The sequence below is a fragment of the Callorhinchus milii genome, unplaced genomic scaffold, assembly GCF_018977255.1.
Source record: "Callorhinchus milii isolate IMCB2004 unplaced genomic scaffold, IMCB_Cmil_1.0 Scaffold85, whole genome shotgun sequence".
NCBI lineage: Eukaryota > Metazoa > Chordata > Chondrichthyes > Chimaeriformes > Callorhinchidae > Callorhinchus > Callorhinchus milii.
In genome coordinates this window covers 87337-142209 of record NW_024704826.1, presented here as the reverse complement: position 1 = coordinate 142209, position 54873 = coordinate 87337, and the positions used below count along the sequence as shown (strand labels likewise).

Here is a 54873-nt window from a genome sequence, read left to right as displayed (position 1 = left end):
ATCTTGTGGGGCCAGTGGGTAAGAAAGGGATGAACAAATGTTTTGTGTTAAATTGTAGGAATGTGCCACAATTAAGGAGCGGCAGAGAGAAGTTTTTTAAGGGGCTGATGCAGGATGTGCATTTAGTGAGCCGTTTGTCATGTAAACGTGTTTAGGTGCCTATGGAACCACTGGGCCCTCTGAGTTGCACTGCAGAACAAGTGGCGTATTGCACTGGGGGAGCACAGTGGCTCTGACGAGTGCATTAGGATGAGATTGGCTGAGTTACCAATACTGAGGAGCTATGCAAATGCTGTAACGTACTGCGTTCACCACAGGGTTTTCAGTTATTGACAAGAAACCGGGTCCAAAATCTGTTTAGATTTAATCTGTGAATCTCCCAGTTTTACGCTGTTTTATATTTTGAGTTAAAATGGAATTTCAGGTCTTGGAGAGAATGTTAAAACAGTGACTCACAGGTGAGATCCACTGACTGTTCCACTCGGCCCTCTGGGGGTTAGAGAAAGTCGGAGGCGAAGGAGACCGTACAACCGTTTGATCTGGTTCCGTTCTTCAATTAGATTGTGAGACTTTTAATCCCATTTCTCCCCCATTTCGTATCCCCTTAATATCTGTTACATAATGCCGTCACTGAGTGAAAGTTCAGTTCTGATCATCTGATTGTTCAGCATTTGATGGGTCACTGCAGTGTTCGTTCTCCCCGACACACAATACACATATATACACATCAACAATTACACTCGTACACAGTGTAAGAACTGTGGAAAAATAGCCTCCAAATTAAATAATTTTCTACAATTCTGTAAAGACCATTTTGACTGATAATTTGACCGGAAAAACTTCAGGGCTTTGAAGATTTCAATGATGAGAATGTGCATTGTCACCCGGTGCTGATTGGGTTTGGAGCAGTAATGCCCTCAGTCAAGTGTTAGGCAGTGGATACTGTTGTGCTATGTCCATCCGCCTCTGTATTCAACACTAAAAAGTTAAAGGAAAAAAAACTTGCACTCTCCCCCAAAGAACCTTTCTGTTTACATTAGGAAGTGTTTAGCTTTGTTCAACTTTCTTTCTTCAGTTTTAGCACTTTAACTGTGAGTGTATAGATATCTGAAATGTAGTAGTTGTAAATTTGTTTTTTTAGATGATAGATTTTTAATAAAATAATAAAATATTATTTCCTGTATCTGTGATTTATCTCTGAGGACGTTGTTAGGGTTTGTTATTGGCCAACAATCCCCCAAATAAAATTGGTCACTCACTCCGTGGCTCTCTGTGGGACACTGCTGAGCGCATTTGGCTGCTGTGTTTCGCCCACACAACACACGGTCAATCCACTTTACAGTATATTACAGTATATTACGGCACTACCTCACCCCTCACGCGGCTGAAACTCTGGTCAACGCCTTTACCACCTCAAGGCCGGACTATGGGAAATCTCTCCCCGTCGGCCTTCCCGGCCCTCCCTCCACACTGCAGGTCATTCAGAACTCTGCAGCTCGTGTACTGTCCCGCACCAGACACCGAGACCACATCACTCCCACCCTCACCCTCGCCCTCACCCTCGCCCTCACTCCCACCCTCGCCCTCACCCTCGCCCTCACTCGCCTCCACTGGCTCCCCATCCCCCAGAGGATCGAATTCAAGATCCTCATCCTCACCTACAAGGCCATTCACGGCCTCGCTCCCTCCTACCTCTCCAACCTACTATCCCCCTACCTACCTGCCCGTACCCTCCGTTCCTCTGGCTCCGGTCTGCTCCACATCCCCCGCCCCAACCGCCCGACCATCGGTGGCCGGGCCTTCAGCCTCTCAGCCCCGAGGCTCTGGAACTCTATCCCCAGTGCCTTCGCCGCTTCCTCCCTCTCCTCCTTCAAGGCCGGTCTCAAGACCTTTCTCTATGACCTTCAGCCTTCAGCTCCCCTCTCGACTCTCTTCCCCCTCCTCGCTCCCTCCCTCCCCTCCCCTCACCCTGACCATTTCCTCGCTCCCTCCCTTCCCTCCCCTCACCCTGACCATTTCTCCACTGCTCGGGTCCTGACCCAACTGTGCAGTGCCTTGGGATGTCCTCCCGACGTGAAAGGCGCTCTATAAATGGAATCTTGTTGTTGTTGTTGTATATTCTGTGAAGCGCTTTGAGGCGTTTCGCCCAAATCGGGACGTGGAGTCCTGTAGCTCAGTGGTCAGAGCACTCGCCTCGTAAGCGAAGCCTGGGTTCTATTCCCAGCCAAGTGAGATGTTGGACAGGTTTCCTTACCCCACACTCCTGTTTACCAGCAGTCAGTAGGAACCCAGATGTTAGTCAATTGACAGATCGCTTTTCCGGGGATAATCCCTCAAAGAAAAAAAGAATAATAAATTGATCACTCAATCCACGACTGTTTGTGGGTCACTGCTGTGCACAATTGGCTGCCGGGTTTCACCCACAAAATATACAATCAATTCACTTTACAGTATATTCTGTGAAGCGCTTTGATGTCTAGAAAACGTGATAAGGCGCTGTATCAAATGCAATGATTATTACTATTTAGATAACTCTAATTCCCTGTTGAAAGCTAATATGGATCTCCCTCAACCACCATTCCCACCAGAGCATCCGTGTCCTAACCCCTCTGTTGTAAAATGTAATGATATTTTTTGTGCAAACACAGCAGCTAATTTGCACCCAACAATGTAATTAGCAGTTATGAACTGAATCAATTTTATTTGGGGGAATGTTGGTCCGGATACTTGGGAGAAACTCCCTCCTCTTTTTGAATAGTGCCATAAGGATGTTTAACGTGGAGCTAAAACAGGAAGTCGGACTTTGCTTAATCCAAAGGACAGAACCTCTGACGATCTTAAAGTTCAAGGTACTATTCAAGATGAGTTTCCATGGGTGTCGCGGCCACCGATTCATCAGTTAAAAGATTCATCATTTGCTTCGTGGACGATTGGGGTGATATCGCTGTACACAAAGTGGCTGCTGTTTGGATCTATAAATGCTGAACTGATTGCAAGAGTTTTATGTGAACGAAACTACAAGTTCTAGTTATAAAAAGGGAGAGGTTCCCCTTCTATTAGAAAGAGAAAGGAGTTTCTCCGAGTGATAGACAATCCCTTCAATGGAAAAAGATTGGCTGTTTGTGAGGCATTGTTCTGCGCAAATTGGTTGCCAACGTTCGCCCACAACATATTCGGTCACCGCACATTTCACTTCATCCCCTAAAGCACTGAGACAGCGCTGCCATGAAAGGCATAATATAAGAATTATTAGTTATGAAGTGCTTCAGTTAGTAAATTCCAATAGCCACAAATATGAGAAAGTGTCTTCTCACCTCTTACTGTCCTTTTTATAATTTCTTCTGGAAAAAAACCTTCTGTTTCCACTTTTATGAGAAAAGGGCATCAGTTTATTGCATTCACAACACAAAGAGCATTTCTGCGCATAAAATGTAAAGATACTCTTTCTTAACTTCCATTTAAACAAAACATTCTCAGCATTTTATTATCTTAGAACATTCGAAAATACAAAAACGTAAGAAATCTTAAAATCCTAAACAGCTCAACATGAAACAAAAGTTGGGAGAAAACTGATCTGTGGATAACAATTTTACATTTACACTGAAACCTTCACATCAGTAATTTTACAGCTTCACAGCCTGACGTGGGAATGGTGGGAGGTGACCAAAAGTTTGGTTGAACCAAGGTCTGTGGGCTTTAAAGATGGTCAGGGAGAGGAGAGGGACAACATCCTTCAAGAAACTTTTATTTTCCATATTAAATATAGCATTTTCCCCCAAATGTCATCCGACCGGATGCCACGACATCCTCTCTCCTGTACATCTCCTGCAGTGGTGATGGTCAAACATCACATTGTGATGTGGGGATTGGGTCCTTGAGGCTGAATTTCAGGGACTGATTTCCTAAAACAGGTCTAATTTGCAGTATTTCTTCATATGAAATGTGAAGCCTTCCAGATCTTATCCGAGGTTAAGGGTGTGCTATAAATATGCCCTGTACGACAGTCCTGTGTGCAAATTGGCTGCCAGGTTTGCCACAAAATAGTCACTACACTTTATACCCTGTGAATCGCTTTGAGACGTTCTCATGACGTGAAAGGCACTGAATATGGATTATTTTGTTGATGACATGACCCACTTTGCCAATTTTTACTAATTACCCAACTTCTTGTTTCCAAAGCTTTACATAACGTTTAACAAGATTACCTGAAGCCCTTTTTCCTTGTTTACACGATGGCAAAGAAAGCCCGAGTTTACACCCATGTTGTGTTGTCTGAGCAGATGTGCTGCTGTGTGTAATAATAATAATAATATTCCTTGCATTTGATATAGTGCTTTTCAAGTGGGAGGACGTCCCAAAGTGCTTCACAGAACACACTGTAAAGTGAATTGACTTTGTATTTGTGGGCGAACGCGGCAGCCAATTGCGCACAGCAATGTCCCCCAAACAGTCGTAGGTTGAAAATGACCAATTTATTATTGTTTTTGGTTTTGGAGGGATTATTATTAGGCTCTGTGTGGAGTAAGGAAACTTGCCCAAGGTTTCGCCCTCTGCCTGGAATTGAACTCAGGTCTCTCACTTGCAAAGCGAGTGCTCTAACCACTGAGCTACAGGACTCCATTGTATGTTGATGGGTATAATTATGGCAGAGAACAATTATGGGGTCAACCACAACAAAATTACATTTGTGCAGCTCCTCTCATTTCGGGAAGACGTCCCAAGGCGCTGACAGGAAAACTGAGCGTAGGACAAGTCACAAGCAGATCAATACTGTCTCCTATTTATGTTGCAATGCAGTTACTATTTTTCAGATCATCAGACCCAGGAGTCTGTGTGGCTGCCACGCTGGGAACGAACATCAGCTCAGGCAATTACCACTGAACGCTTACACCACTCAGTTTACTCACCGCCCACTGGCTGTTTGGAGGTGTGTTTGAGAGCGACTTTCATGGTTTCCACGAGACACGAGAGGAGTTGGATCTCCAGAGAGAGCAGTTGGTTTCTCTTCTCTTGATTTTTTGATGTCATTACCAACTTCTTCTGTAAGAGTTTCACTTCCTGCTGGATTATAAAGAGGGATTTCTCTTCCTGCTTCCTGAAACAGCAGAGAGCAAGCAGTTCCACATAGAGGTATTACAGGTTTAATATATATTTATATAGATATTAAATCTATATAAATATAGTATCTCCGCTGCCTGTTTTTCTAGCAGAAAGTAGGAACCCGGTTTGTTGATTGGCGGATTGCTTCCCGGGGGTAATATTCCCTCCCCTAAAAAATTAGTCACTCATTTACAATGCAATACAAAATTACATTTGTACAGTGCCTTTCGCGTCGAGAGGACGTCCCAATAATTTCATGGCTGTTTGTGGGACACTGTGTGCAATTGGCTGCCGCATTTCATCCACAAAATACACAGTCAATTCACTTTAAAGTATATTCTGTGAAGCGCTTTGAGACGAGTCAATGATGTGATATCACATGCAAGCAATATTATTATATTTTTGTGGCAATCATCAAGCTGTTAAAGAGTTGGAAATTCTGCTTTACTCTGCATGTTCCTTGCCTCAGCGCTGCTCATTGTCACTATCGTTTGAGTTCAATCATTTCTGAAGTTAGGACCAATCCAGTAAAGGCCACAGATCTTCCTACTGATGCTGTTCTCTGTAGTGACATGTGTAAAGCAAAGGCTGAGCGGTGACAGAATTGTGAACAATCGTGTAATTCAGTCTTCATTTGGAAAATGACTTTACACAGTTCTTAAAAATAAACTGGTTTCAAGTTAGGGTTAACTTGAAGAATTTCCCACAAACCTGTGCCACCTTAAATTCTGAAGACATAATAATAATCCTTACATTTGATATTGCACCTTATCACGTCATTGAGATGTCTCAAAGCGCTTCACAGAATATACTGTGAACTGAATTTACTGTATATTTTGTGGACGAAACACAGCAGCTAATTGCACACAGCAGCGTCCCACAAACAGTCGTGGATTGAGTGACCACATTATTCTTTTGGAAGGGTAGTTTGCGCCGGAAAGCGATTCACTAATCAACTAATAATCTCATCCTCAGAAGGTCTGGTAATTGCAGACAGAAAGAGCTGATTTGATGGTTAGACACTGGTTCCAGAGCACTGACATCACTTTATTCACTGGGAATTTTGACAAATGATTGAATGGGTAGTGTGTTTTAAGTGTTTGAGATCCTCCTGATGTAAACAGCACCAAATCAATTATATTGTAAATGACGGTGTGTTGTATCTCCCACTGGAAGCGAGTTCCACTTTGACTGATTGAGAGACAAAGTAACAGAAATCTACAGCGCAGGAGGCCATTCAGCGCTGACTCGCAGAGCGCGGAGATCACTTCAATCCCAGTCAGTAATCAAAAAGTTGAATGAAATGTTGGCTTTATCTCAGGGCCCGGATTACAACGGGGAAGAACTGATGCTTCAGCTGTACAGAGCGTTAGTCAAACCCCATCTGGAGACTGCGTTCAGTTTTGGGCACCACACCCCAGGAAAGATATATTGGCTCTGGAGGGGGTGCAGCGCAGGTTCAACAGAATGTTAATAGGCCTAAAAGGGTTAAATTACAAGGAAAGGCGGCGTAAACTTGGATTTTATTCCCTTGAGCTTAGAAGGTTGAGGGGTGATTTGATTGAAGTATTTAAGTTGATAAATGGATTCGATCGGGTGGATACAGAGAAGCTATTTCCTCGAGTGGGGAATCCAAAACAAGGGGCACAGTCTGAAAATTAGAACCAGGCCATTTAAGAGTGAAATCAGGAAGTAATGTTTTATTCAAAAGGAGGTAGGAACCTGGAATTCTCTCCCCCAAAGGCCGTGAATTCCGGATCCACCCACACCTTCAAGAGTGAGGTTGATATATTTTTGGCAGGTCAGGGATTAGGGGATATGGGGAGAAAGGGGAAATTGGAATTGAAAGGATTAGTTGAGGTACAGATCAGCCACGATCTAATTAGAACAGGCTCGAAGGGCTGAATGGCCTCTCCTGTTCCTATGTTCCTATGACCCCCTTCAAGCTCTCTCTTCCAATGAACAATTGGAGTCCTGCAGCTTTGTGGTTAGAGCACTCGCCTCGCAAGTAAGAGGAACTGGGTCCGATTCCCAGGCAGAAAGAAATGTTGGGAAAGTTTCCGCATTCAACACGCCTCTGTTTACCGAGCAGTAAGTAGGAACCCAGTTGTTAGTCGATTGGTGGATCGCTTTTCCGGGGGTAATAATCTTTGCGAAAACAATAATAATTGGTCACTCAATCCACGACTGTTTGTGGAACACCGGGTTCCTACTTACACTAGATAAACAGAGGTGTGGAGTAAAGAAACTTGCCTAAGGTTTTGCCCTGCCCAGGAATCGAACCCAGTGCTCTAATCACTGAGCTACAGGATTCCACCACTCATTGTGGGTCGTTGCTGCAGGAAAGCAATTTTCACATTAAGAATGAGAACAAACTGATTCTTGCAATTGTGCACAATTTTATATATGATATTGTCTTAAGGTTAAGAACATGAATAATAATAATAATAACTGAGAGTTTATAGCTTTGCCTCACCTTTGCTTTAAGCCGCCAACCCCTTTATTGTCCAGCATCTTTGTCTTCAGAAACACACCAACCTCATGGAGCTGTTCCTGTTAAACAATACATAAATAACAACAGGCACAGGTACAAGCAGATCCTGTTAACGTGCTTCCTTATAACTGTAAAAGTTGTTAGCATTCTCAGCTCTGGATTAGAACCCTTCCTAACTCTCTGTTTGAGTTCAGACTAGGAAGGTACAGTAGTGTAGTACGGAGGGGGGGGGGGGGGGGGGGAGTGCTGACCTGCCAGAGGTTCTGTACTGTCCTTTAGATGAGATGCTAAACACATGACCCTTCTGTCCATTTTTCCCGTGGATATTAAGAACAAAGAAGGGAGTTCTTCCTGGAGTCCAGGCCAACAATCCTAGTCAGGGTCCAACTGGCGACCTGCAGGCCGATTTCATACAGCTCCACCCCCTCCATTTCATCTGGCCCACTCGCTCCCTCCATAACCTGCAAATATTGTCATGTTTCTGGAAGTGAAACACAGACATATTGCTAACGGGCATATTTAAAATAGCCGAGTGTACAAGAGGATCAAGGAAGAGCATTGTGTGTGATTTTCCCAGTGTCGGGGTTAATCAGTGTCTGGCTGACATTGCTTTGTACAGTATTAGACGGTGAAGACACTGAGAGTTGAATACTCAATACAATGGCATAAGATATTTAACTGAATGTAAAACTGATTGAGTGACCAAATTATTATTTATTTTTTGAAGGGATTATTACCCCCGGAAGCGAACCGACAATTGACTAACAACTGGTTTCCTACTTACTGTTAAGTAAACAGGCATGTGGAGTCAGGAAACTTTCGCAAAGTGGTGCTTAAACCCTGAATGAGAAGAAGTGTCCCACTGACTGAGCCAGGCTGGGAGGTAATAAACTTACTGCAATTGCTGTGCACGACTTTTTGAGATGCTGCAGAAGTGAAGTGTTGGCTTCTGTGTTCTGGTAGATCTCCAGTGGGGTACACATCTTACAAATAAAAAAGTGTGATATCAGGCGATCATGGTAGAAGCTAATATTCTGGTCTCTCCGCACCAGAATCTTCAACCTCTCCATTGTCACGTCAGCTTCCAGGTTAATCTGGGTCCTGTAACTAAACCCACAGAGGGTGAAAATAAAGGAATCAAAATGAAATTGGCAGGAATACCAAAGTGACATTAGTAATAATAAATAATAATAATAATAATAATAATCCTTGCATTTGATATAGCGCTTTTCACGTCGGGAGGACGTCCCAAAGCGCTTCACAGAATATACTGTAAAGTGAATTGACTGTATATTTGTGGGCGAACGCGGCAGCCAATTGCGCACAGCAATGTCCCACAAACAGTCGTAGATTGAAAATGACCAATTTATTATTGTTTTGGGTTTTTTGGAGGGATTATTATTAGGCGTGTGGAGTAAGGAAACTTGCCCAAGGTTTCGCCCTGCCTGGAATCTTTGCATTTGATATAGCACCTTATCATATCCAGATGTCTCAAAGCGCTTCACAGAATATACTGTAAAGTGAATTGACTGGTATTTCGTGTGCAAAATAATCCTTACATTTGGTATAACCCCTTTCATATCAGGAGAATGTCTCAAATGGGCTTCACAGATTAGAGTCACTTGGATTTTGTGGACGAACACGGCAGTCAATTTGCAGAAAGCGATATCCCACAAACGTCTGGTGAAGTGAATGACCAATTTTATTTCGGGGATTGTTGGCCTGGACACCGGGGGAGAGAACGTTAAAGATCCGCTGGCACTATTGGAAAAAAGAAGTAGCAGCGGATTTTAACGTTCACCCGAACACGCAGACAGGACCTCGAATTAACATCTAATCTGAATGTTATATCTGAATGCGCAGCATTCGGAATAAAACTGATGAATTAAAAGCACAGATAGACACATATAGCTACGATCTAGTAGCCATCACTGAAACATGCTTACAAGGAGATCGAGGGTGGGAGTTAAATATTCCAGGGTTCTCAGTTTACAGGAAAGACAGGCACTGTGGGAAACAAGGTGCGGGGGGGGTAGCTCTGTTAATTAGGGATGAAATAAAAGCAGTGGAGAGAAAGGATCTGAAATCCGATGACCAGGAGGTCGAGACAATATGGGTGGAAATAAAAAATAATAAGGGGCAGAAAATATTAATGGGAGTGGTCTATAGACCCCCAAACAGTGATCACAATATAGCACAGGGTATCAATCAGGAAATCAGTTGAGCACATGTAGGAAAGGTAAAGCGATAATAGTGGGTGATTTCAATTTCCACATAGAGTGGGAAAACCTAATCGGCAAAAGTAGGTCAGAAGAAAAGTTCATTTAGTGTATGAGAGATAACTTTCTGGAGCAGCCGAGGAACCAACTGGGACAGGCCATCCTAGACTTGTCTTGTGTAATGAAACCGGGCGAGTCAGCAGTGTATGTATTAAGACTCCTCGAGGGCAGAGTGATCACAATATGATTGAATTCTGTATTAAGTTAGAGAGGGATATAGTTAAATCCGAGGCAAGTATTCTGAATTTAAATAGGGCTAATTTTGTAGGTATGAGGAAAGATTTAGGTAAAATAGACTGGAGAATAAGATTAAGAGGTAAAAATGTAGACCAACAGTGGCAAATATTTAAGGATGTAGTGCATAATTCTCAGCGGTCGCATATTCCCTTTGTGGAATAAGAGTACCACAGGGAAAGCAGGGAAAGTGGCTAACCAGAGCAGTAGGGAAAGCATCAAATTAAAAGAAAAAGCTTAACTGCCAAGAAAAGCGGCAAATCTGAAGATTAGGAGTTTTAGAAACCAGCAAAAAAAACCTAAAAAACTCATTAAGAGCGAGAAAAAGGAGTATGAGGGTGAGCGAGCGATGAACACTAAGTCTGATTGTAAAAGTTTTTATAAATACATTAAGAGGAATAGGCTGTGAGGGTAAACATAGGACCACTTCAGTCAGAGATGGGAGAAGTTGTAATGGGGGATAAGGACACGGCAGAGTCCCTAATGGGTACTTTGCATCTGTCTTCACCCGAGAAGACACAACCAGTCTACCAGCAATAGAGATGCACCAAAGGGATAAGGACAGGGAGCAACTTAGGGAAATTTTCATTAGTAGAATATTTTCAGTAATCTAGATAAGGGTGAATCAGTGGATGTGGTCTATTTGGACTTCCAGAAGGCATTCGATAAGGTGCCGCATAAAAGGTTAGTCCAAAAGATAAGGGCCCATGGAATTGGGAGCATATTAACGTGGATTGGGAAATGGTTAACGGGTGGGAAACAAAGAGTAGGGATAAACGGGTCCTTTTCAGATTGGCGGGATGTGACTACTGGAGTGCCACAAGGATCAGTCCTTGGACCTCAGCTACTTACCATCTACATCAATGATAATAATAAATAATAATAATCCTTGCATTTGATATACTGCTTTTCACGTCTTCTTGACGACTCAAAGCGCTTCACAGAATATACTGTAAAGTGAATTGACTGTATATTTGTGGGCGAACGTAGCAGCCAATTACGCACAGCAATGTCCCACAAACAGTCGTGGATTGAAAATGACCAATTTATTATTGTTTTGTTTTGGGGGGATCACCTCAACAGTTGACCGAAAACCTCCTGTTTAGCCTCCCAGTAGATCTTTAATGTTTCATCACCTTCATGCTATTATATTTCAACATTATTTCCTTCTTTTACTACCAAAACAATATGTTTATTCAAGAGTAGAATTAGATCCAATAGCAAGAACACTGAACAATCCACTTGATATACTGTCTTTCACATCATGAGAACTTCTCAAAGTGCTTTGCACAGCTGGCTGACACCCAAGCCAGAGGAGGGAGAAACATGACTGAAAGCGCGGTTAGAGAAAGGCTGGAAAGTGGATAAGGAGGGGGTGTCAGAAGGACTCCAAGATGGAGTTCCAGAGAGCAGGCCCTCATGCGGGAAGCTTGACAGTAGTGGAGCACAACACCGAGCCAGGGGAGGGGGAGGTAACCTTACTCACGGTCGACGAGAAAGGTCTACAGGTACGACCTGAAAGAGGGGAATAATAATAATAACAATCAGAATGTAAGTGTACAGAAAACTTTTTGAATCTTACCCAGATACGACTTGGCTCAGCATAGCAATAAATAGGTTGTTACAAAGGATGCCTCCAAATCCCACCAGTAAGGCAGACAGTATAAAGGTCAAAATGGGATATATGATCTTTAAATAGCTACTTTCGGATTTATCAAGGACAATCTTTCCAAACATGGTCAACAGCAGTATATCTAATATCTTGTAGTCTTCAAATTGAACTAAAAAAGAAAGCAACAAGTTTTTTGTTAGTCATTTACCGAGAAATTCTCACCATAGTAAGTTTTCTGATGGTCGTTTTTGATTCAGTTAGGCCTTCACAAGATCACAAGGTCAGTCTGGATGAAGAAGGCCCTTTGGCCATCCAATCTCAACCCTCCAGAACACCCAGTTTATCATGCCCCCATCACAGCATCAAGCTACTTTTTTAATGAGTCCCAGTGTCCTTGCCTCAACTACCTTTCCTTACCACCCTGTTCCAGTTGTTGATTGAGTACTCTCTGAAAAACTTCCCGGTGTCTGTCCTACAATTCCCCCTTTAAAACTTTAACCTGTTTCCTCTTGTCCTACGGTCTTGGTACATCCCTAAAGTGTTGATCTGGGTTTACTTTTGTAATCCCTTTTAAAATGTTACACACCGCTGTGAGATCCCCTGAGTCGTCTTCTCTCCAGACTAAAGAGCTCGATCTTGTCTAATCATCACAGCTCATTCCTCTAACCCTTGGGATCAGGCTCATTGCTCTCCTCTGCACTGTCTATGGGCCCGGCAGCCCCTGATGTTACAGTGACGAGAACTGTCTGTAGTGTTCAGGGTACTGTCTGACCAGAACATTGTATGATGTCTGGGGATCGAACCTCAACTGATGTAGCCCAGCATCATGTTTGTCTTGTTCATTGCTGCCTCACACTGTCTGAGCAGCGAGTCAACTAACCTCGATCTCCTTCAGCTTAGCTTCCTCTTTGGCTAAGTTTTAACCCGTCTACTTGTGTTTCCTATTCTTGCCTCCTATAGTAATAATAAGTACTTCCTATAAGTAGTACAAAGATTTACAAATATTTAAAATAGAATATACAGCACGGAAACAGGCCACTTGGCCTGACCAGTCCATGCTGGTGTTTATACTCCACACGAGTCTTCAGCCATTCCTTTATTCCTTCTCGTAACCATCTATTCCCCTCTCCCTCACGTGACGGTTTAGCTTCCTCTTCAAAGCATCTCCACTATCCGATTCAACAACCACTGCAGGCAGCAAGTTCGACAATCTCACTATCCTCTGTGTGAATTCTCTGTTAGATTCCCTAGTCACTATCCTATGTTTGTGTCCCCTGGTTATCATCTATAGTATAGAAGGCTTCTTTATTTTACGTACTGAAGTGAATTACTTTGCATTTTTCTACATTAAACTTAATTTGCCTTCTGTCTGCCCATTCTGCTAGCCTGTTTATGTCTTCCTTCTTCACTATTTACCACACACCCTGATTTTAGTCATGGGCCTCTCATGTGGCACATTATCAAAGGCCTTCTGGAAATCTCAAAATACACTACATCAGTTACATCTTCAAAGAATTTGATTAGGTTAGTCAAGAATGACCTTGCTTTCATACATCCACGCTGGCTGCTTTAATTATACTCTCCTTTTATTATGGATTCCAATTCCTTGCCCATGACTGACGTTAAGTTGATTGGCTTGTAGTTTCCTGGGTTAGCTCTATCACCCTTTTTAAAATTGGGTATTACATTGGCCATTCTCCAGTTCTCTGACATAATTCCTTACTCTACAGATTCTTAAATATGTGCCCTAGAGCCTCAGCTATCTCCTTCCTAGTTTCAATCAGGATCATTGGGTGGGGTCTACCTGGGCCAGGTAGCTTGTCCGCTTTAAGTGTGTAATGTATCTGTTATCTCCCATCTCCCCATCTTAACTGTTGTGATTTTACACCATTCCCCTCTTCTGTTATTAAGAACACATCATAAGAACATAAGAAATGCTGGACGAAAAAAGATTAAGGTCCATCGAGTTCGCCTTCCACCTTCCTGGCGGTCGCATGAACATATGTCCCGAACTACCTATGCACTGTATCCCATAATGTTATTTCCTAAATGAAACTATTTAACCTGTGTTTGAAAGAATCAACAATTCCTGCTTCAACCGTCTCCCTCGGGAGCCTGTTCCACAGTTCACTATTCACTCACTGAAATAGTGTTTGCGTAATTTGTTCTGAATTTAACCCCTTCAATTGCAGCCCGTGACCTCTGGTATCACTATTCTGGACAAGCTAGACAGCCTGTCGTGATCTATATTGTTTGGCCCCTTCAGAATCTAAAAGACAGCAATCACGTCACCTCTCAATCTTCTCTTTTCCAGCGTGAACATTCCCAATTTACTGAGTCACTCCTCATAGTCCAGTCCTTCCATTCCCTCAATCACTTTAGTTGCCCTCCTCTGTATCTTCTCAATTTCTCCAATATCTTTTTTGTAGTGCAGTGACCAGAACTGTACACAGTATCTAAGTATGGCCTCACCAATGATTTATACAGTGGCAGGATTATCCCACTATTTTGGCTGCTATTGATCTTTTGATACATCCCAACATCTGGTTTGCTTTACTCACTTCCACAGAGCATTATTGGGAGAGCTTCAATTATTGTCAATCAGAACCCTCAGGTCCTTTTCATTTTCCATGCACATTATTTTCCTTCCATTCAAATATAATATGTATACAAAATTCAAATAATAGTCCCTTCCAGGATTTTTTCTCCTCATGTGAAGTACTTTACATTTCTCCACATTGAATGTCATCTGCCACGATCTGCCCAATTCCCAAGTATGTTCAAATCCTCCTGTAACCTCTCTTGTTCAGCTTCGCAATCTACCACCTTCATTAGCTTGGAGTCATGTGCAAACTTAGCCACTGTGCTTCTGACTCCTAGTTCCAGATCATTTATAAAAATATTAAACAAAAGAGGTCCCAAAACAGATTATTGTGGAACTCCACTGGTAACATTTTCTCAGTCTGATGACATTCCCTGTACCACCACCCTCTGGGTTCTTCCTGTCAATCAATTGCATATCCATTGTAATGCACCTCCCGCTTTCTTTACTCTCGGAACCAGTCTCTCAAGAGGAACTATACCAAAGGCCTTACTGAAATCCAGACATACAACATCCACAGCCTTAACCTTATCAAGCTCACACCGTCAAAGAACAGCAGTAAATTAGATTGGCAAGACCTTCCCTTCATGGACTCATATTGGCTATTATTTATGATTTTATTTCTGTACAGATGCTCCATGATTTTATCCTAAATAAGTCTCCATAATTTTACCCAAAATGGACATCAAACTTACTGGTCTGTAATTTCCTGGGTCACTTTTGTTATCTTTCTTAAAAATGGGAGTAGCATCTGCCTTTTTCCAGTTCCCCGGGACATCTGTAGTACTCAGTGATTTTTAAAAGATTTGTGCCAGCATTTCTGGGACTTCCTTTCTTAGTTCAAGGATCATTCAGATGCAATTTATCCGGCCCCTGAGATTTATTTACCTTAAGTTTACATAGCTGTTTGACAACCATGCTAGTAGTGATATGAATAGTGTTGCAACTTGCGACACTATTCATATCACTATCAGCCTGATAATAATCCCTCAAGATAAAAAATAAAATTGATTACTTCAATCCACAATGTTTGTGCACAATTGGCTGCCGCATTTCACCCATAAATATCCAGTCAATTCACTTTACAGTATATTCTGTGAAGCGCTTTGAGACGTCGAGAATACATGAAAAGCACTATATCAAATGCAAGGATCATTGTTATTATTATTATAATAAACTTTTCTCTGCGACATCCTTGAATTCTCTTTCCAGATCAGATAGGTTACCCGTCTCCTCCTTGGTAAAGATTGATACAAAAAACTTATTTAGGATTATTGCAGCCTGTGCAGCATTATTTGTCATGTTGTCTCCCAAACCCACCTTCAGTGGCCCTATTCCATTACTTGTTTTCTTCTACTCTTAATGTAACTAAAAAATATTTTATTATTATCCTTCACATCTCTTGCCATGTTCAATTCAAAGCTTTTGTTTGCCATTCTGATGCCTTTTTCCTACTCCTAGCATGCCTTCTGATATTGAGTCTGACTTATTTCCATGCCTTTTTTCCTTCATGGCCTTAAATGCTTTTTCCTCTTTATGATTTACTTTGTAGCCCTGTCCAAGCAGGCGGGAGTGCCTTTAAGCTTGGTACCTTTGCTTCACATAGGTATACATTGTTCCATTGCATAGGAACATAGGAATTAGGAGCAGGAGTAGGCCATTCGGCCTCGAGCCAGCCCTGCCTTCAATAAGATCATGGCTGATCGTCTATCCTAACTCCATCTACCCGCCTTATCCCCATATTCCTTAATCCTTCTAATCCCTTAATTGCCTTCATAATCACTTCCTTGAAGGAACTCCATAGGTCCTCCACTCCCATTGACATATTTAAGCCTGCCAGGCCCACTCCGACTAAACTTCTCAAGTGCACAAAGTCGGTCCTCTTGTAATTCAGTAGTTTTGTTTGGGTTTTTAGAACTTCACCAACTCTTGTGATGTCAAATGTGATTGCATTGTGATCGCTGTTTCTTAATGCTGCTCCCAACTTTACGTTGGAGATTTGGTCGTCCTTGTTGCTCATTATCAAATCCAAGATGTTATCTCCTCTTGTTCTTACAAACTGGGTCATAAAACAGTGTTTTTTTAACTCTAGAAACCCCTTCCTTATCTTACCAGTGGACACATTATTATCCAACTCAATTTCAGGAAAGTTAAAATCTCCAACCACTATGGTTGGTCCCTTACTAATAGCCTTCCTAACCTCATCCCACAGTTCCAAATCAAAGCTTTCACCCTGGCTTTGGGATCTATAGCAGACCACCAGTAATAGCTCTGTTACCATCTTTTAATTTTACCAAACGTGATTCTGTGTATGCTCTTTCTTTTTTTATATCCTCTCTTACTTATTTTCCTTATCAATTGCCTTTGTGAAAACCGAGGCAACGTATTTATTTAATATTTGCGCTGTTTCCTTATTGTCTGCTAGTTTCTCCCCTTAATGGTCCTATCACTACTTTAACCTTTCTCATTTGCTAACATGCCTATATAACACCTACTGTTTCTTTTTATATTATTTGCTATGTTCTCATGGCTTCTCTTTGGCTTCCTAATCGACTGTTTAACCTTTTTTCTAAAATTCACTCCTATTTTCCTGTTATATCTTCCTATAATGCAGTGCCCAATATTGTACAATATTAATAATAATAATCCTTGCACTTGATATAACGCTTTCCACGTCTTCGAGATGTCTCAAAGCACTTCACAGAATATAATGTAAAGTGAATTGATTCTATATTATGTGGGTGAAACACGGGACCAATTGTGCACAGTAAGGTCTCACAACAGTCGTGGATGTCAGTTTATTGTCAGTTTTTTGTCAGTTTTTTTCTTGAGGGATTATTATATACTATATATATTCCACTGAGTCCTCACCAATAATAACAATCCTTGCGTTTGAGATATTAAGTATGACACTGAAATATCTCAAGTGCTCATTAGACTTACATAGATTGTACAGCACAGAAGCAGGCTATTCGATCCAACCAGTCTGTGCCAGTGCCAGTGTTTATACTCCATATGAGTGTACACTCAATCCTGACTCCCTCTCATTCTGTTCCCTTCCTCATGTGAAGGTTCTGCAGTTCCTCTTAAATTCTTTTAGACCCGTTGTCATTACCTTATACGGGGAATTGCGGTCAAGGGAAGTGACTGTTTCTTTAGAGGCACACGTGGAAGACATTTTGCTTACTTCAAGATAACTACAAAGGACTGTTGACCAGTTTATCTGGAGGATGGTTGGCTAGGAATCAGTAATATTTCCCTTCTCTTCTTCAATAATATCAGGGACTTTATCATCCATTTGAAGGAAAACAGTAAGGGAGTTTAACATCTCCACCAATGAATAGCGCCTCCAACAACACAGTCCTCCCCCAGTGTTGCACTGAGTGTCAGCATGAACTACATAACCCAACAAGGAGCCTGAACCACAACCTTCTTAACACCTTGTACAAATTCAACATAACTCCTTGCTGTTATATTTTATGCTTCCAGAGATAAAACCAAGGATTTTGTTTACCTTTTTGTGGCACTATAAACAAATAATAATACTTATATTTAATAGAATGCCTTTCACTTGAAGGCCTCTCAACATACTTTATAGGATATACTGGAAAGTGGAGTGACTGTGTACTTTATGGGTAAACATCCACATGTACCTGCCCTGCCACTAGTGCATTTGCACCCCCAGCTGTGTCCACTCCTCAGCAATTTAAAATCTTACCAATTAAGGTATGTTTGCTTTTTTCTAATTATTATTCCAATTATTACTAGTACTTAGTCTGTGTATTTTATATAGTGCTTATGGCACAGAAACATCTCAAAGCGCTTCTCAGTGAATGTCTGTGTATTTTTGTGTGAGAACAAGACACCCACTCTGTGAGAGGAGATGGAGGTGCAGTGTTACTAGACAAGTATCCTTAAAGGTCTGTGCTATCGACATTAGAGTTTCCCTGGGTAGTTACAGTTAAACCTGTTTTTAGCAAACTCAGGGGACTAGAGCAAAGTGGCCTTGAAGTTTGGGTGGCTTCTGAATAAAGGGTTGATTTGTTTGTTGACCAGGCCCCCAAATTATCTGCGGACTCACGTGTAGACTCACGTGTAGACTCCTGCTAGACGAGCACATTGACCAACATCGCCTCAGCAGTGAGATGGGAAGCTGCGAGCATCACATGGTAAAATGCGCTAGGAGTCCAGCGGGAATCTACACGTTGCCTGTGGAAAAGGACAATGCAATCCTGGTAACACATAAATTCACTTAGAACTAGCCACTGGAAAGGATGTCTATCGGGTGTATATCGACAGGGTTTAAAAAGTGTGGTCAGTTATGCTAAGTGCTATGAGATGTCCTCCCTATGTGAAAAATGCGATGAAAGATCCCTCAAGAGAAGAGTTTCTCCTTCCCGGTGTCCTGGCCAACAATCCCCCAGATAATAGTTAGACTCGCTTTGGACATTCACTTCATAACTGTTTGTGGGACGTTGCTGTGCACAAATTAGCTGCTACTTTTGCCTAGAAAATATACAATCACTACGCTTTTGCCTTCAGCTCCCCTCTCGACTCTCTACCCCCTCCTCGCTCCCTCCCTTCCCTCCCCTCGCTCAGACCATTTCCCCCCAATGCTCGGGTCCTGACCCAACTGTGCAGTGCCTTGGGACGTCCTCCCGACGTGAAAGGCGCTCTATAAATGGAATCCTGTTGTTGTTGTGTTGTTTACAGTAAATCCTATGAAGCACTGTGAGACAAGCTCCCAATGTGAAAGGTTTTGTATCAAATGTAAGGGTTATTATTCTAGTGGAACTCTTCATCCGGTTTGGAAAGCTGAGCATTGTGACAGATTTCCACGGACATCCAGCTGACCAGACGATGAATAACAATCTACTGAATCAAATCATCACGCACTCACCTTCAGTAACAAAGAAGATGGAAAGGGTTAAAGCCAAAAATATTTGTGCAAAGATAAACAGGTATTTTACAAAGATCGGCAATGTTTTCTGTAGCAGTTGAATAAATATTCCAAAAAATCTGTAAGGAGAAGGGACACATATTAGAAATGTATAAAGAGAAAGTTCATAGCAAGCAGAAATCTCAGGCATTTTGTAATTCAGATATTTTCTTATTTGCTCTTGCTATTAGTTTGGCTCTTGCTTCTGCATCAGAAGGATGTTTATTTAAATGTCATTGAGATCTAAGCTTGCCAAACCACTTGCATTTATATAGCCCTCTTCACAGAGGGTAGTATCTCAAAGCGCTTAACAGTGGCGGAGCCTGATACCGAGCCGGGGAGTAATGGCTGAAAGCGCGGCCACCAATAGTGGAGCAGAAGGGACAGGGGACAAACAGGACGCTGGAGTCAGTCGAGTGAGTGGTGGTGTGGAGGTAGGAGGTAGGAGGCTGCGGGTGGTGGTGTGGGGAGAGGTAGTAGGTGTCATGGCGTAAAGGGATTTGTAGACAAGTGTAAGGAACTTGAAGTCAATCCATTCTGTGATAGGGAGCCAACGGAGCCTGGTAAGGACTGGTATTAGGGTGACAGAGAATATAGCGGCTACACAAATTTTGAATTAGCTGGATTTTGTGGAGAGTGGAGCTGAGGAGACAGGTGAAAGTAGTCGACGCAGGAGGTGTCAAAGGCGCGGACGAGGATTTTGGCTGCAGTACAATCGGATGGAGATGCGACGGAGATGCAGGAAAGTAATCCTGCTTAGGAACTGGATGTGGGTTAGGAAGGACAACTGGGGAGTCACCTGATGCCTTGGTTGCACACAGGTTTGATAAGTGTCAGGGGATAGCCAGGCAAACTTGCTAGAAAAGTAGCTTGATTTGTCCAAGCAGATAACATGAAACAGCTTGCCTCTACAGATGTATGTTAAAGATCTCATAAACTACTGCAAAAGGGAAGTTTCCCCAAGTATCTTGGCCAAGAATTCTCCAGATAAATTGATCCTTAATGGCTGTTTGAGAGAAGGTGCTGTTTGCCAAATTGACTGCTGTATGTTGCTACACTTAACAGTAATTACTGCAAAGCATGTTAGGATGCAATGAAGCACTACAATTTCTGCAAATACAATTTCTTTCTATTCTGCTTCTATTTTATTCAGCTTGCAACAAAAGCAGTACTAATAATTCAGTAGTTATTTAGAGAGGAATACAGAGCTCTCCATAGATCCAATAAAAAAAGTTTAATAATTATAATAATTAAAGCAGAGAAGTTATTTATTTGCCTCAACATGCCTGCACAGCTTCCTGAAAGAGATAATAATAATCGTTGCAATTGATATAGCTCCTTGTCACGTCTTTGAAATGTCAAAAAAAGGGCTTCATACTGTAAAGTGAATTGACTTTATATTCTGGGGCGAAATGCAGCAGCCAATTGCACACAGCAGTATCCCACAAACAGTCGTGGACTCAGTGACCAAATTATTATTTTTTTGAAGGGATTACACCCGGTAAAGCGATCTGTAAATCGACTGACCACCGGGTTCACACTTACTGCTAGGTAACAGAGATGTGTGGAGTAGGGAAACTTGCGTAATATTTCACCCCAGGCCCTCTCGCTTGCGAGGCGAGTGCTCTAACCAATATGCTACACATTTTCCACATTTATAAACTCCTTCATACTCATTTATATAATCCTTCATTTTTTTGTTGTAAATGTTTCTTATTGAAATTGATTCCATGAAATTCAGAGTTGTGTACTTTGAGAATTATAAAACTTGTGCCCCTCGACTTCTCTGCTGTTTTTGACACTGCTGACCTACTCCATCTCCTCAATCAGCCTCATCTTTATCTATCTCTGTGCAACCACATTCTTCTGTTTTAAACCTATTTGATCCATTGCATCTCCTCCAACAATTGCTCTTCCCCTATTGCACGGTCAATCAACCCTCTGTAATTTTATGAGAAAGTTGCCAAATGCCCCACAATTTTGGTTAATATTTCTGCACTATTCTATTGGCCCAAGTTATAACTTTGTCACTCAGGGGCAAGAATGCTACTGACTGAATCAGACTGACTGTCACCTGTGGAAATGGATTACCTGAATGGCCGGAAGAATTTTATATTGTAGAGCCAAAGAGGTATAATAACCAAAGCAAACGGTTCAGTGATGCTTTCTTTGAGACGCTTATCCCTCAAAATAAAACTTGCAAATTCGATAAGGGCCATAAACAGCAGTGTTAGGTATAGCAACCATTCAAGGATTTTCCTGAAAAAACATACAGAAAACAAGATCGTGAAATGGGAACATTTTGGAGCAAGCAGCCTCAAAGTCACCCACCTTTTTCCTTGCAGACACCTCCTCCCTCTTCACATCCCTATCTCTGTATTGAGCACCTCTTCATAATGGCCGATTTTCACTTACATTCCTCCTCCAACATCTTTCAGCCATTGCTTACTCAAACTCTGTAATTCTCTGCCTCAGTTGCTCTGCCTTGTCCATTCCTTGCCCATCTTCAGATCACACCTAAAGACCTTCTTCTTCGCCTGCGCCTGTATTGACCACCCCTCAGCTCAGTGTCGAGCTCCTGTTAAGTACTCTGAGGCACTACCCCATGTGAAGGATGCTATCTGAACGCAAGCTGTTGTTGTTTGTCCCCAGCTCGGGCACCCAGCCAGGATTGTAATACAAACCTGAGAGGTGCATTGCACTGTGTATTGAAATATTATGCATATGGTGCCATCTGATGTTACAAAGCAGAACTACAAGCAAAGGAAAAGAACTGGTACTTTTCTGTGCCTTATCACAATGTTCACAGTAGTGGAGGCTAATGTTTCAGCCACTTTGCACAGTATATCCTTCTACTCCAGGATAATCCTGAAGGCGAAGAACAGCCCCAGGCTTCTGTTTTCTACCACATCCCGACTCCTCCGTCCCCCCCGCCACCCCGCGCAGGTCATCTCCTCCAACCTTCACTGCGAGGAGATGCTGGATTGCCTTGAATCCAAAATCAAGGGAATCCGCTCCTCGGTCACTTCCCCTCCAACATCCACCCACCTCCCACCCCTTCCCTCCCACACTCCGACTCCTACCCATCCTCCCCTACACACTTTCGTACCCGTTTCCCCACTCTGTCACCAAACTCATCCTATCCCTGAAACCCACCACCTGCTCCCTTGACCCCATCCCCACTCCACTCCTTATCTCCCAGCTCCACCTCCTTGCCCCACATATCACAGACATCGTCAACCTGTCCCTCTCCTCTGGCTCTGTTCCCATTCCCTTAAAAACTGCCACCATCACTCCCACCTTGAAAAAATCCTCTCTTGATGCGTCGCAGCTATCAATCTCCGGCCCATCTCCAGCCTCCCCTTCCTGTCCAAGGTCCTGGAATGAGTTGTGGCCTCCCAGCTGCGCTCTTTCCTCTCCACCCATTCATTATTCGAACCCCTTCAGTCGGGTTTCGGTGCTGCCGATAGCACAGAAACTGCCCCGGTCAAGGTCACCAATGTCATCCTGACCACCTGTGACCAGGGCTCCCTCTGCCTCCTCGTCCTCCTCGACCTATCGGCAGCATTCGATACGGTCGACCACGCTATCCTACTCCACCGCTTGTCCTCCCACCTCAACCTTCAAGACCCTGTCCTTGAGGGGTTTAGGTCGTACCTCTCCCACCGTCTTCACTTTGTTTCCACGAACGGCTTTTCCTCCACCCCCCGCACTGTCTCGTGCGGTGTCCCTCAGGGCTCTGTCCTCGGTCCCCTCCTCTTCACCCTCTATATGCTTCCCCTGTGGTGACATCATCCGCAGACATGGGGTTAACTTCCACATGTATGCGGATGGCACCCAACTCTACCTTTCCTCCTCTACCCTCAACTCCACGACCCCCGATGTCCTGACAGCTGTCTGTCCGACATCGAGTCCTGGACGAGAGACAACTTTCTTCAGCTCAACGTGCGAAAAACCGAGGCCCTCCTGATTGGCTCACGTCAGCGCCTCCGCACCTCAGGCGCTGACAGCATCAGCATCCAAGGCTGCACTCTCCACCTCTCAAAGCCGGTCAGGAACATCGGTGTTCTGTTCGACCCTGAGCTGTCCTTTCTCCCTCACATCCGCACCACAACTGGCACCGCCTTCCATCACCTCCGGAACATCGCTAGACTACGGCACTACCTCACCCCTCACGCGGCTGAAACTGGTCCACGCCTTTACCACCTCAAGGCTGGACTATGGGAACTCTCTCCTCGCCGGCCTTCCCGGCCCTCCCTCCACACTGCAGGTCATTCAGAACTCTGCAGCTCGTGTACTGTCCCACACCAGACACCGCGCCATCACTCCCACCCTCGCCCTCGCTCTCACCCTCACCCTCGCCCTCACCCTCACTCGCCTCCACTGGCTCCCCATCCCCCAGAGGATCGAATTCAGGATCCTCACCCTCACCTACAAGGCCATTCCCGGCCTCGCTCCCTCCTACCTCTCCGACCTACTATCTCCCTACCTACCTGCCCGTACCCTCCGTTCCTCTGGCTCTGGTCTGCTCCACGTCCCCCGACCCAACCGCCCTACCATCGGTGGCCGGGCCTTCAGCCTCTCAGCCCCGAGGCTCTGGAACTCTATCCCCCAGTGCCTTCGCCGCTTCCTCCCTTTCCTCCTTCAAGGCCGGTCTCAAGACCTTTCTCTTTGACCGTGCCTTCAGCTCCCCTCTCGACTCTCTACCCATTCCTCGCTCCCTCCCTTCCCTCCCCTCACCCTGACCATTTCCCCCCTCCTCGCTCCCTCCCTTCCATCCCCTCACCATTTCCCCCAATGCTCGCGTCCTGACCCAACTGTACAGCACCTCGGGACGTCCTCCCGACGTGAAAGGCGCTCAAAAATGGAATCTTGTTGTTGTTGTTGTATATTGTACTAACTATCTGTATTAACAGTGCCACTTATATAGTCTGATATAAACAGTGACACCTCTATATAGTCTGATATATAGTCTGAGGTGCAGATTGCAAGAGTAGAGCTTCCCAATGTTTGTCCAACTATGAACACCCTTCCTCTTAGGGCTTGCAGGCTGAATAATAATAATAGCCCTTGCCTTTGGTATAGCGCCTTGCCATGTCTTCTAGATGTCTCAAATATACTGTAAAGTGAATCGACCGTAAATTTTGTAGGCAAAATGCGGCAGCCAATTGCGCACAGCAATATCCCACAAACAGTCATGGATTGAGTGAACAAATTATTATTTTTTGTAATGATTATTACGCCCGGAAACCAATCCACCAATCAACTAGCAACTGGGTTCCTACTTACTGCTGGGTAAACAGAGGCGTGTAGTGAGTAAAGTTGGCCAACATTTCGCCCTGCCGGGAATCGAACCTAGGTCCTCTTACTTGCGAGTTGAATGGGAAAAATCTCTGACCCAGTGACTGTGAACTCACCTGGTTCAAAAACTGAACATCCGAAACCTCCACATGGTTATTCATTGACAACATTCTGTTCCCGAGTGTGCCATCTTGGAGTCAGTTCCGCTCCGAGGGAAACCTTCCCAATTCCCTCCCCTTCCCACCCCCCAAGGATTTGATATTAGTTGTAGTATTCTTGATTTAAATGAATGTATTCCACCAGAAATTAAAACTTACCACAATGTTAAATGATAATAAGGTTTCATGCGGCTCAGTTCTGTTAACTTGTTCTTCAAGTACTCTTGATCCTGTGAAAACAAAGTTCACCCACGTACAAAATACCAACAGACCTAAACACCTTAAGATAACCAGAGTCCTGGGATTAATGTCAAGAGGTATAGAATTGAAAGACAAGGAAGTATTATTAATACTTCACCTTCAAAGCCCTCGATGGTCTTGTTCCCACCTACCTCTGCAACCTCCTAATCCCCTACCAACCTGCCCGCTCCCTCCGCTCAGCGGGCTCCGACCTCATATCCCCTGCCTCTCGCATCCCACCTTTGGCGGGCGGGCGGGCGGGCAGACTTTCTGGCACTCTGCCCCACCCTCTGGAACTCCATCCCGCAGTCCCTCCGCCTCGCCCTTTCCCTTTCGTCCTTCAAGACCCATCTCAAGAACATCTTCTTCAACCCTGCTTTCGATCACGCTGTTTCGCCCCCATGCCTTCCATCCCCCCCATCCCCAACTCCAACCCCCAGCTCGGGTCCGAAACACTGACTGTCTAGCGCCTTGGGACATCTTCCCGACATTAAGGGTGCTATACAAATGCGATTTTGTTGTTGTTGTAATAATAATAATCCTTGATAGAACATCTTCGAGACGTCTGAAAGCGCTGCACAGAATATACTGTAAAGTGAATTGACTGTATTTTCTGTGAGAAACCAGCAGCCAATTGCGCACAGCAGTGACTCACAAACACTCAACTATACCTTGGGCGAAGCTGGATTGCAGTACTTCAGTTCATAAGTAAAAGACTGCTCTTGCTGTTTCTTCCACGTGTTAAACACTCTTTTTATATCAAGGAATCTATAAATGTCCTGAGTAATCATAAAGACAACTTCAAAGATGCAGAAAGCACCATAAAACAAGTAAATCAACACCTGTGTAAAGAAAAGAACATTTCATCACTCTGGAAAATAATAATATAATAATAATTTCTTGCATTTGATACACCACATTGGCCCTTTTTATAGCCTTATCTATCTGAACAAGTATAGCCATTTAAGGATTTGTGAATCTGAATCCCTCACATTCTTCAATAAAGAATTCAGGTTGTTCAGAATTTTTTCCTGTTATCAGAACTACATCATGCTGACCTGAGGGAATTCTGCTCCAATGCAATCTATTTCCACAATGGAATTCCTACATTTCTTTATCAAGTAAAACCCTATCAAGAATTGCCACAATTTAGACCCAACTATTAAATAGCTATTAAATAGCTGGTGCTCAAATAAACTGCTTATGGACATGAGTCCCATTGGACACAAAGAAAGAAAGAAAGAAAGGAAGGAAGGAAGGAAGGAAGGAAGGAAGAAAGGAAGGAAGGAAAATAAAAGGGAGTTTTAGGAGGAACATCTTCACACAATGGGTGATAACAGTGTGGAACTCCCTGCTGGAAACTGTGGTTGAAGCAAAAAGTGTCAATGTACTTTGGAGGAAACTTGATAATAATAATAATCCTTGCATTTGATATAACGCCTTATCACGTTGTTGAGATGTCTCAAAGCGCTTCACTACATATACTGTAAAGTGGATTGCCTGTGTATTTTGTGGGCAAAACGAGATAGCCAATTGCAGACAGCAGCGTCCTGCAAACAGCATGAAGTGAGTGACAAATGTTATTTTAAGGATCTGTTGGCCAAGATACTTGGAGAGAGAAACTCCCTTCTCTCTTTTGGATAATGCCATGGGATCTTTAACAACCATCTGAACTGATTGGGCCTCAATTTAACATCTCATCCTAAGGACGGCACCTTCTACAATGCAATACCCCCTCAGCAATGTACTGAAGTATCAGCTTACACAATGTGAGGTCAAGTCCCAATGTGGGCTTGAACGCTCAACCTTCTGACTCAGAGGGGAGAGTGCCATCACTGCGCCAGGCTGACACCCACAACAACAACAACAACAAGATTCCATTTATTGAGCGCCTTTCACGTCGGGAGGACGTTCCAAGGCGCTGTACAGTTGGGTCAGGACCCGAGCAAAGGGGGAAATGGTCAGGGTGAGGGGAGGGAAGGGAGGGAGCGAGGAGGGGGTAGAGAGTCGAGAAGGGAGCTGAAGGCTCGGTCAAAGAGAAAGGTCTTGAGACCGGCCTTGAAGGAGAAAAGGGAGGAGGCGGCGAAGGCACTGGGGGATAGAGTTCCAGAGCCTCGGGGCTGAGAGGCTGAAGGCCCGACCACCGATAGTAGGGCGGTTGGGGCGGGGGATGTGGAGCAGACCGGAGCCAGAGGAACGGAGGGTACGGGCGGGTAGGTAGGGGGATAGTAGGTCGGAGAGGTAGGAGGGAGCAAGGCCGTGAATGGCCTTGTAGGTGAGGGTGAGGATCTTGAATTCGATTCACAAGTGAACATTCCTAGCCACTTCTCCCTGAAAAAGCTATTTCTTAGCTACCGAACCCTTTGTAGAGCTTTATCCAAGGACATGGTGACTCCGTGCATTTCTACTGAACACTTGTGGACAAGGCAGAGGTTCTTACTTCTGGTGCTGACGGTATCCACTTTGTGACCTTGCCTTGTTTGACTCCCAATTGTCTTTCAAACCCCACATCCATGCTCTGACCCCATCTTTTCCACACATCTGAAACATTGCCCAGCTCTGCCAGTGCCTTTCCCCTCGGGCTGCCAAGATACTAATCCATATAATACCTAGGCTTGACTACCCCAGTACTCTGCTCACTGGACTACCCAGCTCTTTCCTCCAGAACTCCGTTCTCCCGCACTAAGCTCTGGGAAACTATCATCCCCAGCCTCACTCGGCTTCATTGGCTCCCTACCTCCCAGTAGATTGAGTTCAAAATCTTTATTCTCACCTTTAAATTATTCCTATTCAATCTCACTCCACACTTAAAAGATCCCATGGCACTTCTCGAAATCAGTTTCTCTCTCCCGTTGTCCTGCCAACAATCTCCCAAATAAAATAGTCATTCACTTTATGGCTGTTTATGGGATATTGCAAATTGGCTGCTGTGATTTGCCTACAAAATGCACATTTCATAGAATCATAGAATTTTACAGCACAGAAAGAGGCCATTCGGCCCATCGTGCCTGTCGGCTCTTTGAAAGAGCTACCAACTAGTCGAACTCGCCTACTCTTACCCCATAGCCCAGCAAATTTATGTAAATTTACTACATTTTAGTTTATCCTGTAAAGCACTTTGAGACATGCTCCAGAAATGAAAGGTGTTAGATCAAATCTAAGGATTATTATTATTATTAGTATTAATCCAGTCTCAATTTGGAAGTGGTTTCTTTTAAAGAACTGCAGAGAAAAACAGTTCCAAATTAAGACTAAATTTAATAATTTTATTATATTTAAGGCAAAAATAGTGTTACGGGCTAAAACTTTGTGGAAATTCAGACTAATACATTTCCAGATGGAACTATAAGGGACGACTATATGTTTTAGAAAGATTGCGACTACTCGATAGATCAGCATAGTTTTAGCAAAGCAGCTGTTTTGTAATTTCTACTGCATTATATGATGAATGAAGGAAGAACTGTCCTCAAATCTAATGCATGACAACAGAGTGGGGAAAACAGCTGTCTGAACCTCGTTTTCTGGTGCCTTTTCCAATGAACAATGAACTATTATCCTCAAAGTTTCAAATGAATTAAAACCCTTGATTTAATTCTATTATGCTAATGAATTTCAGCCTGTGTGCCTAGGTTTTACACAGAACGTATTCTTCAGAGAACCAGTAAATGGGAAACAAACACACACTTGTAGTACTGTAGTTCAGTGGTTAGAGCATTTGCCTCGCAAGTGAGAGACCTGAGTTATTCCCAGCAGGATGAAACCTTGAGCAAGTGTCCTTACTCCACACTCCTGATAATAATCGCTTAAGTAAAAAATAATAAATTGGTCACTTGAAGCCACAACTGTTTGTGGAGACGCTGCTGTGCACAATTGGCTGCCGCGTTTCACCCACAAATATGCACTCAATTCACTTTACAGTCTATTCTGTGAAGTGCTTTGAGACGTGTAGAAGACGTGAAAAGCGCTATATCAAATGCAAGGATTATTATTATTCTTTATCTGTGATTAAAACAATTTAATTTGATTGTACTGAAAGAGACTCAGGGGCTTTTAAGTATCAATATCTATTCTTTTTTCAAAATATATTAACAACAAAATATTGAATGCAGGCAAATGTGAGGTTTTACATTTTGGGAGGTAAAATAGGAAAACAAATATATAATAATCCTTGCACTTGATATAGCGCCTTATCATGTTTCGAAACATCTGGAAGCGCTTCACAGAATATACTGTAGATTTTGTGAGCGAAATGCGGCAGCCAATGACACACAACAGTGTCCCACAAAGATTGTTGGACTGAGTAACCAATTATTATTAGAAGGAGCAGAAGAGCAAAAGGGCTTAGAGGTTAACAAATATAAATCATTGAAGGTGGGAAAGGTGAACAAAAGTGTCAAGAAAGCAAATAGATTCCTAGATTTTATAACTAATAATAATCCTTGCATTTGGTATAGCGCTTTTCATGTCTTCTAGATGTTTCAAAATGCTTCACAAAATAGACTGTAAAGCGAATTGGCCATATATTTGTGGGCGAAATGCGGCAGCCAATTGTGCACAGCAGCGTCCCACAAACAGTCGTGGATTGAAATGATCAATTTATTATTGTTTTTTTGAGCGATTTTTATCAGGCGTGTGGAGTAAGGAAACTTGCCCAAGATTTCACCCTGACCTACCGGGAATCGAACCCAGGTCTCTCGCTTGCAAAGCAAGTGCTCTAGCCATTGAGCTATAGGACCAAAGGTTATATTATAGAATATAAAAGCAAAGAGGTAATGCTAAGTTGTTAGTTAGACCGCAGTTAGATTAGTGTGTCATTTTGATGATACCAGGGATGAGTGATTTGCTGTGAGTGGAGACTGGAAGAACCAGGGCTTTTCCATTGGAACAAAGAAGGTTGAGGGATGATTGAGGTCTTTAAAATTGAGAGGATTTTGATAGTCAGTAGGAGAAATGACTTCACTGGTCAGTGAGTCAGTGACTACAAGGCATCAGTTTAAGATTGCTAAAACAGCACAGCACAGGAGGCCATTCAGTCCATTTAGTCCCAATCCCCTGCCTTTCTCTCAGACCCATTTATAACTTTTTTCTCTCTTGTCAAATTCATTTTTAAAGCTATTATGGAATCTGGTTCAACCACCATTTCCGTCAGACAATTCATGTCCTAATAAACCTCTGTAGGGAAAAAAATAATCTCCTAATCTCTTTCTTTATTATTTCCATAATGATTTTAAAGAATAATAAAAATAATAATCCTTGTATTTGATATAGGACCTTATCACATCATTGAGATGTCTCAAGAGTTTCACAGAATATACTGTAAAGTGTAGTGACTGTGTATTTTGTGGGCCAAACAAAGCAGCCAATTGCGCACAGCAGTGTCCCACAAACAGTTAATGACTCACCAACCAATTAAGCTTCTCCTTATATAAATCTGAATTTTGAACAGACTCCAAGAATCATTTTAACTTCTGTTATAGTAAAAAAAAGTTCTGGTTTCTCTCGATTCTCCCCACAAGTAACGATTTTTAACCCTGGTATTGTTCAGTACATTCTCTCGGTAAATCTTAATAGCTAGAGTCTCTTTAAGAACTGCGGAAAAATATTTCTCTACACTTTTCAATTGAAACAGCATTGTATAATGGTTTGATTTTAGAGACACGGTGTGGCATTCAATGATAAAGTAGCTAGACTCAAAACAATAGCTTAAATTCATGTAGTAGCACTTCCATAGGGTAATGACTGAGATCCCTTTACAAAATGGGGTCGATCACCAAGCAAAGATGAAGGAGTCAGGGACCATAAGCTTGAAGAGGTAGGATTAAGGCAGAACTTAAACAGGGAGAGAGGGACCAAGATATAAGTGGGGAGTTCCAGGGGTTATCTGAAGGATCGGCAAAGAATGGGTGACTGTTTGTTTTGTAGGCCAACCCAATGGCCAAATTGCGCACAGCAATGTCTCACAAACAACCATGGAGTGAGTGATCGATTTTCTTTCGGGAAATTTTGGCCAGGATAGCAGGAGCAACTCCCTTTTTTCCAAACAGTGGGAACTTTAACGTCCACCTGAACAGGCAGACGAGTCCTCAGTTTAACGTCTCAACCATAGGACAGTACCTCCAACAACGCAGCGCACTCCAACACTGCATTGAAGTGGCAGCTTATACTATGTGAGTTTCAAATCCCCCGACGTGGAGCTTGAACCCAGAAGCTGACTCAGAGGCGAGAGTGTTTCAACTGAGCCTGATACACCAGCTTGATACACTTACAGTGAAATGTCATGACTGTATTTGTAGGAAACTCAGCAGGTAATTTGCACACAGCAATGTTTCACAAACAGCCTTGAATGAATGGCCGATTTTATCTGAGAAATTTGTTGTCGTTGTTGTTGCCAGGACACTGACAGGAATTCCTTCTCTTTTGAATAGTGCCAGAGAAACCATCAATGATGACACTATGACCACGCATATTGGCATGAAATAATTGCCAATTATTTCTAAGGGTCTTTAAACTCTCTAATTTAACAAGTTTTAAATTAAATGATACTTGCCTGCTTGTTTAACTCAATTTTTCTCACGGTGTTTAGGAATATAAACAAAGTCCAGGATGTCACAAATATAAGGTTAGCTACCAGAAGGAGCCACATTTCCATACTGTAAAGAAATATATATTTGAACAATTTTTGAGAAAAAGTTTCAAGATAAAAACACTTTAGGGTTCTAATAGTAACAATTCTGACAGCTTTTTGCCACATACATAAATTATTTGGATGAAGAAATAGAAAGTTTTATATCCAAGTTTGCGGATGGTATTAAGATAGGAGGTTCAGGAAGTAGCGAAGATGGGAATAGGAAGTTACAGAGGGACTTGGACAGATTAAGTGAGTGGGCAAAGATGTGGCAGATGAAGTTCAATGTAGGGAAGTGCGAGGTCATCCACTATGGACCGAAAAAAGATAGGGAATAATAATAATAATAATCCTTGCATTTGATATAGCGCTTTTCACGTCGGGAGGACGTCCCAAAGCGCTTCACAGAACACACTGTAAAGTGAATTGACTGTATATTTGTGGGCGAACGTGGCAGCCAATTGCGCACAGCAATGTCCCACAAACAGTCGTAGATTGAAAATGACCAATTTATTATTGTTTTCGGTTTTTGGAGGGATTATTATTAGGCTCTGTGTGGAGTAAGGAAACTTGCCCAAGGTTTCGCCCTTTCTTAACGGAGAGAAATTAAGAGCTGTAGAGGAGTAAAACGATTTGGGTGTCTATATCCACAAATCACTAAAAACTAGTTCCCAGGTGCAAAACATAATCTCGAGAGGCCTGGAATTGAAAGGGGAAAAAAATGATGCTTCAGCTGTATAGAGCGTTAGTCAAACCCCACCTGGAGACTGCGTTCAGTTTTGGGCACCACAACACAGGAAAGATATATTGGCCTTGGAGGGGGTGCTATGCAGGTTCACCAGAATGTTACCAGGCTAAAAAGGGTTAAGTTACGAGGAAAGGCTGTGTAAACTTGGATTGTATTCCCTCGAGGGGTGATTTGATAGAAGGTTTTAGAATGATAAAGGGATTTGATAGGGTAGATGCAGAAAAGCCATTTCCTATGTTGGGGGAATGCAAAACAAGGGGCATAGTCTTAAAATTAGAACAAAGCATTCAAGAGTGAAATCAGGAGTATTTTTTTCACTCAAAGGGTGGTAGAAATCTGGAATTCTGTCCCCCAAAAGGTCGTGGATGCTGGATCCATCCACACCTTCAAGAAAGAGATTGCCAGATGTTTGGTAGGTCGGGGTATTAAGGGATACGGGGAGAAAGCAGGAAATTGGATTTGACATTCTAGTAAAAATATAGATCAGCCATGATCTAATTAAATGGCGGAACAGGCTCGACCGGCTGAATGATCTACTCCTGTTCCTATGTTCCTATCATGGCTTATGTTGACATCTCAGTTGCTGTTTGAGAGCATCACAACAACAAAAGCAGTTTTATTTGAAAGAAATGGGGTTCACAAGTTTACGTGGTGAAAATGGCCCATTTGAACCCTCTCTTGCAAAATAACTACCCCTCTGACTCTCAAAATTCCTACCCTTCTGATTTTAATAAGTCCTGTTCTCAACCACCCTTTACTGGTAACCTGGTTCCAGTTGTTCACTACCCTCTGCGTAAAAAAATACTTCCTAATGTCTGTCCTGAAATTGCTCCGTGCAACCTATATCTCAGCCCATTCAAAAGTTTTGTTCCGAGTTTAATTTCTCAATGCCATTTAAGCTATGCTTCACTGATCATTCTTTAAAATAAGATTTCCGGTTGTAAAGATCAGGTGAAACAATAACATACATAACAAACATATAAGAAAGAATTTGCATTTTTATAGTGTCTATAACATCAAACGAATCAAAACCTTTTACAGTAACTACTGTGATTATAAGAAATAATCCTTGCATTTGATATAGCGCCTTATCACGATTTCTAGACATCTCAAAGTGCATCACAGAATATAACTGTAAAGTGAATTGACAAAATTTTTGTGTGAAATGCACAACCAATTGCACACAGCAGTGTCCCACAAACAGTCGTGCATTGAAGTGACCTTTATTACTATTATTTATTATTTGAGGAAATTATTACCCCCCGGAGAAGTGATCCACCAATCAACTAATATCCGGGTTCCCACTGACTGCTAGGTAAATAGAGGCGTGTGGAGTAAGGAAACTTGCCCAACATTTCAGCCTGCCAGGAATCGAATCCAGGTATCTCGCTTGCCAGGTGAGTGCTCTAACTACTGAGCTACAGGAATCCAGATGTGTAATATTGAGTTTTTGTAGGTAAACAAGCACACAGCACAATTAATCTGGACACTGTGGTTGGATCTTTAATAAGCTACTGAATAAATCAGATAGGATTTTGCTTTAAAAGAAGACAAAACCGTTGCATTTGAAACCCTTATTCACGCATTCATTACATCGAGGCTTGAATATGCAAACTTGTTTGTCGGCCTCCCCAACTCTTCCCTCCAAAGGCTGCAGATTATCCAGAACCCTGCAGCCCGTGTCCTCTCCCGCACCAGGCTCCATGACCCTATCACCCACATCCTCACCCAACTCCACTGGCTTCCCATCACACAGAAGATACAGTTCAAGATCCTGGTCCTCACCTTCAAAGCCCTCCATGGTCTTGCTCCCCCCCCACCTCTGCGACCTCCTTACCCTCTACCATCCTGCTCGGTCCCTTCGCTCAGCGGGCTCTGACCTGCTTCACGTCCCCCGCCTTGCCAGACCCATTGGTGGGCAGGCCTTCTGCTACTCTGCCCCAACCCTCTGGAACTCCATCCCGCAGTTTCTCCACCTCGCCCCCTCCCTTGCCCCCTTCAAGACCCATCTCAAGACCCTCCTCATCGACCGTGCTTTCGATCACCCTGCTTTCTCCCCTGCCCTCCACCCTCCTCAATCCTGTACTTTGTGTAAAAAAAAAACTTCCTTTGAGATGCCCAGAAGATGTGTTAAGGCACTATATTAAATGCAAGGATTATTATTTATTATTACGCAGGAATTACTGTAAAAGGTTTTCCCCAGCTCAGGTCCATAACTCTGTCTGTCCAGCAGCTTTAAAGGTGTCTGTCCAACGAGAAAGCCGCTATACAAATGTAATTTTATTGTTGACGTTGAATGATATGATCATTTTCCGCAACATTCATCATTTTAATATAATTAAAAGCAAAGAAAATGGCATTAAATCAGAATGCTTCAGAAACTGAGGTGAGCCTGAGACTGTAAAACCTTTCTAAAACAATAATCTGCATTGCAACATAGGACCAGAAGACAATTCAGCCCATGCTACACCAGTGTATGAGACCATGGCAAAAGATTTATTCTATTTCCAATTCTCTTCTCCATACCCCTTAATACCCTTACGTCTTAAGCATCCACCCACCACCCATCCATCCATCCATCCATCTATCCATCTATCTCTCTCTCCCTTTAAATAAACTCAATTGAGATTACATTCTTCTGAGTATGGGAAATGTAGTCCACATTCTCACAAGCCTATGTGTGAAGAAATCTTTTGATCTCCCTTCTAACTCTAATATTATCTCTAATATTAAGCTCACGTCACTTTGTTATGGATTCCTCAAGCGAAGGGAAGAGTCATAGGTGACATATACTTACACTCCATAAATTTTCCACTTGATATTCACAAACTTTTGAACAATGGGATGTTTTGCTAGGTTGTATAATTCATATTGGACAATAAATTGCATCTAGTTGAATAAAAAATAATTTATTTCAAAGTGAGAAAACCCAAAGACAGGATTGAGTATTGCAATTTCTTCAATGTCAAGTATCTCTCAGCCAACATTTGACTTCTGACATGTTTTTGGTTAGTTTCATAATTTCTAACACTTAAAAATACACCAGCGTTTTTCTACTAGAGGCAGCACAGTCTGTCACTAGAGGGACACAAATTTCTTAGCTCGACCAGGAGAGCTTAGCTCAGGTTGGTATCAGCCAAGGCTATGGGAGTGTTGAGTGTACTTTGGGGTAACTGCTGGAGTTTAGCCAGACAAAACAGTGCAGTTTGCCATTGCAGCTACTGGGAAGCTTCCTGCTGGTTGTCTAGCTAGGCTATCCTGCTCATCAGGACTGTGGGTTGTAAAGATAACAAGAGGTAGGAAGGATGAATCTCTGCTCCCAGTGGCCAGTATGCTATCTTCCCAGGCCTGGTTGGTTGGTCATCAATAGCCTGTCTGGCTCAAGTCCCAGAACATCAAGACAGAGGATTGACTCACTTCCAATATTTCATTACTAGGCACATCAACTTGAAGCCAACTCAGTCCCACAGACTTCTCTAGCCTCTCTCCCAAGGAGGATGGTCACTAGTGGATCATTGGACATGTTTAAACCTTTGCTCAGTGGATAGCAACCAGCAGGAACTCCGCACAAGCTACTTATATACAGCATAATTCACCAAGAGAGCATTACTATCGTCCTCCTACCCTCAGCACTAGCATCTCCCTACCTCTTGTTGGTCAGCTGGATGTCTGACACATGCAGAAACCATACTTTAAGAGCATCTAAATCAGACTGAGATCCACATGTGCCACCTACCCATGGAAATTTTCCTGTGTTCAGAATAGAGCGTGGATTCTCACAAGATCAGGTTTTGTTTGGATGAAAAAACCTGTTCGCCCAACAAATCTCATCCCTTAGAACACCCACCCTTCCGTCCACTATCACTACATCAAGCTGCTTTTTAAATGAGTCCAGTGTCCTGGCAACCCTGGGATACACCTCATTTATCTATTCTAGAGAGTATTAGGCACAGGAGCTCCATTGATACCATACTGTCACGTGTTCAAAAAATTGGTTCCATGTTTATGGTCAGTGATATCCTTGGCACAATCACTCGTAGCACAACGCATACCAAGGGTTAACTCCTTTGTTAGTTTACACCAGCATTAAATAAGGAACGTTATGTATTTTACCCCCAACGAAACATACTCGTTAGTGCTAATGAATCCGCAATACACATATCAAAGTCAAACCATCTGTCAAGTGCTTATGCAAACAATCTCTTTGAAGCAAAAGTTCCACCCTGCGTTTGATATATTTCAAAAGAATAGCTGGACAAGCAGCGGGAAAGCTTGCTGGATAGCAACATCAATGGTAAGCTATGCGGTTTTAGCTGGTTAAACTCCAGCAGCAACCGCAATGCACACTCTCGAGTCCGCAAGCCTTGGCTCCTGCCAACCTGTGCCTAACACTTTCTGGAATTAGGCAAGCAGGATGCATCCTTCCAGGGAGAGAGCGCATTCAATTCCAACAATCTGTCTGGGATTTCCATGTGTAGGTGGGATGTATGGAATTCTCAGCTTGGTTTGGAGACTCTGAAGCCTGGTGAACATCCACATGTGTTAGACACCCAGCTGACCACCACCAAAAATTCAAAAGAATTAGTGACAATTCAACATATTTGTTAGATTGTACTCACAGGTCTCCTGGAATAAACCCCTTGTAATGCTGTTTAAAAGAGGGAGAAAAAATTAATTTCTAGTTTCTGAATCAATTTGCTTAAAACGGAAATTAACCTATATATGCAGCATTGTATTATTATAATAATCCTTTGATATAGCGCCTGTAGCATCTGGGTGGACATGACAGCCAATTTGCACACAGCAATTTGTCTGATCTGCATTCCAGTTGTTCCAGCTGCCTCACACGTCAGTAAATACCATGTAAAAGAGCTCTTTCTCCCTTCAGGATTCGCTGATCCTCACCTCAAATTCTAAATGAGGACCCGCTCATTCTTTACGTGTCCACCACCTGTTCTTCCCAGTCTTCAGCCAATGAATTTTTAATTGAATAAACTTGTATTCATGATACCATAGTAACCTCAAATTGTAGTTATTATTGGCTGCATATTAGGGTCACAATTGAAACCAGATGTCAGAATTGAACCAAAGTATAAAGAGCTGATAGTTTGGTATTCATGTAATTTAGACCTGTTTATGGTCTGCCTCACTGCTCTTCTCTAGGGCCTGGGTGGTCCTCTCGTGGCACATAACAGATCGGTGTGCAATACTCTCAGCGTACCCTGACCAGAGCACAGTACAGCCTGGAATCTTGTTGTTCTGATTTGATAATTTAGCACAGCTGCTTCCACATAGGGAGCATTCAGTGAACTAATCCTCTCGGTCTCTCTCTATGTCCTACTTGGCAAGTTCTGTCCCATCCAATTGAGTGCTTGTATCTCCTATATTTGCTTCCTATCTGCAATACTTAGCTTATATCTATCATGAATGTGCTCATGATTATGACAAGTAATGTCAGAGTTACTTTGTACGTTCTTAATTGCTTACTCTGATTTTACAGTACAACAACAAACAACAAAATTACATTTATAGAGCCCCTTTCACGTCGGAAGGACATCTCAAAGTCAAGTGTCAGGATCTGAGCATGGGGGAGAGGTGGTGTAGAGGTGACGGAAGGCAGAGAGAGGTGGGAGCGAGACCAAAGGCACGGTCGAAGAAAAGGGCATTGAGACCGGCCTTGAAGGAGGCAAGGGAGGAAGCAAGGCAAAGGGATCGTGGGATGGAGTTCCAGAGTGTGGGGGCAGAGAGACTGAAAGCCCAGCCACTGGTGGTAGGGCAGGTCGGGCAGGCCAGAGCCCGCTGAACGGAGGGAGTGGGCAGGTTGGTAGGGAGTCCGCAGGTCAGAGGGGTAGGAGGGGGCAAAGCCATGGATGGCCTTCAAGGTGAGGACGAGGATCTTGACCTCGATCCTCTGAGGGATGGGGAGCCAGTGGAGTCAGGCAAGGGTGGGAGTGATGGGGTCACGGAGCCTGGTACGTGAGAGTACACGAGCTGCAGAGGTTTGGATGATCTGCAACTTGTGAAGGGAAGAGTTGAGAAGGCCAATGAGGGAGTTCCCGTAATCGAACCTTGATGTGACGTTCCCGTAATTGAGCCTTGATGTATAGTAATAATACTGTTACTTTGAGCAGAAGGCCCAGCAGGGTCAGGAGTGAGAATGCTGTTAAGGAATTTGGTGAGAGTGGGAATTCTTCAGGAAGAGAAAGACCAGAGAGCAAGAGTGAACTCTTTCATTCAGCAGAAGAGTGTAAAATCTTTCTTGAGGTAGACGCATCCGTATACTTAAGCAGGTAAACAAGTCAATTGGCAGTTAATCATAGGCGAGATGTTGGAGATTAATAAATTTGCTGAACAATGGAAACTGGAACAGAGAGACCTGGGGGTTCATATAAGTAAATCCTTGAAGGTGGCAGGACAGGTAGATAAAGCTGTTTAAAAAAAAAAGAATATGGGATACTAACTTTATAAATAGGGGCATAGAATACAAAAATCAGGAGGTTATGATAAAACACTGGTTAGGCTTTAGCTAGAGACTGTTCAGTTCTGGGCACCACACTTTAGGAAGGATGTCAAGGCATTGGAGACAGTGCAAAGGAGATTTACCAGGATGGTACCAGGAATGAGGGGCCTCAGTTATCAGGAGAGACTAGAGAAGCGAGGATTATTCTCCTTGGAGCAGAGAAGTTTAAGAGGAGACTTAAGACAAGTTTTCAAAATTATGAGATTTGATAGGGTGAACAAGGAGAAACTATTTCCACTGATGGGTAGGTCAGTTACCCGAGGACACCAATTCTAATAGCTGTTAAAAGAAACAGAGAGGAGGTGAGGAGAAGTTTCTTCACACAGCGAGTTGTTCACATCTAGAATGCACTGGTTAGGCCTCAGTAAGAATACTGCGCCCAGTTCTGGGCACCGCACTATAGGAAGGATGTTAAGGCATTGGAAAGGGTGCAGAGGCGATTTACGAGGATGGTACCAGGAATGAGGGGCCGTGATGATGAGGAAAGGCTGGAAAGGTGAGGATTATTCTCATTGAAGCAGAGAAGGTTACGAGGACCTAATAGAGGTTTTCAAAATCAAGAGGGGATTTGATGGGTTAGAAAGGGAAAAACTGTTCCCACTGGTGGGTGTTGGTGACTCGAGGTCACAGATTCAAAATAGTCTCTAAAAGAAGCCGAGTGGAGGGGAGAAGAAATTTTTTCACGCAGTGAGTTGTTCAAATCTGGAACCGTGGGGGAGTGGGATTGATTTGGATAGCTCTTTTCATGGAGCCGGCACAGACACTATGAGCCGAATAGCCTCCTTCTGTGCTGTATAATACAAGCTTTCATTACATGCTTTCATTACATCAAGGCTTGACTATGCAAACTCATTGCTTGTCGGCCTCCCCAACTCCGCCCTCCATAGACTCTGCATCCAGAACTCTGCAGCCCGCATCCTCTCCCGCACCACACTCCGTGACCCTATCACCCCCATCCTCGCCTGACTCCTCTGGTTTTCTATTACACAGAAGATACAGTTCAAGATCCTGGTCCTCACCTTCAAAGCCTTCCATGGTCTTGCTCCCCACCACCTCTGGACCTCCTAACCCCATACCATCCTGCTCACTCCCTCCGCTCAGTGGGATCCGACCTGCTTCACGTCCCCACCTCGCTCACCCCACCATTGGCGGGCGGGCCTTCTGCCACTCTACTCCCACTCTCTGGAACTCCATCCCGCGGTCCCTCAGCCACGCCCCCTTCCTTGTCTCTTCAAGACCCATCTCAAAATCCTCCTCTTTATCCGCGCTTTCGATCTCCCTGCTTCCTCCCCTACCCTCCACCTTCCCCGAACTCAACCCCCAGCTCAGGTACAAAACTCTATCTGTCCAGCGCCTTGAGATATCCTCCTGATGTGAAAGGCACTATACAAATGTAATTTTGTTGTTGTTGTAAGATTCTATGAACTGGGTGCTTTTGTTTGAGTCCTATATAAAGGGGAAGGCTTGCAAGAGCCCAGCAACGTGAGAAGGAAACTGAGTGAGATGGAATAGAGTGAGAAATCTGTTAAGGAATTTAGTGAGAGTGGGAATTTGCATAATTATACAATAATATAAAATATATCTGGGAATATGGCAGGGGCAGAACAGGAAAGGGGCGGGCCAGTGCAGAAATCCCCTGATAGTGTGGCACTCACAAACCGGTTCTGTGCTGAATACTGGTGAGGGTGATGACCTCTGGGGAGTGGAGGTAAAAGCAAATGAATGCACAAGGGGACACAGGGAAGAGTGTCAATGCAATTGGCATTGGGGAAACAATGGTGAAAGAAGTAGTCAGGAGTTTCTGCAACCAAGGAACCCTGGCGCTAGAGAGGCAACATACCATGCTCTCACATTGTATGTTGCCTCTCTAGCGCCAGGGTTCAAGACATCATGGAACGGCTGCAAAACATTCTATTGGGGGAATGGGAACATTCAGAAGTCATGGTCCATGTTGAGATCCATGACCTAGGGGAAAAAAAGGGCTGAGATCCTACAGGGAGAGTATCAGAAGCTAGGGAAAAAGCTAAAGAGTAGGACCTCAAAGTGATCTCCCAGTGACTTGTGCAAGTGAGTATCAAAACAGCAGATCAAACCGTGAGCGCATGGCTGGAGAAATGGTGCAGAAAGGAGGGCTTCAGGTTCCTGGATTATTGGGACCAGTTATAATAATAATAATAATCCTTGCATTTGATATAGCGCTTTTCACGTCGGGAGGACGTTCCAAAGCGCTTCACAGAATATAATGTAAAGTGAATTGACTGTACATTTGTGGGCGAACGCAGCAGCCAATTGCGCACAGCAATGTCCCACAAACAGTCGTAGATTGAAAATGACCAATTTATTATTTTTGGGGGTTTTGGAGGGATTATTATTAGGCTTATGGAGTAAGAAAACTTGCCCAAGGTTTCACCCTGCCTGGAATTAAACTCAGGTCTCTTGCTCAGTTCTGGGGCAGGTGGGATCTGTACAAGGTGGATGGGTTACACCTGAACAGGGCTGAGATCAACGTCCTCGCAGGGAGGTTAACTCGTGGTGTAAGGGTTCAAACTAATTTCGAGGGGGGGAAGGAAATCAGGATGTAGGATCAGAGAGGACAAACAAGTTACATAGAGAGCTGGGAGAGATGAATAGCGACTTAATAAGGAATAATCCAGAAAAAAGAGGGGTTAGATGGGGGAGAAATGCAGAGCAAACTCAATCGGTCTTGGAGTGCATGTGCGGAAATGCACGGAGTATGACAAATCAGATTGGTGATCTGCACCTCAAGTTGCCACTTGGGGTTATGATGTAGTGGCAATAACGGAGACCTGGCTCAAACAAGGACAGGAATCGGATCTGAATATTCCTGGTCTCAATGTATTCAGGAGGGATAGGGAAGGAAAAAAAGGAGTGGAGGTGGCGATATTGATTAAAGACGTAGTTACGGCACCATGTGTTAGAGGGTCCAAAAACAGAATCTATTTGGTTAGGAGCAGAAAAGGAGCTGTTACCCTGTTGGGTGTATTAGAGTATTAAATACAGTTTTAGTTCCCACTTTAGGAAGGCCAACAGGGGGACATAGAGAAGAGGTTTATTAGGAAAATACACTAGGAGTGGTTTGACCTATGACTTAGTGAAGGAACTAGGTTTATTTTTCAATAGAAAGTTAGAGAGACCTGATAGAAATTTTCAAAATTATGAAGGATTTTGATAATCAATAGGGAGAAAATATTTCCACTAGTTATTGAGTCAGTGACCAGAGGGCATGAATATAAGATACCTAAGCTAGGAAGTTGTTAATTTGGAGATTTTTTTATACAGAGAGTTGCTTCTAGATGCAGTGATCGAGGCATGATTCATATTAGCTTTCAAGGGAGAATGAGATAGCAATCTAAAGAGAAGTAATCTGCAGGGATAAGGGGAAGAAGGCACTTTGGATCATTTTTCTCATCCTTCCAGATTACCCACCTTCACATCACAGCATCAAGCTGTTTTTTTTACGAGTCCTTGAACAAAAGCTGGCCATTTTAACTTCCCGTGCTAAAACAACGGCTGACTTCATCATTAGGAAGGGACACTTGCAGTGGCCTGGTCATGTTTCCCTTCAGCACACAAGTAAATTCAAACTGTTTCAGATCATAATCACAGCATTTCAAGAACAACAAATTTGAAGTGTGATGATGGGATTTGAGGCGCTTTTAAGTATGCCAAAACCACATTAAAACAATGCTCCATTGTATTGAGGAGAGCCCACAGATGCCAAGTATGGCTCTGTTAACAATTCTGAATATGGGAAACACATTTGCTTAAATCCAATTTGTTGAAACCACCGCAATGTCCGCTGACTCCTTAAACATGTCAATGGACATGTTTATTCAACATAAACTCCCTTGTCTCTCCAAATACCTTGAAGTATAGATCATCTAACCATGAAGACACATTTTCACTACCAAATACAGGCAATCTTGTCTAGAACTTACACTTGTTGTAAATCGGCTCTAAACATTTGAGATAATAGTATGATCGTTGAGTAGTAGGATTATGATAAATAAGTTTGTCCAAGCATTCCTCAGCCTGTAGTAGGAAGCACAGTGCAGATCAACATGTTACTTCTGTTTTTTATAAATAATAATGTTTGCATTTGTTATAGCACCTTATCATGTTGAAACTATTCAAAATGCTTTCTATAGTAACTGGCGCTGACAGCATTGCCATCCATGGTTGCACACTCCACCTTGCTAAGCCAGTCCCGAACCTTGGGGTCTTGTTTGACCCTTAACTATCCTTTCTATTCCACATTCGCACCATGACCCGCTCTGCCTTCCCCCACCTCCGCAATGTCGCCGGACTCCGACACTGCCTCACACCACAGGCCCCCGAAACCCTCATACACGCCTTCATTTCACTGAGGCTCGACTATGCAAACTTACTGCTTGTGGCCTCCCCAACTCCTCTCTCCACAGGCTGCAGATCATCCAGAACTCTGCAGCCCGTGTCCTCTCCCGCACCAGGCTCTGTGACCCTATCACCCCCATCCTCGCCCAACTCCACTGACTTCTCATCACACAGAGGATACAATTCAAGATCCTGGTCTTCACCTTCAATACCCTGCAGTCTTGTCCCCCCTACCTCTCCAACCTCCTAACCCCATACCATCCTGCTCACTACCTCCACTCAGTGGGCTCCGGCCTGCTTCACATCCCCCGCCTTGCTCACCCCACTATTGGCGGGTGGGCCTTCTGCCACTCTGCACCCACCCTCTGGAACTCCATCCCACAGTCCCTCCATCTCGCTCCCTCGCCACCTTCAAGACCCACCTCAAGACCTTTCTCTTCGACCATGCTTTCGATTCTCCGCTTCTCCCCTGCCCTCCACCCTCCCCCACCTCGATTCCCAGTTCGGGTCCGTAACTCTGTCTGTCCAGCACCTTGGGACATCCTCCCGACGTGAAAGGCACTATATAAATGTAATTTTGTTGTTGTTGTAACTGTGTGTTGTAAGTGAACATGGCAGCCAGTTTGCGCACTGCAACATCAGTTAGCAACACTCTATCCTGATGGTTTAAGTTATGGGTTGAAACCCCACATTGAGGACTTCAGTTCACAGCTTAAGCTGACACTCCAACATTGGGGAGCATTGCATTGCTGGATCTATTGCCCTTCAGATAAGATGTTAAAAAGGTAGATGCTTGCCTTTTCAGGTATTCACTAAACTTCCAAAGATACCATTCAAAAAGAGAAGAGAAGTATCTTGGCAAACAATGCTCCAGATAAAATAGGTTGTTAACTTCCAGGTTCTTAGTAGTTCTTTGCCATGTTTAAAATGATTACTGTGATTGCCAAAAAAGTCACTACAATTGACAGTAATTACTCTGAATTGTTTTGAGATGTAAAGGGGCTATAAAAATGCAAATTTTTATTTAAAATACCTAATCCAGTTCCTGATAAGATACTGAAGAATAACAACTAGCATTTATACAGACCTTCATGCAGGATAGTGTCCCAGAGAGCTGTACAGAGGCGGGTTCAGACACCAAGCAAGGGAGAAGGAGGAGGTGACCATAATGGTCAAAGAAGTAAGACTTCAGGTGACTGAAGATAGATAAGGGAAATAGAGGGATTGAGGCAATGTAAATGTAAATTTTCCACAAGATATTATGGGATAAGATTTTACCTAGTTTTAGATTTACTCGATCAACTGAGAATTTTAGGGTGTGCAGAATTTGTCAAATTATTGAATTTAGTTTTAACTTTGAAGCCAGTTTTCTGCAGTTCCTGAAAGAACTTATATTAAGTCAGATTCAAAATTAAAAAATGTTTCTATTAATTTCACAAATTCTATGTGTTGTATATTATCTTACACCTTGATATGTTACATTAATGGAGTAAATCTAGACTATTGGAATTTCTACCCATATGTCTGTATACACTTTCAAAAGGCATAATTTTGCTTTGAAAAAAGGGCATCATTAATTTCTTACCACATCAGGCATGTTCATTATCATTAGTGACAGAATGGATTGGCCTGAAGCATCAACTGTTCGAAAATCTACATTGTACTGCAGAAGCAGTCTGGTTGCCTTGGTGTGACCTGAAAAAAAGTAATGACACATATTCATTACAAGAAAACAATTGAATATTGGAGAACCATGTTAAAACTTCAGAGGAGCCAGAGTGAATGAACTTTATAATAATAATAATCCTTGCATTTGATATAGCACTTTTCACGTCGGGAGGACGTCCCAAAGCGCTTCACAGAACACATTGTAAAGTGAATTGACTGTACATTTGTGGGCGAACGCGGCAGCCAATTGCGCACAGCAATGTCCCACAAACAGTCGTGGATTGAAAATGACCAATTTATTATTGTTTTGTTTTGGAGGGATTATTATTAGGCTCTGTGTGGAGTAAGGAAACTTGCCCAAGGTTTCGCCCTGACCGGCCTGGAATTGAACTCAGGTCTCTCGCTTGCAAAGCGAGTGCTCTAACCACTGAGCTACAGGACTCCACAAACCTTAAACTGTTCAGACTCCATTCCCCTTCTAATTGTACATTGCCTCACTGAAAACTACAACATACAATAGTTCGAGGCCATTCAACTCTTTGTATTCATCGGCAGATCTGGCTGGACCTTATCAAATCTTACCACTCCGCCCTCGCCTTCACTAAATCGTCATTTTTGGAGGCCAAGGACACCCCCGACTCCTCGCCTCCATTACCAACTGGCTCCTCTGCCCATTCTCTCATCCTCTTCTCCAACACCAACTGTGAGGCAATGCTGGACTTCCCCGAAACCAAAGTCGAGGGGATCTACTTAGCTGCCTCTGCCATTCCGTTTAATAATAATAATAATAATCCTTGCATTTGATATAGCGCTTTTCACGTCGGGAGGACGTCCCAAAGCGCTTCACAGAGTACACTGTAAAGTGAATTGACTGTATATTTGTGGGCAAACGCGGCAGCCAATTGCGCACAGCAATGTCCCACAAACAGTCGTAGATTGAAAATGACCAATTTATTATTGCTTTTGGTTTTGGAGGAATTATTATTAGGCTCTGTGTGGAGTAAGGAAACTTGCCCAAGGTTTCGCCCTCTGCCTGGAATTGAACTCAGGTCTCTCACTTGCAAAGCGAGTGCTCTAACCACTGAGCGACAGGACTCCACTAACCTCTCCCTACTCCCCCTCACACCACAACCCTTACCCACCCCTCCCTCCACACCTACGAACCTGTCTCGCACTCCTCTCTCACCACCACTATGAAATCGACCACCTGCTCCCTCAACCCCATTCCTATCCCTCTCCTTACCCTCCCAGCTCCAACTCCTTGCCCCTCTATTCACAGACATCATAAATCTCTCCCTATCCACTGGCACTGTTCCCACATATAAAAAAACAGCCGTTATCACTCCTATCCTTAAAAAACTTTCCCTGAACCCATACTCTCAAACTACCGCCCCATCTCCAACTTCCCTTTCCTCTCCAAGGTCCTGGAATGAATCATTGCTACCCAGCTTCGCTCCTTACTCTCCTGCCAATCCCTTCACGAACCCCTCCGATCGGGTTTCCGTGCCATCCAAAGCACAGAAACATCTTTGGTCAAAGTGACCAACTAGATTTTGTCCATCTGTGGCCAGGGCTCCCTCCGCCTCTTCATTTTCCTTAACCTTTCCGCTGCCTTCGATACCATTGTCCACTCTAACCTCCTCCACTGCCTCTCTTTTCACCTCAACCTTCATGGTTGTCCTTGAATGGTTCAGCTCGTACCTCTCACACCGTCTCCACTTCATCTCTAAATGGTTTCTCCTCTAGCCCCTCCTCTCGTCTCGTGCAGTGTTACTCATGGCTGTGTCCTTGGTCCCCTCCTCTTCAATATTTATGTGCTTCTGTATCAATCTCCCAGGATTCTCACTCCACCTTACTGAACTCGTATGTTTCCCTGGTGTTCTGTTTGACTCTCAACTCTACTCCAAACACTACTCTGGTATTTGACCAAAGTCGCCTTCTTCCATCTCTGGAATATCACTTGCCTGTGTCCCTGTATTACCACTAATCCTCTCATCCTCTCTTCATGACCATAATGTTAGACTTCTCCAATACTCCCCTTGCCAGTCAATTTAAATTCTAGTTTACCTAAATCAGCCTGATTCAATTATAGCACTCTACCCTCATAGTCAGAGAGTTATGGAATTAAACCCTACACCAGGACATAGTCTCGTCTCGCTCGGTTTGCTCTGCAAGGAAATGGTGGGGAGAGCTGCATTGTTGGAGGTGCTGTCCTTTGTATAAGACAATAAGCCAAAGTCCTGTCTGCCTGTTCAGATAAACGTTAAAGATCCAACAACAATAACTTGGATTTATATAGCACCCTCCACGCTGGACGGCGTCTCAGAGCATTTCACAGTAACGGATCCCAGGGCCAAGCCAGGGGGAGGGGGAGAGGGAGGAAGGTGACCAAAGGCACAGTCGAAAAGAAAGGTCTTCAGCAGAGACCTGAAAATAGGAAGAGAGGGGGCGAGGCAAAGGGAGTGAGGAAGGGATCCCATGGCACTAATCAAAAAAGTAGTTTCTCCTCGTTTTCTGGCCAACAATCCCTCAGATTATAAAATTGGTCATTCATTTATGGCTGTTTGTGGGACATTGATGTTCACTAAACTAGCTTCGACCTTCCCCCTGACATATCAAATGTGAGAATTATTATTATTTACACTTCACTGGAAATCAGTGTTTGAAGTGTATAATTCAGAATCCCTCAATCATTCAAATTAAATATTGAAGTTAGATAGAAATCTAAAAACTTATGTCCCTGCTACTTTCAACAAAACTAAATTATATCTGAATAGCACCTTTTACATCAGTAGGACGTCCCAAGGCACTGGACAATCAGAGATTTGGACCCGAGCAGAGGTTTGGGATCAGGAGGGGTGGAGGGCAGGGAAGGGAGGGGTAGGAGGATGATCAAAGGTGCATTTGAAGAGGAGACATGTCTAGAAGGGGAGGAAGCAAACAGGTCGATGTGGAATTTCAGAAGAAATTGCATCAGTTCACGATCACATTCCTTATCTGGTAAATGACCTTACCATACTCAACAGCGAGAAACAGTGGTGTCCTTGCTCTCTGGTCTCGGGCTTCAATATTAGCACCATTTTCACACAGATAAAGCAGAGTGCAGAGTGAATTATGTTTTGCAGCATAATGAATTGGAGCTTGAAGGTCTTCAAAAGTCTTCGTATCTAGATCAACATCTATACAGAATAATAATAGTAATAATAATAATCCTTGCATTTGATATAGCGCCTTATCCCACCTTCGAGATGTCTTGAAGCGCAACACAGAATATACTGTAAAATTAATTGACTGCATATGTTTGGGAAAAAATGCTGCAGCCAATTGCATACAGCAGTGTCCCACTAATAGTCGTGGATTGAAGTGACCAATTTTTTTATTAAGGAATTATTACCCCTGGAAAAGTGATCCGCCTAACGACTAACAACCGGGTTCCTACTTACTGCAAGGTAAACAGAGGCGTGTGAACTAAGGAAACTTGCCTAACATTTTACTCAGCCGGGAATCAAACCCATCTCCTCTAGCTTGTGAGACCAGTTCTCTAACCAATACGCTACATGACTCTACAAAATATTATGCATATTATAGAATAATCAATTGTTTGACAAACTATATATCGGTGTTTTTCACCACATGAACCACCGAGGAAGTGAGGGACAAAATAAGCAACTATAGACCTGTGAGTTTATTGATGGAAATTTCCAGAATCTATCATCTATCAACTTCCATATGTATGCAGATGACACCCAACTCTGTCTCTCTGCTTCAAACCTCGACTCCAGGACCATTTCTATCCTGACCGACTGTCTGTTAGACATTAAGATTCATATGAAAGCTTACTTTCTACAGCTGAATGTCGACAACACCGAGGTTCTCCTGATTGGCTCCTATCAGCACCTCCACACCTCATTACCAGACATGCATCCCCACTCTACCTCACTGAGCCAGTCTGGAATCAACTATCTTTTAAATGCCATGGTCCATCAAAACCCAAATTTCTGTATTAAGGCATCTTTGTTTAAAACTCAAGTGAAATGATTGAGTGATCACGCTTCACTGTACCTACCATTTTCCTTGGCTAAGATCTCAAGCACATCCACATTATTCCTCGCTGCAAGGATGTGAACCGTAGTCCTTCCCTGAGCATCACAGTCGTTCACATTAATTTGTTGACTCCTTATTAACTGTACTAATTTTGCTGTGTCGCCATAAGCTGCCTAAAATAAAATTAAACAAAATAATTACTAAGTATAATAATGATTACAAAAAATCTGAATCTTAAATAATTTTCTACATATTGTTGTGGCAATACAATTTACGTTTATATAGCACCTTCATGCTACATAATATCATCATGCTGGAAAATTATGAAATACTGTATATATAAATATGTAAATAAATTTATATATATTTATATATACAAATATATTGAAATATACAGAAATTCACCATATAAATATATAGACAAGGCTATGGGGAAAGAGCGGAGGAGTGGGACTAATTGGATAGCCGGCACAGGCACGATGGGCCAAATTGCCTCCTCGTACGCTGTAGGATTCTATGACACTTCTTAAAATATTTTTTACAGTTGGCTGAAAGCTCGCCAAACAACAGTGAACACCACTTTCCATAGCCCTAATTCACTTTGCAGTAGTTTAAATTAAAAGAAAATAAGTTACATCAGTTGTGGTTGTCTCATATCATACCTCATGAAGCACATTTTGTTTGACACTATCAACATTTTGTGGGTCATCATCAGGATTTGTGTTCTCTGGTGAGTTATATTCAACTTCTAAATACACAAGCAAAACCACAATAGTTAGTTCTTAATATACAAATACATCAGCTATACGATTCCTCAACAAGAGTAAAAAAAATTGGTGCTAAATATAATAAGCAAAATTACAAATTGCAAACACAATTTAAGTATCACAGGGCATGGTGTGTATGATTGGAGCACTTTAACAAATGTATATTTAAAGTATTCTTATCTTCTCCAGGACCAAGTGTTGTGACTTTGAGCTCACAGTGTAGACTAACACTCCAGCACTGTACTGGGGGAGCGTTGCATTGCGACAGATGCTTTCTTTCAGATGAGACCTTAAATCGAGGTCACTAACAATACATTGGAGGTTTGTGATTCCTGGCTGAAACTAATCAGCCTGAAACTAAGCCTATGAGATGATTGATTTATTCATATATTTCAATAAATAATGTATATTAAATAAAATAACCCATCTCCTGCAGTGAGTAAAAAGGTTGTAGACTAATCTAAAGGTACAGATAATGTTACAAAATGCTCCTGGTAATTTAGAATGTAATCTGAACCTTTTAATTTAATTACATGCTTGTAATTTGCTCCAGGTATTCAAATCACCTAATACTGTAGAAAGTCCCAAGCAAATTAGTTTGAGTCACGTCAATAAACTTGTTAGTTGGCATATGTCAACACTAACTGCACATAAAATGCACTAATAAATTCACAACATCAATCAGACAAGCCTTAAGAGTGCTAACATGAGTCCTTGTCCATCATCTGTTACGAAAGTAGGAACAGAAGGAGCCATTCATTACATAAGATCTCCACTGCCAATTTATTAGATTATGCCAGATCTTTTAATCCCATTTCTATTTTGTTCACCAGTTATAGTACTGTTGCAGTACAATGAGATTAACCATACTTGCTAGCAACCTGTTTCAGTTGTTAGTTACGCTCTAGGTAAAGAAAAACTTTCTGACATCTGCCTAAAATTGATCTTTACAACTCTAAACCCATGTCCTCCTGTTCTACTGTCTTGGTGCATTCTAAAGTATTATTCAGGGTTTACTTTTCAATCTAATTTTAAATAGTATTCACATCAATACGATCCCCTCTAACACGCCTTCTCTCGAGACTGAAGAGCCCCAGCTTGCCTAATCATTCTTTCGTTTAGAGTCCTGTAGCGTATTGGTTAGAGTACTTGACTCGCAAGTGAGAGGACCTGGGTTTGATTCCTGTGCAGAGCAAAACCTGAGGCAGGTTTTCTTACTCCATATGCTTGTGCACAGCAGTGTCCCACTAACAATCGTGGATTATGCGACCAAATTATTTATTTTTGAAGGGATTATTACCCCATTTCTCCTATTCCCCACTATTCCCCAATTAATAAATAAAGGATCCAAAATTAAATTATTTATTGTTAATTATACCAAATATTATACATGAATACATTAATAAATTAATACATTAAGAAATAACACACAATAACAGTTATTCAGTAAAACACTCTTCTTCATCCCTCCGCCTTGCCCCTACTTTCCTCATCTTCAGGTCACATCTAAAGACCTTCCTCTTTACTGCGTCTACAATCACCTCCCCGCTCCCCCGGCTCAGCATCATGCTCTTCCACTGCCAAGCGCTATGGGACGTTACCCTGTGTGAGGGGTACTATATAAAATGTTGTTGTTGTTAGTACTTGAATCGTTTTTCAAAGATATGTGTTTTTTTCTCCTGCCTTATAACTATTGTGATTTATTATTGTTATATTTATTATTCGTTACATTTATTATTCGTAAATAATTGAACATCTGTGATAAATCACAAGAATATATAGTAATTAATTAACAAAAATAAATCACAGTAATAATAAATAATAGTACACATTATTGTTAATAATAAATCAGAAAGTAAAAAAGTGACAAATTAAATTATAAATCATGCACATTATTAATAATAAAGCACAATTGTGAATAATAAAATAATCAATCACATTAATACTAAATAATAATTCTGGGAAAATGAGCTGAAGGAATCCTCACCTGACTGATCTGCGATATGCGGATTACTACTTGCCATTTAGAGAAGCAATTTTTTTCTTGCTTTATTCAAAAACAAAAACAACAAATAAATTGAACAAAAAATAAAGAAATTGATATATTAAAAGGATTTTGTGGGGTGGTGGGTGGGGTGTTGCACCTCAAACTCTGAGCTATTCCTGCAGCTGAGATGTCACCAGCCCCAGGGCTCAATATATTTATATTAATAATACCATTTGGTATATGTTCTCAGACAGTTCATCCTCACTTTAATATCACAGTTACTTTAGCAGCCGAACTGTACCATCTTCCTCACCACAGCTGGAGGTGAGGGTGATGACACCTCTGGGGAGAGGAGTCAAAAGCAAATTGATGCACAGGGTAACACAGGGAAGAGTGTCAATCAAATCTAACTAAAGAAACTAAAATGAATATAGACTAAATTTAAAAAATATTTACACTAATTTAATTAATATATAACTAAATAACCATCAAGTCATTTGTAATTAAATAATAAATGACAACTCAATAATAAACAAGTTAATATTTATATATGTATATATATAACAAACTAATAAATAATTCTTCTTCAGCCCCTCGGGAAAAACTTTTCCCCCCAAAACGAGAAAAAACACTCCAAAATATTAGTCCTGGACTGTTTTTAGCATAAAATCTATTAGGAGTAAAATGTTGTTATATTGTCAATGTTATATTACAGATAATATTATAATTTATGGGAAATACTGTAGATGTTATTATAATTTAGATGGTTTCATTGCATATTGGTTAGATGGTTATATTGAGAATATTGTGATATATTGTGATGGTATATTGTGATATTTCTGGGGTATATTATGATATTTATGCGGTATATTGTAATAGTTAGGAGGTATACTGTGGTATTTACAGGGTATATTGTGGTATATTATGGTACATTGTGGTATATTGTGGTATATTGTATAGCAGAATTCAGATACTATGAGCAGAAATCCCAGGGAACTGAGGAGGAACTGAGTGAGGTGGAACAGAGTGAGAATTCTGTTAAGGAATTTGGTGAGAGTGGGAATTCTTCAGCAAAAGTGATACCAGAGAGAAAGAGAGAACTCCTTCATTCAGTAGGCAAGTGGGAAATCTTTCTTGAAGTAGAGTGAGTGGGTGACCACCCAGTGTGTTAGGAAGAGGAGACGAGCAGTGCAGAAATCCCGAGAGTGTGGCATTCACAAAGCAGTTCTCTGCACTGAATACTGGTGAGGGTGATGACACCTCTGGGGAGAGGCGTCAAAAGCAAATTGATGCACAGGGTAACACAGGGAAGAGTGTCAATGCAATTGTCATTGGGGATACAATGGTGAAAGGAGTAGACAGGCATTTCTGCAACTAAAAACATGACTCTTGCATTGTATGTTGTCTCTCTGATGCCAGGGTTGAAGACAACACGGAAGGGGTGCAAAACATTCAACAGGGGTAAGGGGAACATCTAGAAATCGTGATCCATGTTGGGATCCATGATGCAGGGAAAAAAAGGGCTGAGATCCTATAGAGAGAGTATCAGAAGTTAGGGAAAAAGCTGGAGTAGGACCTCAAAGGTAGTGATCTCTGGATTACTCCCAGTGCCTCGTGCAAGTGAGTATCAAAACAGTAGGATCAAACACATGAATCCATGGCTGGAGAAACAACAACTTATATAGCGCCCTCCACGCAGGGTACTTCTCAGAGCGCTTAACAGTGGCGGAGCCTGAATTGTGTGCAGGATAACTTTCTGGATCAGTATGTTTCCAGCCCGACGAGGAAGGAAGCAGTGATGGATCTAGTTCTGAGGAATGAAGTGAGGCAAGTGAAGCAGGTTCTAACAGAGATTAGCTTTATGGAAAGGAGGAAGGAACAATCAAAGGTGAAGGTACTCATCTGAAAGAGGGCTAATTTCAGTGAGTTAAAAAGGGACCTGGCCAAGGCGGACTGGAAAGAAAGATTGGCAGGTAAAACAGCTAACGAGCAATGGCAAGCCTTCAAGGAGGATATAGCTCGGGGACAGAACTAATATATTCCCACGAATATATTCCCAAACCTCCCCGGATGAACAAGGAAACTTAATTAAAATAAAATTGAAAAAGGAGGTTTATGATGAACATCAGGTCATCAGGGGTTGTTGCTGTTGGGGGGGTTGGTTGCTGTTGGGGGGTTGGTTGCTGTTGGGGGGGTTGGTTGCTGTTGGGGGGGTTGTTGCTGTTGGGGGGTTGGTTGCTGTTGGGGGGGTTGGTTGCTGTTGGGGGGGTTGGGTGCTGTTTTGTAGGGAGATATGGGGGTATATTGTGGGAGTATATTATTTGGATATATGGGGGGAAATTGTGGGGGTATATTGTGGTATATTGTGGGGTGTATGGGGGTATATTGTGGGATAATGTGGGGGTATATTGTGGGGTATATGGGGGTATATTGTGGGATAATGTGGGGGTATATTGTGGGGTGTATTGTGAGGGTATATTGGGGTGTATGGGGAGGTGTGTGACTCACGGACTCTCATCGCGGCGGTTGAGAAGCAAAAGCGCGCGAACAGGTAAACGGTCGCCGGCTGACCGTTAGCTCACGTGACCATCACACCACGTGCTCCTCACACTCCCCCCCCACCCCCTCACTCCCCCCCCCATTGTCCCCCCCTCACTCCCCCCCTCACCGTCCCCCCTTCACTCCCCCCCATTGTCCCCCCTCACTGCCTCCCTCACTGAACCCCCCACTGCCCTCTCCTCACTCTGCCCCCCCTCACCGCCCCCCCCTCACTGTCCCCCCTTCACGCCCCCCCATTGTCCCCCCTCACTGCCTCCCTCACTGAACCCCCCCACTGCCCTCTCCTCACTCTGCCCCCCTCACCGCCCCCCCTCACTGTCCCCCCTTCACGCCCCCCCATTGTCCCCCTCACTGCCTCCCTCACTGAACCCCCCCACTGCCCTCTCCTCACTCTGCCCCCCTCACCGCCCCCCCTCACTGTCCCCCCTTCACGCCCCCCCCATTGTCCCCCCTCACTGCCTCCCTCACTGAACCCCCCCACTGCCCTCTCCTCACTCTGCCCCCCCTCACCGCCCCCCCCTCACTGTCCCCCCTTCACGCCCCCCCATTGTCCCCCCTCACTGCCTCCCTCACTGAACCCCCCCACTGCCCCCTACCGCCCCCTCATTGAACCCCCCCCCAC

General features: G+C 43.0%; 1 protein-coding gene across 1 annotated transcript; it reads right to left on the bottom strand.

Moving 5' to 3' along the window:
- Window positions 1-4580: 4580 nt before the first annotated feature.
- Window positions 4581-54262, bottom strand: LOC103188515. The gene is made up of 18 exons (XM_042345727.1): window positions 54201-54262; window positions 51693-51752; window positions 49601-49686; window positions 48961-49111; window positions 47909-48073; window positions 44812-44921; window positions 42812-42905; window positions 36952-36980; window positions 35130-35221; window positions 31507-31609; window positions 25631-25801; window positions 24879-24949; window positions 21352-21519; window positions 19222-19340; window positions 11690-11888; window positions 8491-8701; window positions 7577-7653; window positions 4581-5095 (listed from the first exon to the last, which is right to left on the bottom strand). Exons 2-18 carry the CDS (start codon window positions 51727-51729, stop codon window positions 4900-4902), a joined length of 2079 nt encoding a protein of 692 aa, XP_042201661.1. The 5' UTR covers window positions 51730-51752; window positions 54201-54262; the 3' UTR covers window positions 4581-4899.
- Between the last annotated feature and the right edge of the window lie 611 nt (window positions 54263-54873).

Coding starts and splice junctions, on each gene's coding strand:
- LOC103188515 (XM_042345727.1), bottom strand. CDS start 51,729: ATGGCAAGTAGTAATCCGCATATCGCAGATCAGTCAG. Junction 35,222..36,951: donor GGGTTTATTCCAGGAGACCT/GTGAGTACAATC, acceptor TTATTCAACTAG/ATGCAATTTATTGTCCAATA. Junction 25,802..31,506: donor AAATTGAGTTAAACAAGCAG/GCAAGTATCATT, acceptor TTCTTTACACAG/GTGTTGATTTACTTGTTTTA.